The sequence below is a fragment of the Acomys russatus genome, chromosome 6 (assembly GCF_903995435.1).
Source record: "Acomys russatus chromosome 6, mAcoRus1.1, whole genome shotgun sequence".
Lineage (NCBI taxonomy): Eukaryota > Metazoa > Chordata > Mammalia > Rodentia > Muridae > Acomys > Acomys russatus.
Window position 1 is genome coordinate 66844930 of NC_067142.1, and position 58576 is coordinate 66903505.

The 58576-nt window shown below is 45.9% G+C and overlaps 3 protein-coding genes across 3 annotated transcripts; 2 read left to right on the top strand and 1 right to left on the bottom strand.

The window, feature by feature from the left end:
* The first annotated feature begins 9360 nt into the window (after positions 1-9360).
* Cfap126 (cilia and flagella associated protein 126) lies at positions 9361-12922 on the top strand. The gene is made up of 5 exons (XM_051148261.1): positions 9361-9421; positions 11247-11309; positions 11485-11565; positions 12138-12314; positions 12662-12922. The coding sequence occupies exons 1-5, from the start codon at positions 9395-9397 to the stop codon at positions 12896-12898; spliced, it is 585 nt and encodes a 194-aa protein (XP_051004218.1). The 5' UTR covers positions 9361-9394; the 3' UTR covers positions 12899-12922.
* A 2753-nt stretch (positions 12923-15675) lies between these two features.
* Positions 15676-34777, bottom strand: Sdhc (succinate dehydrogenase complex subunit C). Its single transcript, XM_051147836.1, has 6 exons — positions 34669-34777; positions 30512-30568; positions 29507-29608; positions 25891-25952; positions 22186-22349; positions 15676-15802 (listed from the first exon to the last, which is right to left on the bottom strand). The coding sequence occupies exons 1-6, from the start codon at positions 34746-34748 to the stop codon at positions 15698-15700; spliced, it is 570 nt and encodes a 189-aa protein (XP_051003793.1). The 5' UTR covers positions 34749-34777; the 3' UTR covers positions 15676-15697.
* Positions 34778-39555: 4778 nt separating this feature from the next.
* Positions 39556-45336, top strand: Mpz (myelin protein zero). Its single transcript, XM_051147834.1, has 6 exons — positions 39556-39705; positions 42481-42647; positions 42892-43105; positions 43668-43803; positions 43952-44012; positions 44124-45336. Exons 1-6 carry the CDS (start codon positions 39639-39641, stop codon positions 44223-44225), a joined length of 747 nt encoding a protein of 248 aa, XP_051003791.1. The 5' UTR covers positions 39556-39638; the 3' UTR covers positions 44226-45336.
* Positions 45337-58576: the final 13240 nt, after the last annotated feature.

A 58576-nucleotide genomic window follows, 5' to 3' on the forward strand; every position in this document is an offset into this window, starting at 1 on the left:
CACTCCAGCCTAATCCTTAATCCATTTGTGTGTGTTGGGGGGTGGAGTGGGTTTCTCTGTGCAGCCCTATAGACCATGCCTCCAACTCAGAGACATCCACCTGTCTCCAGAGTGCTGTGATTGCAGTGGTGCATACCGCGCCAACCCCCCATCCCACTCCCCACTCTTCAACCCCCAACTCCGTCCAGCCCCCCCATCCCACCCCCCACTCTCCAACCCCCCTATCCCTGGCCTGGCCCATCAGTTCCAACAGTTAACTTGGGAAGATTATCTTTTATTAAGTAACTTTGAGAATCTTTAATTCACTAATGAGAACTTTGAAATCACAATTGTTTGTTTTACATTTACTTTGTATCACACTAATGTAGAGTGCCATGAAACCCTTAGATTATCATCTTAGGAAATAACCAGCACCATCAACACGTTATACATCAAGAAAAGCATAGCCATGCTTGTGATTCCATTCTATTAAGTGATGGACCAAGTTCAATCCAAACCCTGGCTAGTTACACTGATGTCCACAAATTCCTTTTTACACTGGAGCATCACTTAAAGCAGTGGTTCCAACCTGTAGATTGAGACTCCTTTGGGGGTGCAATGATCCTTTCACGGGGGGGGGGCGGTGGCAGGGGTGGCATGTCAGATATTTATATTACAATTCATAACAGTAGCAAGATTACAATTATGAAGTAGCAACAAAAATAATTTTATGGTTGAGGATCACCATAACATAAGGAACTGTATTCAAGGGTCACAACATTAGGAAGATTAAGAACCATTGACTTGCTGGGCGTGGTGGCACATGCCTTTAATCCGAGCACTCGGGAGGCAGAGGCAGGCGGACCGCTATGAATTCGAGGCCAGCCTCATCTACAAAGTGAGTCCAGGACAGCCAAGGCTACACAGAGAAATCCTGTCTCGAAAAAACAAAAACAAAAAAAGTCTGTTTGAAATGTCCCTCAGGAGCTGGAGAGATGGTGAGTACTGGTACTTCCACATGGTGAGTGCTGGTATTGATTGTAGGTGTAGACATCACCTTGTTTAATACAGACTTAAGTATAGACACTGAAAGGTACAGAGGAGCTTAGGAAAAAGACAGGACACACCTTGCAAACCTGAGTGCGGTACAGACATCTCAGAAGAGAAAGACCGGACATTCAAATGGAGTCACTTCCCGTCTTTACCCTGAATTGTGGCTATTTCTGTGCGCTCAACTTGAGCAAATGTAGTCCTTACCTCCTTCATGGGAGAAACTGACTAAGGAGGAAATGACACCGATTTCATTAGACAACGTGATAGCATCTTCCTCTTGGTTCTCTTGGGATATACTTAGAATCCATCATCCTGGATATGAGAAGCAAAAATGCCCTGATGGTAAAATAACTGTGTATGCTCCTGCTTGAAACCTCAGATACGACGCAGCCAACACCCTGCTTTTCCATGTCACAGAGTCGGGGTGGGGCAGCCCATTCATAGACGGGGGCCTTTGAGACACCTTGAGACCAGCACGCTGGGGTCTGAAATAGAGGAAAGGGGCAACCCCACTTTAAGAGTGAGCTTCCCAGAGAGCTCAAACAGTACAAGACAACTTACCAAAGTGACAGACATGACAGCCAGCACCATTTCCAGGCACACAGAGGAGCAGTTCCAGAGGATTCCAGGCCCTGAGCCATCATCAGCCTCGGGCCTCCAAGCCTTCCCAGCTCAAGAGTCAGTGGTCTTGATTTGGGGTCAGAGACAAGCCGTCCCTGCTCTACTCTTTTCTTTTCTTAAACAGGATGTTGCCACAGAGCCCAAACCTGGAACCTGATGTGTTCCCACTTCTGCCTCCCACTTTCGGGGTTCCTTGAATGTTATGTATTTATTTGATTGTTTAGTGAAGGTTTTGATTTGTTTTGAGACAGAATCTCTGTATATAGCCCTGGCTGTCCTGGAACTCGCTATGAGAACCGGGCTGGCTTTGTATTTATTTTTTAAAGTTATATGGGTTCCTTGCTGTCATAAGTCCTGGAATAGCACAGGATACCACCAGACTTTTCTCATTACTGTGATGAAATACCAGACAAAAGCAACTTATGGAGTGAAGGGCTGATTCGGGCTCACAGTTCAAGAGTACAGTGGCAGCTCAGCTGGTCATGTTGGCTCTGCAGTCAGGAAGTGGGAGAGATGAACACCGGTGCTTAGTCATCTTCCTCCGTGTTTATTCAGTCTGGACCTGCAGCCCACTTGATCCATATTCAAGATGTGTCTTCTCACTTAAATCTGACAGTACTGTTACAGACACCCAGAAGTGTGTCTCTTGTGAACACACCCCACCACCACCACACACACACAATACTAAGGATTGAACCCTGGGCTTCTCACAAGCACTCCAACACTGTGCAACTTCCTCAACCCCTTTTTATGTTTTTATTTTGAGGCAGTATCTCACTAATGCTGTCCAGACTGTCCCTGAACTTATGCTGTAGTTCTAGAAGGCCTTGAATAAGACAAAGATGGCTCAGTGGGTAAACCTGCTTACAATCTATGCCTGAGCACCGGAGTTTGACTCCCAGGAGCCACACAGTAGACTGACAAAACCAGCTCTTGCAAGCTGCCCGGATTGACTTATTCCACTTAACACGGTGCCCTCAGGATTCCCTGTGTTGTAGTGTAGGTCAGAATTCCTAGCTAGGCATATAGGGTAAGAGCACAGTGTGACCAAGAAGGAGAAAGAACGTGGTGCACTTTGGAACTAGAGATGCTAGCTCTCCACTGGTGACTTCCACTCTGCTAGGTCTCATGAGACAACAGCCCCGGCCATAAGCACCCTCCAGCACACTGCAAGAGGACATTTTAATGTGGGCAAATCTCTGCCCCTCTAACAGAGGACATGCTGGTACCTAGTCCCAGGTTCAGTCAGAGAAGGCAATGTTCTTATAGCTCTCGCCTGAGTCAGTACCACTGTGGGACAGTCCTGGGACCGTCCTCCCCAGAACACCTTACTTGGCTCAGCCCTGGAATGACCTTGGCGGATGATTTGCTAATCCAAGAGCTGGGATTACAAGCATATACCTCTACTCCCAGTTTAAAGTATAGTTCCCTACCACCTCCTCCATGCCCCCTCCCTCTCCCTCCCTCCTCTCCCTCCCCCATACTCCTTATGTAGACCAGGCTGGCCTTGAATTTGAAGTGAACTTCCTGCTGCCCCCTTCCAAATGCTGGGGATACAGTCCTGAACATCACTCCTGCCTTTGATACTATGTTCTGACATGCTATTGTATTCTACATTTGTTTGTATACAGTTTTGGAATCAACTTTACAAAGTGAAATTCCTTTATGGTACACACACACACACACACACACACACGCACACACACACACACAGAGCTACAGTCTGCCATGGCTTCAAAATTAAGATATAGGAATCAATATACACATCCATGAAATGGATTGGGTTTGGCTTATTTGTCTTGCTTGAGAATAGTTTAAGAAGTTGAGGAGTCTGGTGTAGTGGCCCTATCTGTATTTGCAGTGTGTGGGAGGGGGCAGCAGGAAGATCAAGTGCACTGTCAGCTACGCCCTGAATGTGAGGCCTGCCTGGGCTTCCGGAGAGACAGCTCAGTGTTTGCGCTCATGCTGAGAAACCACAGGGACCTGGCTCAAATGCCTTGAGCCCATGTAACAAGCTGGGTCTCACATACACCTGTGACCCCAGAGCTGGGGTGGGCGGAGATAGCATAGCTGGGCTTAACGCCTGCCAGCCTGGCACAAAATGGTGAGGTCCTAGCTGTTCTTGAACTCAGAGAGATCTGCCTGCCTCTGCCTCCTTAGTGCTGGGATTAAAGGCGTGCACCACAAAGCCCAGCAATTTCTGTAATATTTTTTAAAAAGTGGTAGAAATAGCTTACGAAGATAGGGAAGAGAAAAGCGCTTCCAAGAAGGGAAGTGAGCTGGAGAGCTCAGCAGGCCCAAGCTCAAAATCCAGTGTCTATATTTCTTATACGTTTACTTACTTGTTTACAGCTGATGCACAGAACAGTTTTGCTAAGCTAATTTTCCATTAAAAAAAAAAAAAACTTAATATAGTTTTTTCTATTTTAAAACAGTTCTTCTTCTCAAACTGAAAGCCTAGCACATACCTGTAATCCAGTCCCATTGCTCAGGAGATGAGGAGAAGATTGGGATACGTCCAGGCTCTGCTACATGAGAAATTCAAGGCCAGTCTGGGCTACATGGTACCCCATCTCAAACATCTGCCCTCTTCATTAATTCTAATTTAGTTTGTGCCATCTCCTCTCCTTTTTCTTGAGTAGTTGGCTAGAAAATCTACCAGTTTTTTTGTTTTTAATCATTGTTTTCACACACATACACACACACCATAGGCTTGTACACACACACACAGAGAGAGAGAGAGAGAGAAGAGGAGAGAGAGAGAGAGAGAGAGGGAGGAGGAGAGAGAGAGAGAGAGAGAGAGAGGAGAGAGAGAGAGAGAGAGAGAGAGGAGAGAGAGAGGGAGAGAGAGAGAGAGAGAGGGAGAGAGAGAGAGAGAGAGAGGAGAGAGAGAGAGAGAGAGAGAGAGAGAGAGAGAGAGAGAGAGAGAGAGGAGGAGGAGAGAGAGAGAGAGAGAGAGAGAGAGAGAGAGAGAGAGAGAGAGAGAGAGAGCGCGCGCACGCGGGCGCGGGCGCGCATGCGCAAAAGGAGCGATAATAACAATCTCCACTAGGGGGTGCTGTAGTTTCAGAGAAGAAAATTAATACAGCTCTTAAACTCTTCTTGAGGAGTGTTGGAACTGAAGCTTTGTTTGCAGCCAGGCATCATCTCTGGCCTTATTGTGTGGCAAACTGCTTTTAGCTTTTATGGGGGAAATCCATGAAACCCAGGTCTCCACTCCAGCACATATTTATCACCTGGACCAGTGAGTTAACATGCAGAGCGCCCTGGAGTTCCTTGGGAGAAATCTTGGAGGACTGACATAACAAGAGCCAATGGTTCAGGTGAGAGGGGAAATAGACACTTAAGTCTTTCATAATAACTGCTTACTCAGAATTTTTAGCTTCACATTTTTGCCCCTGGGGGTGGGGGAGGGGATTCCATTAAAAGCTGAAGCTGCATGCTCCTGCTACAGCCTGAGTGCTCAGATCACAGTGTGAGCCACAGCATACCACTGAGAGCAATACAGAGAAGATCAGCAGGGCCCCTGTGCAGAGCTGCCATGTGAAACACAAGCATCCCATAGTTACAGAAGAAAAGTTCCTGTTTCAAGTGTGGTGTGCTGATGCACTTCAACACCTCCAGCACTCAGGAGGTGGAGGCAGGAGGATCACATGTTTAAGGTCATCTCCAGCCTACAGCTACACAGATGAGTGAGCTAGCTGTCCTGGATTCATTTTATGGACCAGATCACAGAGATCTGCCTGCCTCTGCCTCCCAAGTGCAACACCACGCTCAGCTTAATTGCTTTCTTTCTTTCTTTTTTATTGTTTGGTTTTTCTTGACAGGGTTTCTCTGTGTACCTTGACTGTCCTGGACTTGCTTTGTAGACCAGGCTGGCCTCGAACTCACTGCGATCCACCTGCCTCTGCCTCCCAAGCAAGTCTCCATTTTTATCATTGCTATATTTCTACTATTTTATTTTTAAACCTTTTATTTATTATTGTTGTCTGTGTGTATCATGTGTGGCTATGAGGTCAGAAGTCCACTTAAGGAGGTGGCTCTACACGTCTGTCTTTATCCTTAAAGATTTATTTATTTATTATTATGTATACAATGCTCTGTTTGCATGTACTCCTGCAAGCCAGAAGAGGGCGCCATATCACATTACAGATGGTTATGAGCCACAATGTGGTTGCTGGGAATTGAACTCAGGACCTTTAGAAGAGCAGGCGGCGCTCTTAACCACTGAGCTATCTCTCCAGCCCCCAATCTTTATCTTTATACCTAGGCCCATCCCAGCCCTTTCACTGGCTGGAGTCCTCTCTGTCCTTCCTTTCCCTCCCATCACATTGTCAGACTCCCGGAGTGCAACTCACATTACCTTTGGGGAGTGCTTCTCAGCTTAGGAGCAAACGACTTTGCTGAAGAGAAATAAGAATCAATTTCTGTGGTGAAGAGATGGAGATGTTGACAGAGAAAAGTAAATTTCCCCATGTGGTCATGCTCTACCCCCCTCCCCCGATCCCTGTCTTTGGAGGCCCAAGGTTTGGCTTCTTACCTTGGAGTAAATTAAGCACACCTGTCATTTTCTAGTGCCCCACCCTTTTCTGTTTAACATGACCAGAACAGCCCCCTCCCCTACCGTGTGTGTGTGTGTGTGTGTGTGTGTGTGTGTGTGTGTGTGTGTGTGTGTGTTTGCACTCCCACACTACAGAGCATACAGCAATTGGAGAAAAACTCTTCGGGGCAGGGGCTTGTCTCTCACATCCATCTATGTGGACACTACAACTATAGCTACAGCTGGCTTTTTCATGTGGGTCCTGGGGTCACACTCGGTCGTCAGGGTTGTTTGACCCTCTGAGACATGTCTCTTGTTGGTCTCTCTGGGTACTCATTTTGTTGTTCTTTGCTTTGGTACAGGGTCTCACTGGAGCCACGGCTGATCTGGAACTCACTATGTAGACCAGGTTGACCTCAGACTCTTGCCTCCCAAAATCTGGGATTAAAGGTGCGTGTGCTCCATCACATTCACCCCTCTGAGCACTCTTAGGCCAATAAGGATGCTGACATTATTGGGCCTCTTTGCATCAAGAGCCTACCAAGCTATGTTACAGGTAATCAATGCTCAGAACCAGATGTTTGTATTTTTCATGCAAGGTTGCTAAGGCCTGGGGAGATGAACTGTCCTAAGGCCTCCCTCATATGCCGAGCACAGACAGAACTCCACCCAAATGATTTGGCTCCAGGATGGACAATGATGATTGTCTTTAGGTAGGTCCAGGTTTCCACACTGCCAGCAGAGCCAAGGAAAACTGCTTTAACAGCTGGGAATGCTGACGGAAATTCACAGGGAAACCATGGGTGCAGAACTGTCACTTCGCCTCTTGGGGACAAAATGGATATTCTAGAGCAGAGACAGTCCTTGGTCCCAAAATAACTCCTGTCTCTTCCATCACTCTAGAGAGTTATTGAGGGTCACAGGCACAAAGCACGTGGGTCTCCTTTCTATGTCATGGCATGCAGCTGTTAACTGTCAGAGCCTATGATAAAAGCGTTCTTATGCTGGGCATGTTGGATGGCATAAAGATTTTAGGGGAAGAAAGAATGAACAATGATCTGTCTTCTGAATTTTGGAGGTAGAGTCTCAAGTAACCCAAGCTAGCTCCAAACTTGTAGCACTCCTCCTGCTTCAGCATCCCAAGGTCTGGGATCACAGGTATAAGCTACCACATGCAGGTTGCTTTCTTGAAAAAGAAAAACATCCAAGAAGAGACTTGATACCCTATGAGCACATACAGGGGGAGGAGGTCCCCCTCAGGAACAGTCACAGGGGAGGGGAATAAGGGGAAAATGGGAGAGAGGGAAGAATGGGAGGATACAAGGGATGGGATAACCATTGAGATGTAACAAGAATAAATTAATAAAAAATTAAATTTTTGTCTTTTTTATCCTATGTATGGCTTGGGCCAGGTGTTTCCGGAAAGGCTGTCTGATTCCACACAGCTGTAGTTACAGGTGGTTGTGAGCCATAGGTGCTGGGAGACTGAACCTGGGTCCACTAGAAGAGCAGCAAACACTCAGTCACTGAGCCATCTCTCCAGCTCCTCTTTCTCCCCTCCACACTTCCTTTAAACCAGCATCTATTAATTATGTAATAATGGGTTTCATTGTGACATTTTCATACATGCATCGTTCTGATCATATTTACCCTCTCATCTCTGATCCCAGTGAACCCACTCTGCTCCCCAACAAGCCCCTCCCACCTTGACCAGGACTTTTGTTCTCCTTTGGTTCTTGAATAAGGTCTCACTATGCGCCGGCTCTGGCTGGCCTGGGACTCACTATGTAGAGCTGGCTGGCCTCAACTTCCACCTGCCTTTGCCTCTTAAATGCTGGGATTAAAGGCGCCATCATGCCCCGGTTGTGAGTTTGTGTGTCCTGTTGAGCTCAGAGTTGCTCGAATGAGGGAGAGGCTATTTATAGGAACATAGACAACCTACCAGAGGCTGGCTACAACACTGAAGAGACAGGTCTTGCCCTTCCCCAGCAACCATTAACTGCCAATGGCTCCACATGAAGGGTGGGGCCTTGTGAGCCCCTCCCCCAGCAACTGTTAACTGCCCAGGAGGGAGGCCTCATGAGTCCCTCATTTTTTTTGAGACAGGGTCCTACTATGAAGCCCAGGCTGATCTTGAACTTGAGATCCTCCTGCCTCCTCTTCCTGAATACTGGGGTCACAGCCATTTTTGGCTTTGAAGTTTCTTTGAATGACTGGCTTTTTTTTTTTTTTTAACTTGAGACTATTTAACTGGCAAGCCTTCTTTAGTTCTAACACCCCAGTAGATGAGTAGATGGGCTAAACAGAAAAATATATGTGTTTCGGAGAGTTTCTTGGTTTTATAGCTAAAAGGGCCCTGGCACTGTCACTCCATCTTCCCAAACCTGGTGCTTTCATCTCGGACTTTCATTATCCTTGCTCAGCTTCCCACCCTACACCCTGATTTGCCATATCCTACCAACACTATGAACCTGTGCTCTTGGGTTCTGTGACTGCAGAGTGATGGAGGAGGCAGGAGTCACGTAAGGACCAAGCACAAGACACATATTTCCTTCTTTTGCTTCCTATGCACTGTGCCTTTGTTACTCAGTAACAGTGTTGTGCCAGTGTCCCGTTCCCACTGTGCCTTTGGTACTCAGTGAACAGTGTTGTGCCAGTGTCCTGTTCCCACTGTGCATTTTCATCATCTAGATAGTTCATTTACTTTTCCCTTCGCTGTACAAAGCAGGTCGTCTCTACAGTATGTGATGATAGGTGTGTAGTGAGGGGAAGCCAGTGGCTCAGGCCACACAGCACCACATTGAATAAGGACTCAGCCCTGTTTCTAGTTTCACAGTTAGCTCGTTTACCACAATGCCTCACAAACTCAGCTCTTGAGGTCCCAAAGTTTGTCTCAATAGTTGAAGATGTCATTCAAAGGCAACCGGAAAATTCTGAAGCAGGGTTAGCTTATGTCAGGAAAAGAGCTATTCACACGAAAGCTATCCCTAATTTGCTTTGGAAAAACTCAAGGCATCTTTGGCTGCCCTGCAGTGTGCTTGGTCCTTTACACTCTGAAAGGAAAATGAACCTAAGTCTCAGAGAGAAAGGAGGGGGGCAGTGTGAGCTACACAGAGTAGCCAACCCCTGCTGGTTGGGAAGTGCTCCCAGAAGACTGCCCTTCTGCAGTTGCCAGGCAACAAGAGTAAACAGTACAGGATCATGGCCACTAACTACAGTGCCAACCAGGTGAGTTCTCCCCTTTACCCTTCACATTTGGGTTCACCTTCTTGACTCTACCCTTTGCCTACCCGCTCCATCAGCTTCTGACCTTAAACAGATGCTGGGAGGGTTCAGATGATGTTTTACCTCACGGTTGGGTAGGCTCAGCAACAGTAAAAAGGATCTGAGTTAAATTTGTGGCGGGTAAGCCAGAAGGCAGTGGGGTTTTTTTTTTTGTTTGTTTTGTTTTGTTTTTGTTTTCCGAGACAGGGTCTGTGTAGCCTTGGCTGTCCTGGACTCACTTTGTAGACCAGGCTGGCCTTGAACTCACAGTGATCCACCAGCCTCTGCCTCCCAGGTGCTGGGATTAAAGGCGTGCACCACCACGCCTGGCGAAGGCAGTGGTTTTATTTTTACAGGCCACTGTAAATATTTTAGGCTTGTAAGTCAAGTAACAAAGTCACATCTATTTACATGAACACTGTCTCTTATTTTTGGAAATACTTGAAATACAGTAACGGAGGCAGGTGTAGCGGTGTTTTGCTGTGATCCCAGGAGTGGAGAGGCAGAGGGAGGAGGATCAAGTGTTCAAGGCATCTTTGGCTACATACTCAGTCCAAGGCTAACCTGAGCTACATAGGGAGTTCCAGGCCAGCCAGAGTCTCATAGTAGGACTCTGTCTGAGGAAAAAAAAATTTTTTGTCTGCACATTTTGGAATTCTTTTGGAGAAAACATTTTCCTCACATGGTATTCAGAGTTTAGGATTTTTGTTTTTTGTTTTTTGTTTTTTTTTTTTTCATTTTTCTTGTGTGTGTGTCTGTCTGTCTGTCTGTCTGTCTGTCTGTGTCTGTGTGTTGGGGGGGGGGGCAAGATCTTGCTACTATGTAGCTGACCAAGATTGTCCCACAAACTTAAAATCCTCCGACCTCACCCTGCTAAGTGGTAGGCTTACAAGTGTGTGCCACTGTGGCCAACGACCTTCTGTCAAAGCAACACAAATGTTTATTAGAAAACAAAACAAAAAACATTCTTGCCAGGGAGACAGGGGCAGAAGGGTGGAATCCAGCCTAAAATAATTAAATAAATAAGTGGCATTCTCTGCCCTTTGGCCATCCAAAAGCAGGTAGCAAAGTAAATTTGGTTACCTACCCTGGGTCTAGTCCAGCACTGTCAGATGGAGTGAGTCACAACATAATTTTAAAGGTTTTAGCATCTATGTGAAAAAATTAGGAATTAAATTTAGCAATGCTCAGTGGAACCCAATAAACCCCAAATAAAATTAATTAATTGTAAAATATAAAACAAAATATTCTATGCCCCCATACATACACCTCTCTTATACTAGCTCCCTAAAATACACTGCCAGAGCTCCCCACATGCGAGAGCAGCACTCTACCACAGAGCTGCACCCCCAGCACACAGCTTGAGCCAACCTGCCTGGCATGCACCAGACCTTAGGTTCAATTCGCAGCATGGCAAAACCAGAACCATTTCCTCTCTTTTCTGTCCTCTCCTTTTGTATCGGCTTTCTTCTTTCTGTATGGTTTTTAGGTTAGCACACAAACTACTGGGTTTTGTCAGGGCACCTTCATACACAAGTGTCAAATGCTGTTCTCAATCCCTTCCTCTTCGCCTCCCGCCGGTTCCCTTTCTCCCCGGATGTAGTGCCCACTTCTGCTTTCCTTTTGCACATTAACCCATGGCCTTAGTTCCCACCACCCTTCACCCTGCCTCCTCCCTATATAGCCCTTGTCCCAGTGAGAAGGAGTTCACCTAACTGTAGAGAACAGCGTCACCATCTCACAGAGACGTCTTTGAGCCTCACAGAAACTCTCCTCTTTCTCTCCACAGTATGAAAAGTCTTTCTTACCCACGTACCTGCAGAACTGGTCTCCTGCCAAGCCAACAAAAAAGGTATTCCAAGCTCAGTGCCGCTTCAAGGCCAGTTTATGGAGATCGGCATCGTGTTCTCCCGTCGCTTAGCTCCTTTAGCCTTCAAGTGGCCCACATTCTCCTCCCATGCCTTTACTCCAAGCCCCTCAGACCCTTTTTTTACTTTCACTTCAAGCACTTCTCTTTGCACCTCCAGAGTATTACCACCCATGAAGGTTACACTCAGATCATCGCAGATGATCGAGGTCATCTCTTACCTTCAGTGCCGCGTTCCAAGGTGAGATTCCCCACCTCCATTCATATCAAAAAGGTAAGAGCTAGCCAGGCATGGTGGTGCATGCCTTTAATCCCAGCACTCAAGAAGTAGAGGCAGGAGGATGTCTGCGAGTCTGAGGTCAGCCTGGTCTACAGAGCTAGTTCCATGATAGCCAGGACTATATAGAAAGGCACTGTTCTCAAAGCAAAACAAAAAGAGATGGATAAAAATAGAGCTACAAGTCACAGTCCAATCTATGATGCCCCAATTCTCTATCCAGCTCATCCACCAGGACAGCACTGTGCTTAGCACATGTCCTGAAAATGATGACTATATAAACAGTGTTTCCAGGCCATGATATTTATGCACAGGACTCCTTTATCACACTTAGCCTAAGGATGCAAATTTTACAGTGGTAGGAATGGGGCTAAAAACAGTAACATAACTGACCAAAGGAGGGTGGGGAGATGACGCTCTCAGGTGGCTCATTACTAAGCTGCCAAAGAACCATAATGGACGTGAAGCCAGCAAGCTCTGCCAAGCAGACACTTAGCAGCCTTGAAGACCTGGTAAGCAATCCATTCTTCCTTTAGGCAAGCCCTTGGGGTTCCTTCATGGGCACTTGGCAAATGCCCCTGAAGATACCACCTGCTCGGGTGACCTTGACCTCCCGTACAACTGCTGCTGCCACTTCCCTCACCAACTGGATCCACAAGAATCCTGATCTACTCAATGCCTGTAATGGGCTGTGTCCTGAAATCTTAGGCAAGGTATCCACCCTTTCCACGTAACTAACCCAAACCCCTACTGTCTCCATTTCTTTTCAACCTCAAAGCTCTTTTGCCAATCACCTTTCAAGCAAGGGGAGGGGCCCCCTAACCAATCTGTCTTGTGCTGTTCAATCTCTAAAGTCTGAAGGAACAAAACACAGCCACCTTGTTCCCCACTCTAACCCCAGTAGACAATAACCTCAAGGGGGGTGTGTGTTAAAGTTAGCCATCCTTAAACAACTCTGACCACCTTCTGCCAGTGGTAGAGGAAGAAAGGGAGTTGGATTCTGAGGCAGACTGGGAAAAACCTGGGCCTAACCAGGAATATGATCACCTTCTCCCAACAGCCCCATGACCCCGACTGTCAGAAGAAACAGAAGAAATCAGTCACAAAGACTGTACAACAGGCACCAAGTCCAACCGTAATCCCCAGCTCCCCAGTTATCCACAGCGACTCAGATGACATTCAAAGTCCACACCCCTCTGCAGGTCACACTCCAGGTCCCCAAACTCCAATCACCTCTCCCAAGAACCCACCTGCGAGCCCTGAAGTCAGCAAGCCCAGCCCAGTAAACACTTGTTAAGAGTACCAAGCGGGCCCTAGTCTAGCTGAGCTCCAGATATGCAGAGCTATCACTCTGCAGGGCAAGAGGCCATGCAGGGATGACATCCTAGGGACTGACTGTAATAAGATCCTGTATTCAGAAATGAGGAATAGAGAAATGATGGGCCAGGAGTAAACACAAATTTGGGCAAATAAACACTGTTAAATTTTTTATTAACTTGGGTTTTCTCTGCATTCTGTGATGGACTTTTGTAACCCATAATTAGAGAGAAGGCTGGGGAAGAGAACAGGGAAGAGGACAGCAACTCTTAACAAAAAATGTGGGTGGCACTCCCACAATGACCAACAGGAAGCTGGCTTGTACTTCCCAAGGGCAAACCCTCAAGAGAACTGAACTTCATACAACTAATGTCTTCAAAATCTCAAGTACAGTTGTCTAGTAGAACTTGTAAAACTTTTTGTTATTACACTCACTCATTTACTTAATGTACATACGTAGGTGTGCCTCAAGCATGTGGAGGTCAGAGAACAGTGTGTGGGAGCTGGTTCCCTCCTTGTGCCATGTGGATCCTGGGGAATCGAACACCGGTCCTCAGGCTTGGTGGCTAGAGCACGTACTCACTGAGCTATCTTGACAGACCAGCTCATGAATAGAAAAAGAAAGAAGCCAGGGTGCTCTACACTTACCCTTCAGTCACTGGATGGTGACTGAAGTCAAAAAATCCACATTCGTTTCCCAGCCTCCAAATGTTTGCCATTGCCTCCTGCTGCGCATCCGTCCTCACTAAGTCTAAAGCCAAAGTGCTTCCTCATGAACACTCACCCTACTCAAAGAACTACCTAGAAGCTGGTTTGAGCTGGAGGAACTCTACACGACCTCCAGGCACAGTCAGATGTGGTGGTACAGTTCTGTAAGCCTAGCAACTTGGAGGCTGAAGAGCTAGACCATCAGTTCGAGGCCTGTCTGAGGCAACTTAAGTGCTTGGCGAAGCCTGGATCAGTGCTTCCTAGGCTCAATGCCTAGCACAAGACTTCCCAGGGCTTGTCTAGAGAGAAGGCGGAAGCGGTCATTGCTTGAGGCCAAAGACTACCTGGATTAAGAAATAGAAATGGGGGGTGGGGTGGGCTGGAGGTGGTAGTAACATGTACTTGGGAGGTATGGGGGTGGCAGAAGCAAGATCACCCCAACTGGAAGGCAACCTGGGTTAGAGCTCCAGGCTAGTCAGGGGTACATGGTAAAGCCCTTTCTCTAAAGATTTCAAGAGACCACTGAAGCAGTCTCCAACCCCACCCCACCCACCCCATCCCCACAGACATGGACTTGAGTTCATGTTGTCTTCCTAGTCAAGTGCCATCAGCTAATCACTGTTCTCCAATCCACTGTATTTTTTGTTTTAGTTTTTCGAGACATGGTTTCTCTGTGTGTAGCCCTGGCTGTCTTGGAATCACTCTGTAGACTAGTCTGACCTCCCACTCACAGAGATCCGCCTGCCTCTGCCTCCCGAGAGCTGGGATTAAAGGTGTGTGGTGCCACCACCACCCGGCCCAACCCCCTGTTTTGACCAATCTCTTCAAGCAGTGTTTTTCTTGGTGCTGGGGACTGAACCATAAGCCTTGTGCATACTGCCATGGAGCCAAATCTCCAGACCCAAGATAGATCTCTTGTCCCAGAGTTGGCATTCCTGCAAAAGTAGACATCTAGAGACTTGGATTTTTTCTCCATAAACTTTTTTCTTCTTAAGAAAATACTATCCAGGGTATGGTAGCACACACACCTGTGTTTCTAGCATTCTGGGAGGCAGAGGCAGGTGGCTCTCTGTGAGTTCGAGGCCAGCCTGGTCTATAAAGTGAACCCCTGCCCCAAATCTGTCTCTTAGGTCACTAACCCTGAGCTATCCCCTCCATGGGTGCTAGGTGTCCCTAAACAAATAATCTGCTGAGCTGTACCATGAAGTATACAGTGAGTCATCCACAGGATGGGGTGTGACCCAGTAAGACCTCAAAAGCTCTCAGTGTGCTCAGCTGCCTTCTCCTTGGGCTTTTCTTTACCAAATCTCATTGACTACTTGGGCATGATGACCTCAATTTTCTTTCAATAGCCAGTTGTAGTGCAAACTATTTCCCTCCTGGGAGGGTGTAAATGTCCAAGATCCAAAGGAAGAGGCAGACATTTGATCCTTTCTACTAACCATCTCTAGATTTCAAAGACTCAAACATAAAATGAGAAGTACTTTAATTGTTTCCAAAGAAAGATGGCACATGAACTTAGATTAGAAAACACGACATTAAAGATGTGTTTTACTAGAAATGAAAAACAGAACAGAAACTTTAATACAATTTTTTGATCTTTCTCATCCATCCAAAGCTGCTTTTCCCAAAGCACAAGCTTCACAGATCCAAGTTGCTCTTTATCTCCTTCTAGCTGGGCAGGACAATCCCCTCCACCTCCACCTCTCTTCTCAGTCACACTGTGTGGGTGCTAAAGGCCCTGCGCTGACCAATGGACAGAAGGGTCCTTTAAGCCGGCAGCCCACAAGCAGCGGCCCCCAGGGCAGCACAAAACTGGTATTGTTTCCACTGCCTCAGCAAGAAGGAGCCAAAAGCTGACTCTCAGCACAAATCGAAGTCAAACACGGAAAGGAGGAAGGGCCCTAGGCTAGGGAGATGCCTTTTCCTACTGCTACAGTGGCGTAAGCTTCTCTACCACACTGCAAAGGGTCTGACGCACATGACATCTAACCAACTTTGGTGGATGGAGATAAGAGTGATAAACAGGAATATATATCAGTGTGATAACCATGCTGGGAATTTCAGCTCTTCACAGGGCTGCCAGCCCTATAGAGGACAACACAGCAAGAACCAAGACAGCCACTCCCGACTGCTGGACCTGGGATATCGCCAGGCCTTTTCCTAGGTCCCACATCTGTAGAAACAAAAGAGGGGAAAGTTTTTTGGTTTTGTTTTTTAATTATATGAGGTTTATTAAATGAGCATGGGGAAAGAAGCAAAGGGGGGAGGGGTACCCCGGGGGGGGACATAGACAGAGGAAAAGAGTGAGGTGCAGTGGGGGGGGGGGGTTGAGAAAGAGGGTAGAGAGAGTGAGGGGAAAGTTTTATTTTTATTTTCAGCAATCAGAACCACTGGCACTCACTCTCACAATTCATTGCTCAGAGATTTTCTACTTACTGAATGGGTACCTCTCTTCTATGAGACTCCAGAGAAAAGCACCCCATGCCTACACCCCCATTTCACTTTTCTAAAATCTGCAATGCAGTACCTGCTGCGCACTGCCCCATGACTGAAAACCAAGTCCTCTCATGTTGTCGTGACAGGGTGAATGTTCTCCAGAACACCAAAGGCCCTACACACAAAAGCTCCAGACTGCAAAGGCACAATCCCCCCTCCCACGTGACAGCACATCTGGAGTGGTGTTTCCGGAAAGGTACTCCTTCTGTCAGAACAGTTTCATTTCTGACATCAACTCCTGCTATATGGGGTCGAGGATTTAGCTCAGTGGTGGAGCACTTGCCTAGCAAGCCCAAGGCCCTGAGCTCTGTCTACAGCTCTGAATCTTGTTACATGACCCAGACTAGCCCAGAATTCATCATGTAGCCAGTGTGGACGCAACTCAAGATCCTCCTGCCTAAACGCTCTAAGTGCCGGGGTCCAGGCGCTCACCATGTCTGGACAAACACATCTCTGCACAGTGCAGGGCATTGTGAGGAGGTGTCGCAGTTCTGTGGCTAGAGGAATTTGGTAAACACATAACTGCAAGATTCTCAAGCTACTTACTGATGCAGCCTGGGGATCTCCACATGGGACTATGGATGCACAGTAGTCAATCACAGAACTCTTCTTCAGAGAGATCATGCTTGAGGTCTGATCACTTAAAGAATACGTTCTGGGACGCAAAAGTAAGTCCTTCCCTTCCTCTCTTTGGAGACAGGAGCTCATAGATCCTAGGCTGGGTTTGAACTCATTATGTAGTCAAAGAAAACCTTGAACTTTTGATTCTCCTGCCTCCGCCTTCTAAGTGCTAGGATTACAGTGTCCAGCTTATGTGGTGCCTAGGATCAACCCCAGTGTTGACGGAGTAGATGGCAGGCAAGCACTCTACCAACTGAGTTATATCTCCCTAAGAATCCTATTCTTGCTTGTTGGGTTTTGCTTTAGTTTTGGTTTTCTGAGACAGGGTTTTCTCTATGTTAGTAGCCCTAGCTATCCTGGGACTTGCTTTGCAGACCAGATTGGCTTTGAACTGCCTCTCAAGTGCTGGAATTAAAGGTATGCACCACCACGCCCAGCTTTTTTTTTTTTTTTTTTTTAAATAATTGCTTGTATGCATGTAGGAGGGTGTCGGATCCACTGGAACTAGAATTATAGACTGTTGTAAGCTGCCATGTGGGTGCTGGGACTTGAACCTGGGTCCTTTAGAAAAGCAGTTAGCGCTCTTAACTGCTGAGCCATCTCTCCAACCTTGTTTGTTTTTCTGTTTTTAAATATTTATTTATTATGTATACAGTGCTTTTGCCTGCATGCATACCGCATGCCATGCCAAAAGAGGACATTAGATCACATGATAGATGGTTGTGAGCCACCATGTGGTTGCTGGGAATTGAACTTAGGACTTCTGGAAGAGTAGTCAGTGCTCTTAACCTCTGAGCCATCTCTCCAGCCCTCTTGTTTGTTTTTTGAGACAGTTTCCCTCTGTTGCTGTGGCTGTCCTGGAACTAGCTCTATAGACCAGGCTGGCCTCACACTCACAGAGATCCACCTGCCTCTGCCTCCTGAGTGCTGGGACTAAAGGTGTGTGTCACTGCCACAAACAGAATCTTAACTTTCAACTTCTTTCTCTATCTTTGCTCTTCCACTCTCTCTCATCCAGGACGTCACTATATTGACCTAGGTAGGATATGCTCCAATTCTTAGACTCAGGGATCCTCTCAGGATCCCAAACAGCTGGGACTACAGGCATTTTCAACCATGCCTAACTTCAGAAACTTTTTTTTTTACTATGATCCCACTAAAAGCATGCCTTAAATTGGTGCTGAGTAGAAATATATATTTATGAAAAAATTTATGAAACATTAAAAAATATTTACCATCACTAATACATGCTATGCTACGTATTTTCTATTCTACTAAATTCCTTCTTCCTTTCAGTCTTCATCTATTTTTGTTGGTATCAATCCAGTAAGTGGATTGTCTATCCCTGGGTCAAATGTCACATTCTTTAAAACACTAAGAACTGGGGGCTGTGGCTTAGTAGTAAGACACTTGTCTTGTATGTACAGTGAAAACTCAGGCACTGCAAACAAAACAACAAATCCTAAGGCTATGAACACTCTTGGGCAGCAGCTCTCAACCTGTGTGTTGTGACCCCTTTGGGGTAACAGATTAGATATTCTGCATATCGGATATTGCATTATGATTCATAACAGTGGCAAAATCACAGTTATGAAGTAGCAGCAAAAACAATTGCATGGTTGGGGTCCCCACATATGAGGAAGTGTATTAAAGGGCTGCAGCACTGGCAAGGCTGAGAATCACTGCTCTAAGGCCAAAGCAGAGTTCAGGTTTCAGACTGACCACACAAAGCAGCCCCAGTAGATATTAACACATGACCCTCCAGTCTAACTATAACACTGACTGAACTAGGAAGCACTGCACAGAGATTTAGGGGAGCCCAGAATTAGTCCAGGCGAGAAGACACCCTCATCTCAATGCCTGATGAGTTTCTACCTGGATGGCGTGATCTGTTAAGAAGACCCCCACAAAGAGCTACTTTGCTCACACAGGCACAGTGCTTAATGAGACACTGAGTCCTGCTGGGTAGCAGTGGTAGGAGAAGCCTCCAGAAGGCAGATCAAAGGGCCTACATCTCCCAGTACTCAGGAGGCAGAGGCAGGTGAATCTGTGAGTTCAAGGCCAGCCTGGTCTATAGAATTCCAAGACAGTCAAGGCTACACAGAGAAACCTTGTCTTGGGGAGTGGGCAGGGTGTGTGTTTGGGAAGGGGGGGGGGCTACATCTTCTCCTTTACTTATAACCACACGATTTCCCTTTTCCCTATTAGACTTTGCAGCCAGGCAACTGCTAAGGTAGACAATTACATGGCAAACAGTAAAAACCTGACCCTGCACCCAGAGCTAGGACTTCTTAGAAGAAGAACAAGAGCAGATTTAGGACTTAATAAAGCCTTTAGGTGCTGATTTATCTCAGTAGATATTATCACAAAAGGCAAGAGCCAGGTCTGCCCAGTGACCCACAAATCCAACTCTGTATCAAGACAAAACCAAACAGAACAAAGCGCCTGCCTGAGCCAGGATGTGAAGTCTTCAGCTGATTTTCTTACGGAGCTTTGTTCTGTGGAGTCAAAAGCCATTAATGAAACAGCCTTTTCTCTCCACTGTCTCCCTCAGGAATCGGAGTTACTTCAAATCAAACTGAATACTGCTCTGGGGAACACTTGATAAATACACTTAATTTAATAGGTCATTTAGTCTCTCAATTTTTTTTCATTCAACTATCTATTGGACCAGACTGGAATCCAGAGAATGTTTGTCTCTATGGTGGCTCTGATGTGGAGGTCATAAAAGGTCGAACTAAGGCAAAAGTATCCAACTGACATTTTGCTTGGGTTCAGAAATAATGGAAAACTGGGGGGGGGGGGGGACACATTTTAATTACTTCTTGGAGAAGGATGCATGACTAGTGGGTCATAAAATATGAACTCTTAAAATGCTCTGACCCCAAGGCAGGTCTGACCAAGCCTTAATCCCTTTAGAGCTGGGCTGGGGAGACAGCTCAGTGGTTAGGAACACTGGCTGGCGCCTGGCACCACGTGGTGGCTTACTACCATCAGTAACCCAATTCCAGGGGTTCATGCCCCTCTTCTAGCCCCTGTTATCACCAGGCACATACACAATATACTTACACACTTACAGTCAAAACAGGCAATATACATAAAATAAAAATAAATATTTAAAGAGAAGAGCAGGATGGGTTGGCATAAGGTGTTAACTCCAAAACTGAGAGGCAGAAGCAGGGGGGATCAGTAGTTCAAGGTCATCATACCACTTGGCCAGTTTGAGGTCAAACCTACATGATATATTGTCTTAAAAAAAAAAAAAAAAAAGCAAACAAAGAAACAAAATTTAAGACATGAGATTCTGTTTTGTTTTGAGACTGATTTTCATGTAGCCATGGCTGGCCTTGAACTTACTATGAGGCCAAAGACAACCTTGAACTCTTGACCCCTTTCTGAAAGTGCCTCCCTTTTATTTGCTGTTGCTGCTGCTGTTGGATATGTGTGCTTAAGACAGAGTTTCTGGCCTGGAATTTACTATGTAGACCAGTCCAGCTTTGAACTCAGAGATCTGCCCGCCTCTGCCAGTGTGGCACCATGCCCAGCCTCCCCTCCCCCTTTAATAATGTGATGCTGGGACAGAACCAAGGCTTCCATGCTACTAACAGCTTTGCACTAGTTCTGAACTAACCCCGTGTAGTGTTAGGCTCATGTAGGAGGCAGCATCAACAGTTTTAGCTGAGTGACATATTCTTGACTTCAGGATCGGAATCTGGACTCCTATCCAAGATTAGAGGCTCAAGAATGTACTGGTAGCTACTTAAGGGGCAAGGCAGGAAGATAGTGAATTCAAGGCCCACCTGGTTATAGAGTGAGGACCTGGAGCAATTTAGTAAAGCACTGTTTATAGCAGGAATATGGGTGTGTTCAAAGCCAGCCTTGGGTACATAGCAAATTTAAGGCCAACCTAGGTTTCAAGAGACCCTGTCTCAAAAGCCAAAAATGGTAGCACTCCCAATCCTAGGAGTTGGCAACTGAGAATTGGAAGCAGGAGAATAAGAATTTCAGTGGTGATGCACGCCTTTAATCCCAGCATTTGGGAGGCAGAGGCAGGCAGATCACTGTGAGTTCAAGGCCAGCCTGGTCTACAAAGCGAGTCCAGAACAGCCAAGGCTACACAGAGAAACCCTGTCTCAAAATAATAGTAATAATGACGATGATGATGATGAAGAATCTCAAAGTCATTGTTGTCTAAGTAGTAAATTTGAAGCCAATTTGACCACGTGAGACCATCTCAAAAAAAAGTAGGGCCTAGAGAGACAGCTCAGGGTTAAGAGCACTGCCTGCTCCTCTAAAGGATCCAAGCTTGGTTCTATGCACCCACAAGGTGGTTCATGACCATATCCTCTTCTGGCTTCCACAGTTACCAAGCATGCACATGGTACATAGATGTACATGCAGGCAATATATTCTACAAGGAAAATAAAAATAATCTTAAATGGTAAAAAATCTTAAAAGGACTGGAGATATGGCTATGTGGTATATGTACTACAGTGCCTGTCACATGTCCAAGGCCCTGGGTTCAAGTCCCCAGTATGACACTAACAAGCCATAGCAACCACCACCACCACCACCAGAAGCCTACAATCTCTGGCACCTGGTCTGTCTGCTCTCACTCCCTCCAGTTACTCAATACAACTAAAGTGAAGAACACAACAGCTAACATACCTGAGTCTAACCTGAGCTGTCACTTGGGGTAGACTGGAATGCTGCACTGAAGGCAACAGCTGCTTATCTGGCTCATAATGAAGTGCCCAGTGTCCAGAACAGTGCTTGATGGTTCATATCATCTAACGGATCTGTCGTCTTTGCCAGCTCTGGCTTCAAGGTTTTTTGTTTGTTTGTTTTTTACCAATGTCATGCCTCTTAAAAGTGGGAGAGCTCACACTGATCCCTTTCAGTCCTGGGCTAGCCACACTCAAAAAGGAATGCAGGACAGGCCTGGTTTAGCTTCCCCAAAAGGACCTGAGAAAAGATCCAGCACAATTAGATGGTGCTGAAGGGTGGCAGGATGGCTCAGGAAAAGGCAAGCATCAGGCCTGACAACCTGATTCAATCCACGGGACAACACACACACACACACACACACACACACACTATGAATAAAAAATAAATCCATATAATAGACAGACAGGGTTGGGCCATGTGTGGCGGCTCCTCTTCAATGCCAGCCCCTGGCACACGCTCAAGGCCATCCTGCTCTGTACAGCATGTTGGAGACAGCCAGGCTACACTGTGAGAGACCCTGTCTCAACAAGCAAACAAGGAATAGCTCAAAGGTACAGGATGTGTAAGGCCTTGGTTCAGGGACCCTAGCACCAAGAGAAAGGATGGGGGGTTAGGACAAGGAAAAGATCGATACACTTAGAAACAAGGAGAGGCCCTCCAGCTGCCCGCTCCCTTTCCCTGGGGGAATGTACAAACCAACAGTTCACTCACCAAGTGTCGGACGCCATTCAGCGAGTGGTACATGAGAGGGAGGACAAGTACAAACTTAGCTGTGTGGATCAGTGCTGGCCCCAAACACAGGGACTTCACAAACATCAAATACGACTCAAAGTTCCCAGGAAGCATCAGTGCCGACAGGCCAAAAAGAGAGATCCCTGAGAGAAAAGCAAATACCCCGTCAGCTATGAAGAACGCAGTGTGTTGAACTGGTTCTCTGACAGCTCTTGACACCTGATACAATACTAAACCACTTTGAAACAAGAGAAAATTTAGGTCAGGATGTAGTTCAGTTGCCAAATGCTCGACTAACATATATGAGCCCTGGGTTTGAAATCTAGCACCACATAAAACTATACATGGGGGACTGGAAAGATGGCTCTGCAGTTACGAGTGCAAACTGATGTTGCAGAGACCCTGAGTCTGGGTCCCCCAAACCACACTAAATACCTCACAGCACCTGTAACTCCTGCTCTAGGGAACCAAACACCTATGAAGGCACCTGTACTCATGTGTATATACCCCCTACAAATATATACACATGATTAAAAATAATAAAAATAAAAATAAATTTTATAAAGCACGTAGGCTGGAGAGATGGCTTAACGGTTAAGAGCACTGCACGTCCAGAGGACCCAGGTTCATTTTCCAGCACCCATGTGGTTGTTCGCAGCATCTGTAGCTCCAGTCCTAGGGGAGCTGACACCTTCTTCTGGCCAAACAGGTATGTACATTGTGCACAGACATACACAGGCAAAATATTTATAAACATAAATGTGAAAATAATTAACAGAACAAAACATATATGGTGGTACATGCCTATAATCCCAGCACTTGTAGGATAGAGGGAGGAGGATTAGAAGTTCAGTTCTGCCAGGTGTGGTGATATAGGCCTTAGATCCCAGCACTCAGGAGGTAGCAGCAGTTGGATTTCTGTGAGTTCAAAGCCAGTCTGGTCTACATAGTGTATTTCATGACTACACAGTACATTTCAAGGGACCCTGCCTCCACAGACACCTAGTCTTAAAAAGAAATAGAAAAATTTAAACTCAAGCCGGGTGGTGTGGCGCACGCCTTTAATTCCAGCACTTGGGAGGCAGAGGCAAGTGGATGGCTGTGAGTTCCAGGCCAGTCTGGTCTACAAAAGCGAGTCCAGGACAGTCAAGGCTACACAGAGAAACCCTATCTTGAAAAACAAACAAACAAACAAAAACCACAAACAAACAAAAAAGTTAAACTCATGTTCAGATTATGCATCTCATGTTAGAGTAGGGCCTAACAATTTGGCTCTGCAGTAAGTGCTTGCATGGGTGTGGCTCTGGGGTGAATCTCCAATCTCTAGCACCAGGAAAAAAAAGTTTATAGTGGAGGGCAGGCTACTAGGGCTCTGATGGTAATATGAAATTTCAGTATAGGGCAATATTCTCCTTTTAATATTCCTCACAATTAAAATAAAAAGACAAACCTCACATGACAGTTTAGAAGTGACCTTACAGGCTGGAGAGATGGCTAAGCTGTCAAAGGCTGGGCTCACAGCCAAAAATAAAAATGACCTTACTAGTGCTCGGGGAGGCAGAGGCAGGTGGAGCTCCATGCCAGCCTGCTCTGCAAAGTGCGTCCAGGGCAGCCAAGGCTATACAGAGAAATCCTATCTCATAAATAAATAAATAAATAAATAAATAAATAAATAAATATTAATTTAAAAATTAAAGAATCACCCCAGTGCTGTATCAGAATTAGGAAGACTACTGAGTCTGAGGTCAGCCTGGTCTATGTGAGTCCCAAGACAGCCATGTGAAAAATATCTGAGAAATTTAATCTGAGATTTCCTAAGTCTTCCTCTGGTATCCAATAGATACCCTGGACCCTCTTAGAACCTGGGTGCCAAAGTAGAGACTTTTCAAACGGCACAACACTACAAAGTTGCCGAGGCTGCCCCTCTGAATCACAGAAAATGTTGGTGGTGCCTTTGCTTGGCTGCCAGGACCAGTCCTGCAGGCTCCACATCTGTAAAGTGTTATGTAGGGCTGTGTGACAGTCAGTAAGTGTTCTGCCACTTCTAGAAGCTGCCAAAAACTCTTTCAGACACTTCTTCTTAGAAAGCCCTATGCAACAAAAAAGAAAACACCTAAAAGACCCCTGGGAAAGCTAAGTGACCATCAAAATCAGGTTGGTAGCACCCTATTTTTTTAATTTTTAAAAAAGGTTTAATTATTTATCATGTACACAGTGTTCTGTCTACATGTGTGCCTGCACACCAGAAGAGGGCACAAGATCTCAATTTTGATGGCTGTGAGCCACCATGTGGTGCTGGGAATTGAACTCAGGACTTCTGGAAGAGCAGCCAGTACTCTTAACTTCTGAGCCATCTCTCCAGCCCCCACTCTATTTTCTTAACTACAGCACTATTGCACTAGTCACTATGACATGATCTGGCCATCAGCTTCCTGGAGTCTTCCTCAGACTCAGGCGGATGCATGCACTAATGTATAGTCCAGTTCTTTTCTGCTTTCCTCTTCTGGGGACTGGTTCCCCATGCACTTCCATCTTGGGAATACAGACACCAAGATAAAATACTCACAGTGTACAAAGGGCTGAGAACAAGATTTAAACTATAAATGATCAGATACTTTCTGAGATGTCAAAGGCTAACTATGCCAATTATTACATGTACCTAATTCATTAAGTCTCAGTCATGAGGAGGAATCACAAGTGATAAAATGATGATCTTGGGAATCTCAAAGGAAACAGAAACTCTTTGTTTGAGACAGAATCTCTTTGTAGACCAGGATGGCTTTCACCTCACAGAGCCTGGCCTGCCTCTGCCTCCTGTGTGCTGGGATGAAAAGCATGCACCACCATGACCAGTGGGAATTCTTCATGTATTTTCTACAGGAAAAAGCCTATGAGGTCTGTTTTGTTGTTGTTGTTTTCTTTCTTTCTTTTTTTTTATTACTTTTAAGAGATTTATTTTTATTTTACGTGTATGGGGGTTTGAGTGCATATGTGTATATGTACTGACTGTGTGTCTGGTGTCCACAGAAGCCAGAAGAGGGCACTGGATACCCTGGAACTAGAATTACAGATGGTTGGGAGCCACCATGTGGGTGTTGGGAGCCAAACCAAACCCGGGTCCTCCACAAGAGTAACAAGTGCTACTGAGTATAGTGGGAACACAGGAATTCAATTCTTTGTTAAAGGAACAAATTAATGAAAAGCTTAAAGGGAGCCAGGCGGTAGTGGTGGATAACTTTAATCCCTGAATGTGAGAGGCAGAGGTGATCTCTTTGAGTTCAGAGCTTGAGTAGGTTCCAGAATATCCAGGGCAACACAGAAATCCTGTCTTGAAAATTTAAAACCAAAAAACAAAACAAAAAGCTTTAAGGACTCACACTGGGGCTGGAGATAAGGCTTCAGAGGTTAAGGGCACTGGATGCTCTTCCAAAGGTCCTGAGTTCAATTCCCAGCAACCACATGGTGGCTCACAACCATCTATAATGAGATCTGGTGCCCTCTTCTGGCAGGCAGGTACACATGCCAGCAGAACATTGTATACATAATAAATAAATAAATCTTTTTTTTAAAAAAAGGACTCACACTGATTCTAAGTCAAATTGCTAAGTGCAAAGGAGGCAGGGATGAGTCAAAGATGTGTGTGTGCATGTCTGTGTGCATGTGTGTATGAATATACATACATACCTCCACTTAAGGCCATACCAGTGCCACGGTGGCAAATGGACATTGCCATGGGAAGAGACCATCTACAAAGAAATACACAAAGACAGTTTTAAAAAGAAAAGGATGACATAATTTAAAAACACAATAAAGTAAAAGCAAACAAACAAAACAAAAGCCAGCTGGGGCTGGAGAAATGGCTCAATGGTTAAGAGCAGTGCAGATGACCTGAGTTAGGTTTCCAGCACCTGTATGGTGGCTCACAACCATCTATAACTCCAGCTCTGGGGATGTGACACTCAGTCTAACCTCTGAGAGACCAGGCACACATTTTCCATATACAAATACATGCAGGCAAAACACTCATACACGGCCAGGCATGGTGGCATACACCTTTAATTCCAGCACTTGCGAGGCAGAGGCGGATTGATGTGAGTTCGGGGACAGCCTGGTCTACAAAAGCAGAGTCCAGGATAGCCAGGGCTGCATACAGAAACTCTGTCTCAAAAAACTAAAAAACCACAAACATACAAACAAACAAACAAAAAACCCCACTCATACACATAAAATAAATCCTTAAAAACAAGAATAAAGAAAACTTCACTAGCCTTCAGATTCCCATTTCCACTTTCTAATTTGGCTGGACACAGGGCTCAGAGGTAGAATGCTTATATATCGCACACGAGGCCCTGCGTTCAGTCCACTGCAAAAAAGAATTTTAAAAAGTATTTATTTAAAAATTATCTTGCTGGGGGTGGTGGCGCACATCTTTAGTCCCAGCATTCAGAAAAACCAAAACCAAAACAAAACAAAAGTTATCTCAAAGCCAGGTGGTGGCAGGCACACGACTTCAACCTAGCACTTGGGAGGCAGGGACAGAAGGATCTAAGCTTGAGGCCAGCCTGACCTACAGAGTGAGTTTCCAGACAGCCAGAACTACACAGAGAAACCCTGTCTTAAAAAAACAAAACAAAATAAACACAAATAAACAGAAAAAAACCAAATAAATAAATAATAAAGTCTCTCCTGAGGCTGCAGAAATGGCTCAGCAGTTAAGAACACTTGCTTCTCCTGCAAAGGTCAGAGATCAGTTCCCAGCACCCACGCCAGGACTCGCAGCAGTTTGTAACCTAGCTCCAGCAGATCTGATGGCCTCTTCCCGCCTGGGTGGGTGGATGGCATGCAGGTGTTATGTATATATACATGCAGACAAGATGCTCATACATATGAGATAAAAATAAATCTTTTCTATACATTACCCCTTGGTTTTACCAAACCAAATCTCTGCTACTAATGAGAAGAGAGAATACACAACTCAAGCTGCTCTCACCAGGTCCCCATATTGGTATCAAGTAGAGCGTGTACAACTAGAAAGCAATCATGCTGGCTGTGGTGACTGATGTAACCCCAGGGCTACACACATAGTGAGATCCTGTCTCAAACCAACCAAGCAAGCAACCAACCAACAAACACACCTAAAGTGTTCAAGGCTGGTCTGGACTACGTAGGATTCTGTTTCAAAAACCATGAAACAGAAAAAGTGTGATGTTAGCCACTTGGGACATCTTTCCTTGATATATTATTTGAGAAATAGCCCCATGTTTCCTGCTATTTCTTTTCTTCATGCAAAGTTCCATAAATGGACCTAATGTTTTTCCAAATTACTTGTGAAGAGAGGCCGAGCTTATTTGGGATTTTCTCCTTCTCCATCTCTCTGTCTCTTTTTTTTTCCTCTCTGTCTTTTTTTCTCTCTCCGTCTGTCTCTATCTCATTTTCTGAGGCAGGGTCTTAACATTTATCTTTAAAAAGATTTTACTATAGAATACTAAAACCGCATATTAACCTCCTTCTGTTAGGGTACAATGTTCAATTTCTGCAATTAAAATTATTTCTGGAATCTGAGCTGGGAAAAAATCCTAAAGGGATGTGGTATTTGTGGAGGTGGCTACAAAAATGGCCAGTATCCCCGGGCAGGAACCCAAGTAAGGAGGGGAGTAAGGCTAGAGATGCTTTGCTGACTTAGTGTGTTTATTTGTTTATTTTTAAAAAGAAGATATACAGGGGTTTTCTTAGAAGACATAAACAAAATCAGCTATCATTTCTACTTCTGAAAGCAAGAGATGAAAAACATGTATGAATAAACAAACACTGCCATACATATACAAGTATGTGGGGACGTGGTTGCAAACACAGCATATATCTCAGCTCTACCCAACAAGGGACCTGCCATCAGTGGTGTGCTGGCAGCAATGAGCACACCTAGCACCCATACTGGTGTCATGCTGAAGAACTCCTAGCAGCCACAGCTACAACAATTGAGCATCAGGATAAACAATGACCGTAAAAGAGTGTAGCTTTTGTGCAAAATAGGAATCCTCAAAAGAAAGCAAGGCTTGCCCTACAGAAAGAAAGAAAAAAAAAAATCTAAAGAGCATGTGCATTAAGAAACATACAGTGGTACCCAACCTGTGATCTCCGGATTTGAAAGGCAGAAGTAGGAAGATGAGAAACTCAAGGCCAGCCTCAGTTTCATACTGAGTCCAAGGCAGTCTGAGCTACATAAGGCCCTGTCTAAAACAGCAATATACATAAGTTAGTACATTAGTAAGCTGGTAAGTCACAAAGCCAAACAATCTAAGTGGCCTCCAGAAGCTAGAAGCTACAAAAACAAACATTTCCCCCTAGGGCCAAAGGAAAAGAACACAGCCTCTGTTAACATGCTTATTTATCTTAAATATTTCATTTATTAACTGTGTGCCACGGTACATAAAGTGCAGGCCAGAGGACAACTTGTGGGAGTCAGTTCTCTCCTGGCAGCAGCACGCGGGACCAGAGGTCAAACTCGGGTTACCATGCTTAGTAAAGAAGCTCCCGAAGCATCTTCCCGGCCTGGGGACCTGGTCTCAGCACAACGGACTCTCTAATGCAGGTGCGAAAGCACCCATGCCTGTATGTCTGCTTCGTAGCTCAGGCTGGCCTGTAATTTGCTATTTAACTGAGGGTGGGGTTAAACTCTTGATCCTCCTGCCTCAACATCCCAAGTGCTAGGATTAAAGGCACACGCCACCACACTCCGCCTTCAAACAGCAATTGTTAAGATCAAACATTCCAGCACAATACACTCCAATGCTGTAAGACTCTGAGACTTATGTGCCGAGGAGTCACAGTAGGAAAGCACTAATAAAAGTCCCTGTTTTCCATGACTACGCATTAGGCTTCTGCAAGAGCAGAAAACTCTGTATATATAATAATAACTCTACAATTCAAAACAAAACACAGCACTCTCAAGCCTGAGCAGAAATGTCACAGACAGCATTTAAGGTTGTGTGGTGTGATGGCAAGTGTGCGCACTGCTACTCAGAACCAAGGCTGCAGTGAAGTCACACACTGTAGCATAGGCAAGCAATCCGGGAAACACCTCAGACTCACGACCCGTTTGCTTTTGAATTATCTTTTTGGCAGCTGTGTATTGAGAAATCTTTCACTTGTTGCTAACTTTTTCAAGACTCTCGCACTGACACTCGATAGATTAAGAAGCTGGGCTGCCCAGCCCACTGCTCCCATGCCCTGAAATCGGGAAAAAATATTGAGAAGGAAGAAACACGGGCAGCTCCACACCACCTGGCTCCAGGGCCCTTACCTGTAGATGGAGATATGGGGAGAAACAGGGCGGTTTGAACTCGTGTTCTTACTCCAGAACCGCTCCATCTCTTCCTTGGCTGTGGTTCCCAAAGGAACAGCACTGAAATAAAACAAGAGCTTCAACAAGGAGTAAAGAACATATTTTACACAGCAAGGAGTATATTTTTAAAGGTTTTATTTTACTTTTAGTTGTGTGTGTGTGTGGTAGTGCAGATGCCTGAGGCCTTAAGAGGGTCCCGTAGAGCTGGAGTTACAGGCAGTTGCTAGCTACCCAACAAGGGTGCTAGGAGCTGATCTGGGTCCTCTGCAAGAACAGTACATGCTCTTCTGTTATGCCATCTCGCTATGGTTGGTTCAGACCTGAATTCGATCTCCCTGGACACAAACAGCAGGAGAAAACTGGCCCCCACAAGATGTCTTCTGACCTCCATCTATACCCACAAGCCTCACTCACCACACACGAATAAATTAAATATAATTTTAAAAAATAATAAGGGCTGGAGAAATGGCTCAGAAGTTAAAAGCAGAGGCTGTCCTTCCAGAGGACCTGAGTTTGATTTCCAGCACCCACATGGTAGCTCACAGCTGTAACTCCAGGTGCCAGGAATCTAACTGGTCTTCTGGGCACTGAATGACTGTGGTACACAGACAAACACTCAGGCAGAATACCCATACACATAACATTAAAACTTAAAAAACAACAAAAAAAAGGTAAGATGGCCTATACCAGCAGAGGCAAGAAGAGAAGAGTTCTTGAAACTACTTGAAATGAAGAGCTTTTTTGTTTGGCTTTTTTGGTTTTTTGTTTGTTTTGACACAGGGTTTCTGTGTAGCCCTGGCTGTCCTGGAACTCACTCTGGCTTCAAACTCCCAGAGATCTGCCTGCCTCTGTCTCTGCCTCTGCCTCTGCCCCTGACTGCATGTGTCACTACAACCAGCCTTCTACTGCCGTCTCAGGAGGAAAAAAAAACTTAATCAACTATTCACAGATTTTGGAACTTACTTTCTTATACAAAGCTGAGAATTAAGGTGGGCTCGGACGCAATGACGGCCAACGTGTCTGCAGGAGAGTCAAGAATGCAAATTTAGAGACAAACACCAGCATATCAACATATCAACGTCTCCCCCTTTGTGCTATATTATTATTATTATTACTTTTTTTTTTTTTAATCCTGTGAGATATGGTTTCTCTGTGTGGCTCTGGCTGGCCTAGAACTCACTCTGCAGACCAGGCTGGCCTTGAACTCTGAGATCCACGTGGTCCTGTGTCCCGAGTGCTAGGACTAAAGGCGTGAGCTACCATGCCTGGCACCTTTGCATTATATTAAATGTGGAAAGACTAACTGAAAATGAAATGAGGGTTGAGGGTATAGCTCAGTGTAGAAAGTACGTTTAACACACATGGCTTTAATCCCCAGCATTGTGCAAACAAGAGGAAAAGCAAGAATAAGTAATTGACAATGGCTTATATAGTTTATATAAAGCAGAAACCTGTTCCAAATGGATCAATTAAAACTTGAAGAACAAGGGATTTAAAGATGGATGGTCCTAATATTAAGCTAGGTCATTTAAAAAACTACCATCTGGAACTGGGGAGGTGGCTCAGTGGATATAAGCCCTTTACATAAACCTGGCACCCTGAGGTCAGTCATGAAAAATACACCTAAAGGTAGAAGAGAACCAATTGTACAAAGGTCTCCTCTGGCCAACCTATGCACACACAAACACATGAAGTAATAATAATTAATAATCAATTTATTAAAGCCTACCATCAACTTCTAGATAACAGAGATAAACTTCAAGTCACAATGCCTCTCATACAATAGTACAAAAAACATGAGAAAGCAAAGATTCTTCTTTTGTTTTTTGTTTTTTGGAGACAAGGTTTCTGTGTAGCTCTGGCTGTCCTGAACTCACTTTGTAGACCAGACTGCCTTCGAACTCACGGGGATCTGCCCCCCTCTGCCACCCAAGAGCGGGGATTACAGGTGTGCACCACTGCGCCTGGTGAAGCAAAGATTCTTTATCATTCCCACACAAAAGTCTACAAAAGATCATTATGTTTTCTACCTAATAGTTGCTACTTAAAAATAAAAATGACAGGGCTGGAGCAATGGCCCAGCAGTTAGGAGCACTGCTTACAACCACCCATAGCTTCAGTTCCAGGGAATCTAATGTCCTCTTCTGGACTCTGAAGGTGCCAGGCACACACCTAGTGCATGGACATACAAGCAGGTAAAACACCCATGCACATAAAAATAATAAAATAATTTAAACATGTTGACATTACATTTTATTTGTGTGTGATGGCGTATGCCATGTGGATCCTGGGGATCGAACCTGTAGCCCCAACACACAGGAAGACAGCTGTAAATTCAAGGCTAGTTTGGTCTAAACAAGCAATTTCCAGGCCAGCCAGGGCTGTATCAAGACCTTGTCCAAAACGCCAGAAAGGAAAAGGATGAAAGAAAAGCATTCAACAGCACACTCTTTCATCTCCTAATTCCAGCCAACACCTCCAAAGCATTAAGGAAGGTGACCACAGTGAAGTTCTGGAAGCAAAAACATTTACCTCTGTTAGCTCCAGGAACTATTCACTATGGGCAAGGCATTATGGAGATATAAAAGCTCATAAAGGTGTGAGCTGAGCTGCACACCCTTAATCCCAGACCTCGGGAGGTAGAGGCAGGGGGATCTCTGGGTTCGAGGCCAGCCAGCCAGGGCTAAACAGAGAAACCCTGTCCCTAACAAACAAACAAAAGATGCAGCAATCTTGCTCATGACGTCCATTACATCACTGATGCTATAGGCACACTCCTCTCGAGAGCCCCGCACGCTACGGCAGAGCATCAGAACGCCCATTATTTGAAGGGAAAAATCCAACCGGCCCTTCTTCAGTTCTCTCCCTTCCCCTTTGGAGACAAGGGGTGAATGCGGGCATTGTGTGCCCGAGGCTCTCAGAAAGCAGTGGGAACAAACCTCTTTAAATCAACTGAATTGTCTGTGAAGTCGCAGGACACACATTCCTCGCAGCAAGCGAGGCCCAGCCACTCAGCCACACAGCAAGAGTTTGCAGATGTGGGTTGGAATCTCTGGCTTGTTCTGTCTCGTGCTATTGTTTCCCCAAATACCAATGTAAGCTTTACACAAGGCCCTACACAAGCAAGCCTCACAAACGTGACAACCTTATTTGAAATATGAAAACAGGTATCCACCTCAGTGTTTCATGTGAAACCAGAAACTCTGAAAAGACTTCCTCCACCAGGAACGAAGCCTAAACTCTAACGGCTAGAAGTCAGTGAGATGGCTCAGAGAGTGAAGGCACCAGCCACCAAGCCTGGCAACCTGAGCTGGACCCTTGGGATTCACAATGGTACCCTAACCTCTACACACAAGCCAGAGCAGCAAATGTGCACCCACCTACACCCACAATAAAGGAAAGTTATAAGAGATTATGTTTAGAAGCAAGTGTTTTGTTGTGAGGCAGGATCTCACTCTGTGGCCCAGGCTGGCCAGGAATTCACTACAGAGCTCAGGCTGGCTTCAATCTTACAGCAACCTTCCTATCTCAGTCTCCTAAGTGCCAAGCCTACTGGTGTCAGCCTCCACAGCAGCTGAATAAGTCACATTTAACTTCTGTAAAACGCTGTGGCATTTATATATGTTGTATGAATATTCTCTGATACTTACAATAATTTCTGTATTATTTACAATGTCCAACATAATTTAAGTGTTCCATATATGTGTCATACCATATGGTTTAAGGAAATAGGGGGGAGGGTAACAACCAAATGGGGAAAAGTTACTTATAGATACAACCAATGGGCAGTCCAGATACAATCAATCATATGTCTACATGGGAACAAAGGGTGAAGCAAACCATTCTCAGTAAGTTCTGGAGTGAGAGAGAATATCTGAGTAACAGAAGGCACAGCAGGGCATTACCTACAGCTTGCCCACAGGGACTCAACGCGTCGGCAAGTGACAAACTGCTTTTTGTAATTTGTTTCTCAAATATTTTCAATCTGAGATTGGCCCAAAAACGAAGACTCTAAACACTAATCCTGAAACTCCTAAAAAAATAAATATTAGGAACCAATGTGATCATTTCAAGCTAAGTGTCTATCACTGACCAGCATGTGTTACATCAAAGAAATTAAAGCATTCAACTATGGTCTCATAATTAGGAATGAAGGATGTGGCTCTGGAGAACCTGGTCCTGTCCTATCCCGGAGCAAAGATGCACAGCAAGATGAAGGGTAGAGACAACTGTGCCAAACTCCAAAAGACTCACTTTTCAAAGAAAAACTAAACAGAATCTCTCTATTTTTACACTGCATGACTGGAGTGGAAAAGAAAGAGAAATGAAAACACATGTGGGAGAATAAGGGGCTGGAATCGCCACAGCAGCGAAGCTAACTTTCCATAACAAGTAATTTCCAAAAATAGACACAAAACTGCGTTGGGATTTGGACCATAAGTCTCACTAGCCGTTACAGTTATAAAGGCTCTGAAAATGATGCCTAAAAGAGTAAAGAATTCAGAACAAAAGAATATCTAGGCTGTTTCTCCGGGCAGAAAGTTTACTTTTAGAGAGAGGCGGGAATACCCACCCCATCGCCCCGAGGGGAAAGCGGATCTCCTGGGCGCCAGCAGAGACACACTCAGGCTACTCCTGATACCCTTGGCATGGCAGGGATGCACCAAGAAGCCCGACAGTTCCCACGCGTTGCCAGCAGCAGGACTGCCGGGACTCAGAAGCCCTGGCTACGTGCTCCAAGGAGCCCTCCCCCGACAATCCCCAAATTCCTCCAAAATTGTAGGTCTAGGGGCCAGCTGATCTCGAAGCTGGAGCAGTTTTTAGAGGCTCGGACCTGGGTGGGGCGACAAGAACAATTTGGGAAGAAGCTTTCGACGTGGGCGAAGGAGAAAGAGTGACAGCTGCGCCACTTGTCCATACAAAGTGACCTCTAAGCCCTTCCGAACCTCTCTCGGCGTGGGGGAGGGGGAGCGTGTCCTAACATTCCAGGGGCGCGGCCTGCACACCCACCGGTCCTTTCCCTGTCCCCGCACCGCAGACGCCACTGTCACCCCATGAGGGACCAATTCGGGTTCTGCAAGGGTCGCGGGCACGGACTCCCAGCCCCAGGATAAAGTCACCTCAGCAAGAGTGCAGCCATCTTGAGTTCCGGCCTGGACGGAAGTGACGTACACACATCCCGCCCCCCGACCCGGTGCATCCCTCCCTCTGGAGGCGGAGTGGGCAGAGGCTGTCATGTGACACCTCAGAATTTTTAGGCTGGAACCTCCTCTGGGTTCTGCAATTCTACACCTTGTGGATGATGGGGGGGGGGGGGGGGGGCGCGGTTTGGTTTGTTGTTGTTGTTGTTGTTGTTGTTTGGTTTTTGGTTCTTTCTTTGGTGTTTTTCTCTCACGCTAGCTTCCAGCGTCGTTTGTCAAGGTTTTGGCAAAATCGGAGAGTGGCTAAAATTAATGCATTTGTCTGAGTGTTTTATTTTGTACCGGCCGCTCTACTAGACAGCGGCTTCGCCTGCTTTATTTACTGAGACGGTTCTCTTCAACCCCCTCCTTCCAAGATGTCCTGAAATATCTCCGAGTTAGATGTCTGAGACACCCAAGAAAATGCTACTTCGTGCTTCGTCTGATTCCTAAGTGCCTCCTCATGCTTCTTCAGCCCTAGAGACGTTCGGCAAGAAGCACTTTACCTTTAAGCCATGGCCCCGGCGCGATAAGCGCATAGAAATCCAATCGGACAGAAGGGATGTGGGGCGGGGCTGTCATGGGGCCTTGTTTCACCATCGTTTTCAAGGTCGGGATTCTCTCTGGCAATTACAGGGCCTGAGCTGCGGCTTGAACCAAACACCCACCGACTGGCCAAAGACAACGCTCCCTTGTTTCTTTTTCAGCTCTTCGTGGGTGACACCCACAGCCACAAGAACCTAGGGGTGTGGAGGAGAACCCACTTTGATTTATGTATGCTGCATATAAATGGTTTTGAGGAATCTAAGTAGAGAAATCAGTTGCAGGGTGCTCTCAACTGAAGAAAAAAAGTGAGCAAGTGAGAAAAGAATGAAATAGAATGCCAAAGTTCCTGACCCTGGCCTGGGGGTGGAGGGGTGGGGGGGCAGAGGGAAAGTGGGGGGGGGCGAGGCAGAGGGAGAAAGAATAGAGGGCAGCCTAGAGCAACTTATTCTGCAGCAAATCTCTTTCGGTTGTATTAATATTCAGATCCCATTTATATTTAGCACTCTAGCACTCTCCTGCCTTTTTCCTTTCAGGATTTAAATAGCACAAGTTCGTTTTTCCCCCTGCACCAAATGAATAATATTATTTTGCACTTGTGCAACATTAGACAAAGAAAGGACTTTTCGTAGACTTTAGGGACTAAAAAGGACCGCAGACATTCTCTCGTCCAACCCTCTATACAATATAACAATCTCCTTCGCAGTGTTTCTTTTTTCTTTTCTTTTCTTTCTTTTTTTTTTTTTTTTTTTTTTTTCTTGGTTTTTTTGGTTTTTTGAAACAGGGTTTCTCTGTGTAGCCTTGGCTGTCCTGGACTCACTCTGTAGACCAGGCTGGTCTCGAACTCACAGCCATCCACCTGCCTCTGCCTCCGGAGTGCTGGGATTAAAGGCGTGGACTACCACGCCTGGCTTTTTAAACGTTTAGTAAACAGGTTAATTAATAGAAAATTGTTCTAGTAAATACAGTTTTCTGCTATAGAACTCCTAGTCATTGCTCTAACCTTCTGTCACCCAGGCTTGGTAACACACCTGCAATCCTAGTACTCAGGAAGTAGAGGGAGGAGAGTGAGGTGTTCAAAGTCATCTCAGCAACAATCTGAGTTCCAGGTAACCTGGGCTATGTAGATGGTATCTCAAAAACAAAACCAACAATAAAATGTGATGAATACATCTTTAACTTAGCTTTTTTTTTTTTAATGTATATGGTGTTCTACATGCTACTGTATCTGTGCACCACATGTGTGCTTCGTGCTCCAGCAGGCCAGAAGAGGGCGCCAGATCCCCTGAACTGGAGTTACAGACCTGTGAGCTGCCCTGTGGCTGCAGGGATCAATTCCCAACTTCTAGAAGAGCAGTGAGTGTTTTTAAACTGCACAGCCATCTCTCCAGCCCCATCACTTACGCCTTTAATAATTTTTGTTTAACCGGGCGGTGGTGGCGCATGCCTTTAATCCTAGCACTCGGGAGGCAGAGGCAGGTGGATCACTGTGAGTTCGAGGCCAGCCTGGTCTACAGAGTGAGTCCAGGACAGCCAAGGCTACACAGAGAAACCTTGTCTCGAAAAACCAAAAAAAAAAAAAAAAAAAAAAAAAAAAAACAGTAGTAAACCTGGGCATGTAGCTCGGTTGGTAGAGTGCTTGCAATGCTTGCTTAGCATACATGAAGCACTAGGTTCTACCCGCAACACTACATAAAACCAGCCACTGCAGTGCACACCTGTAATCCCAGACCTCGGGACCTAGAAATAGGAGGATCAGGGGTTGAGGGTCATCCCTGCCAAACAGCAAGTTGGAGGCTAGCCGGGGACTGACAGAGGGGAGTGGGAGAAGGAGGGAGAGAGAATATGCAGGCCTACAAGAAAAAGGGTAGATAAGAGTAGTGAATGCATAAGGAGAACGGGGAAGAAGATAAAGGGGAAATATAGATTACAGCATCCTATAAATATTTGCCGGGGATGATTCTGTCCATGGAGTTTGTATTCAAGCCGCTATTTAGTATTCCATTACCAAAGCCAAGTGTTAAGCACGAATCTCACCAAAACTGAGATGCATGGAAGAGATTGAGAGACTGTTGGCTTCATACAGTGAATGCATGTGCCTGTGTGCCTGTAATGTCTCCCAAGCGAGACTAAGGGACACGGAGGTGGATGCCATGCAATTCCAGCACTCAGGAGGCAGAAGAAGATCACCACAAGCTCTGGGCCTGTCTGATTTATGAGCCTGCCTTAAGCAAACAATATTCGCCACACTCAACTTCCATAACCTACATTACAGCTGATGGGAATAAATCACACTGAAATTCAGACCATGGTGCTAGAGAGATGGCTCAGTGGTTAAGAGCACTTGCTGTTCATGCAGAGGACCTAGGTTCGGTTCCCAGTATCAATATGGTGGCTCACAATTATACATATGGTAACTCCAGTTCCAGGGTACCGAATACAAATACATCCACGGAGGCAGGCAAAACAGTAGAACACATAAAGCAAAATAAATAAATCTAAAGAGAAGAAAAAAGAAATTCAGACTTCAAACATTAAGCCAAACTTGTGTTGTTGGTGTTGGTGGTGTTTGAGACAGGGTCTCTCTATATAGCCCTGGCTGTCCTGGAACTCACAGGGATATGCCTGCCTCTGCCTCTGCCTCCTGAATGGTGGGAGGACACCACCACACCCAGCAAGCCAAACTCTTTTTATCAAAACAGTTTATTTAAATAAGCAATATAAAGCAAGGTCTATGATCCAAAGTAAGAGAAAGGAGGGAGAAGAGATGAGATGGTGGCATTTTCAATGAAAAACACAGTCATTTCAGATAACCTGAAGGAGTTAAGAAAAAGAGGCAGCAAATTGGAGCTCTCCAAAACACTTTGTTTGCCAGATTTGTCTTAAAAATCAGCCTGACTGCAAAATTTGTGGTAGTGGGAAAGAAAAATACAAAAAAACAAAAAACTCAGCTCTGGGCCAGGGAGACACTGCTCAGAGGTTAAGATCACTTGGTGCTCCTCTGGAGGACCTGGATTCAGTGCCTAACATTCAATAGTGCTTCACAAACAACCAGTCCCAGGGGGTTTGATCCCCTCTTCTGGCTTCTACAGTCCACGGGCACACACACACGGGACACACACATACATGCAGGCAAGCATTTACACACATAAAAACACACAGATTGTAAATAAAACAAAAGAAACCCTCAACTCTGGGCGTGTAGACATTCCAAACAGCTCCTTGTTCGTTTGTTGAGATGCTCTGTGATAGCCCAGGCTGGCTTTGAACTCCTGATCCTCCTGCTTCCACCTCCAAAGCTCTAGGAAGACAGACAGGCATAAACCACAGCCGACTTTCCACCTCCAATTCTACCCTTCAATTCTCCAGTAGAGGCTTACAGTGTAACTAGATTAAATTCACCCTTTTTAGTCTGACATTTGAGAACCTTCAACCTTTCCTACTGTGCCGTTTTCACGATCCCGGACATCAAATTAAACACGGATGGCACCTTACCTGCTCTAAATATACCCAGAGCTTCACAAACCACAAATGTCACACACACACACACACACACACACACACACACACACACACACACCCTGTACGCACGCCTGCACACCTGCACTTACTTTCACCTCTGCTCTTACCTTTGCTGTTCCATCTAGCCATCGTCCTCCCATTCCCTTTTTTAAAATGGCACTTCTCCTTCAAGGCCCCCATGTAATAACACCGCTCCCTACATCTGACTACTCTGTCCTCTGAGCTTCCTGTATTGAGTGATACTCCCAGCATTCTGCTCGTTGGCTTCCATCTGGGTAGACTCTCCCAGGTTGCAGAGAGATGGAAAAAGGTTTTCCCAGAGGGCTTTGTTGTCTCAAGCAGCCTCCAGTGTTGCCATAGCAATCATAATAACAGGGGACACCCTAATTTGGGAGTTCTCAGAAAGAAACTTGTCGCTAGGTCCTAGGGCTCTAGGGCAAGGAGGCTAAGAAGGAATCCTTTGGATGGCTTTAGGATTTAGGTTTCTCAGCTTCTCAGAGAAGGGTGGCTATGTCTCTTTTTCTGTCCCTTTCCCTCATCCTCCCCCCCCAACATTCCAGCCTAGGGTAGGGGGAGGTCAGTATACACAAAGCCCTCTGTGTAATGGGTGGTATGTGTCCTCCACCCAGAGTATACAATGCCCCTTCTGCTCCATGCCCCCTGTCACCCTCCCTACCACCTCTCAATTGCACATGCCAGGCTGCAATTGGTCACTGGCTCAGGACAGCCCCCTCATGCTGGGGATCCAGGGGATTTTAAGGAAGTTCCAGAAAACACCGCTCAGTTCCTTGTCCCCCACTCTCTCCACCCCACAGGCACTCTGGGCCCTAGCCCCTACCCCAGCTATGGCTCCCGGGGCTCCCTCATCCAGCCCCAGGCCTATCCTGGCTGCCCTGCTCTTCTCTTCTTTGGGTAAGTGGAGCCACTGAGTCCCAGAACCCTGAGATTTGGGGAGAAGGGTATCTCTTAGCAACTTTCCCTATCCTTATACCCTCCACTGCTAAGAGCCAGCAAGGCAGAACAGGAAGGTAAGCATGAGAAGGGAGCGTATAGCCCAATTAAGGGAAGCAGGGAAGGTGTTTCCGGAAAAGACATGGTAAAAGAGATCACAGAGAGCTTCCCTGAGCATCCAAGTTGGAAACCAGTCAGATGCCGCCCCAGATAGATAGATGCATGCTGACAGCCTGTCTGGCAGCAAAAAGAGTGTGGGAAAGAGCAAGGCTGAACACTGGGTTCTAGTCTTCCTGCAGTCCCTAGTGGTACAAGAGTTACCCAGCCTTAATTTCCCAGAAGAGAAAAGTCAGGGAAGATGAAGCAATGAATGAGCCCACCCTCTGTTCTCTCAGCTTCTTAGATGGAATTTCTGTCTGTGGCCTCTTATCTACAGTGTGAGTGAGTCCTAGGATCTTATCTTGGTAAAACAATCTCCCTTACACTGGCTGGGCCTTTTTCTTTACCTCTGGCAGATGTTGAGTGAGCAAGAGAGCATCAAAGCAAGGTTGAGTCAATCCTTCCAAACTGCCTTGTATCCTGTGCAAGCAGTAGGCAAGCTGGGGCGGGGGGGTGGGGGTGGGGAGCAATAGGAGAGGGGAACAGTTAGAAAAATCCAAGGTTCCTTTCTTGGTCAAGTTCAACTCCTTGAGTTGTAAACTCAAAACTTAGGCTTTTCTGGTTTATATTAGTCTATTCTGTGATACCACAAGACGATTTTGAAGATACAGAGTTGGAGAGAGCCTTGGTAAAGGAAACGAGGAGCTGGGGAGTGAAAGGGGGTGAAACAGCTCTGTCCCAACCATAGAGCCACTGAGCAGGGTTGAGACGAGTAAAGATTGATGTTATAATGGAGGAATGGAGTCAGAACCAATAAATAACCTTCTTTGTTATATTGGGGGTTCCCAAGAAGGCTCTACGACAGAATTCCCAGGAGGTAAGTAAAAGACACTGCATTGCTGAGGTGGGAGATTCAGGACAATGGGAGTGAGAGTGGGTGTGGTATGAGCCCCCAGCAGGGGTTAGACAAGGAGACTTTGTTTTGTTGCCTCCTCCTGAAGAACAGAAAAGTCTACAGTTGTCTCCATCCAGGGCCAGCCCACACACATAGTCTGCCTGGAATGACTCTCCCTGTGTGGGTGGGTTATAGGGGTGGCACTGGGCCAAGGCGACCAAAAAGAGGATGGTTGGACCCCAGAAATCCACATGCAGAGTCACTTTAGTGCTGGACTCAGGGTCTTCGTCTCTATCCAGGTTCTCCTGGCAGTCCTTTCTCCCCTGGATCCTCAGTCAAGAAAAAATTAAATGGCAACTAGGGATGCAGCAGGCAGGCAGGACAATTGTGCCCAGCAAGGGGATGTGCACTCTCCAATCACCTCTAATCTTCTTCTTCCACCTCTTCTTCTTCTCACAAGAATTTGAATTTGCTATACTGTGAAATACTATACAGCTGCTAAAAGTAGGATTTATATCTATGAGTCAGCATGGAAAGCTATTCCAGATACCTATATTCTTAATTCAAAACAAAACAAAAAATAAAATATAATGCAATATATTGTATTCTTTTTTTTTTTTGGGGGGGTTTTTTTTTTTTTTGGTTTTTCGAGACAAGGTTTCTCTGTGTAGCCTTGCCTGTCCTGGACTCGCTTTCTAGTCCAGGCTGGCCTCTAACTCACAGCAATCTGCCTGCCTCTGTCTCCTGAGTGCTGGGATTAAAGGTGTGTGCTACCACGCCCGGCCGTATACACATATTTTAAAGAGCTCCTCAAAACAAATTTAGCCATTTGTTATTAGTACTTCTATATCTTGAGTTTATCACATTTGAATTGAATTTGATCTATAAAGAAAACATTTACTAACTGGTAAGAATAGTTCTCTCTGGGTGGAAGGAGACTTTAGGAAAGGAATTGGTCGTTAGAGTGAGTGTCAGGGTTAGCGTTATCTGTATTACTTGAATTTTCATAGGAATGTGTGCATGGCGGTGCATGTGTTTAATCCCAGCACTCCGGAGTCAGGGCAGGTGGATCTCTTCAAGTCTTAGGCCAGCCTGGTCTAAATACTGAGTTCCAGGACACTGAGAGCTACATAGTAAGATCCTGTCTTAAAACAAATGCAGTCTATCTTACCTGGGTACTTTAATTAAAATATTCAAAACCCCACATCTCCTAGATAGATGGCTTAAGAGTTAGATATCAACTGTTGGTATGTGCCTGAAATTACAACATTCAGACGGCTGAGGCAGGAGGGTAATAAGTTCTAGGAGATCGTGGACTGCATATGAAGGCTGTCTCAAGAAAAAGAACAAAAGAAAGAAAGAAAGAAAGAAAGAACAGTAAAAGTTAGACACAAACCACCTTCTTAGATTCCTAAAGAAAAGCACTAATTTCCTCTGCATTTAAGGTCCCCCATCCAAGTTCTAAGCATACCCAACCCTGCTTAGCTTTAGAGATCAGACAAGGCTGGATACATCCAGGGTGGCATGGCTAAAGATTTGAACATATTCCTTATGCTGAGACCTTGAGCAGATGCAGCATTTATACTCACCAACTGAGTTAGCCCAGATAGAGGTAGGCCTCAAAGTGTTTGTTTCTTTGCTAAGGCCTCACCTGTGTCTTAGCCCTTGCCTGATGATTGGCCTCCTACCTGCTTTATGATTGACTGGACCCACGTGTGTATCTCACTTACCTCTGCTTGCAGTGCTGTCCCCGGCCCTGGCCATTGTGGTTTACACGGACAGGGAAGTCTATGGTGCTGTGGGCTCCCAGGTGACCCTGCACTGCTCCTTCTGGTCCAGTGAGTGGGTCTCAGATGACATCTCTTTTACCTGGCGTTACCAGCCTGAAGGGGGCCGAGATGCCATTTCGGTGAGTGCACGGGAGGGGCGGGGAGTACTGGAGTTAGACAACAAACAGGTGCTTTAGACAACAACAGAAAAAGGAACCTGGGCTGCACAGGGGAAACTATTTTATAAGCCATAAGCGTGACTTTAGCAAGATAAGTAAAACTCATGCGCACCATCCTCCCTCTCACAGGCCAGGATCAGTTACCCTGAGTCTGGAGCCAAGGTTTGGTATCTTTTCCCATGATTTCCCTCATTCCTCCTCATAGATCTTCCACTATGCCAAGGGACAACCTTACATCGATGAAGTGGGGACCTTCAAAGAGCGCATCCAGTGGGTAGGGGACCCTAGCTGGAAGGATGGCTCCATTGTCATTCACAACCTGGACTACAGTGACAACGGCACCTTCACTTGTGATGTCAAGAACCCACCAGACATAGTGGGCAAGACTTCTCAGGTCACGCTCTATGTCTTTGAAAAAGGTGTGAGAAGGGACGAGGCACGGGGTTCTGGGAGGCAGTTTAAGGGAGGTATCGGGGAGGATGGGTAGACTGTGCAAAAGGCAGACAGCCTCAACTAACAGGTGGTGCAAGCCTTTAATCCCAGCGCTGGTAAGCGAAGGAAGTATTGCTTGTGTCACCTAGTAAATTCAAGACCAGCCTAGGATATATAGCAAAACTGAGGAATTGGGGCGGAGGAAGGGGGGGTGCCATGATGGTTCTGACTGTAATCTTAATATTCCAGAGGTGGGAGCAGATTGATCAGAAGTTCAAGACCATGCTTGGCTACATAGCAAGTAGCCGACGACTACTTAAAGGCCACTTGGGCTGCGTGAAACCCTGTCCCATCCCTACCCCTAACCCCCACCCCCCAACCCCGTAAGATAATAGTAAAAAACCAAAGACGCTGAGACGGGAGGCAGAAGGCAGCCTGGGTAGAATTCTCATATTTTCAATGCCTGGAAATAAGCGTAGTGCGAAGCAGCATAGACACAGGCTTCTGCTCCCCCTCCACCCGGCGTCTTTCTTTTTTCTTCCCTCCTAGTGCCCACTAGGTACGGGGTGGTGTTGGGAGCCGTGATCGGGGGCATCCTTGGGGTGGTGCTGTTGCTGCTGCTTCTCTTCTACCTGATTCGGTACTGCTGGCTGCGCAGACAGGCTACCCTGCAGAGGAGGCTCAGGTAAGGGGCAGAGCCTGACTCCTCACCTTTACCCCAGGATCCCTCCCCCAGACTGCTTCGGTGGCGGGAGGGCCAAAGGAAAGAGAAGTTGCGCGTACTGGGATGGGGTTCCAGTGAGGCCAATCCTCATGCACCTCTCTTCCCACAGTGCCATGGAGAAGGGGAAATTTCACAAGTCTTCGAAGGACTCCTCAAAGCGCGGGCGGCAGGTTAGCGGGACAGGAGGCTGGGGAGGGAGAACGTTGGCAACTCCGGGACAGCAGTGAGGGGTCGGTGGGTGTGGTCAAGCCCGTGGCTGAGGTGTGCAACCCTTCCCGCAGACTCCCGTGCTGTATGCCATGCTGGACCATAGCCGAAGCGCCAAAGCTGCCAGTGAGAAGAAGTCTAAAGGGCTGGGGGAGTCTCGCAAGGATAAGAAATAGCGGTTAGCGGGCCGGGCGGGGGGTCGGGGGTCGGCGACGGAGTCCTCCAAAGGCTCTCAGGTGGTGGTCATCGAGATGGAGCTTCGCAAAGATGAGCAGAGCTCGGAACTCCGGCCTGCAGTCAAGTCCCCCAGTAGAACCAGCCTCAAGAACGCCCTCAAGAACATGATGGGCCTGGACTCAGACAAGTGACCGTCACATCCAGGCCCTGTCAGAGCAGGGGGGCGGGACCTAGGCTCCTCTTTTCCCAGGTCTAGGTGCTTTCCTCTTGCTCCTCAGCCCTGCCCTGCCCTTACCTCCCAATGAGATGTAAAGTTTCATTCCAGCCTTCCTTTCCAAGTTCTTGTATTTTTTTCCCCCTCACCTTTACCCCTTGGCTTTCCGGGAGCCTAGGGACTAACCCTACTCCTCATCTGCCCTAAGGGCTGTGTGTTTGGTGCCTGTCTCTCAGGCACCGAGAAGAAAGGGACTTTGATAGCCTCTGCCCAACTCCAGGCCATTTGGTCTTCCCACCTACCCCAGCTCATCCCCTGGCTCCATCCTTCCTGCTCTCTCCTTTCCTTCCCCCTGGTGGCCCAGCTCCACACTCTATCCTCGGGCTCAAATCCACACCATCCAGATCTTCTCCATCAGGGTTTATTTAGGTTGAGTATTTTTTTATTAGTTCATCCGATCTCTCGTTTGTTTACCTGAGACCACGCCCCCATGACTGAGGACCAATGACGTCATGTGGCTTTTGCAGTTCCCCACCTTCCTACTAGTAGGCCTTTACTGGAGAGCCAGCCAGCCCAAGCCGAGGAGCCCCTGATGCTCAGACCTCAGCTACACGACCGATGCCCTCCGACCATTCCGCAGCACAGTTCTGGCACTCGAGATTTGGGGAAGGAGAGAGAGAACATGGATCCTCACTGGTCAGGGGTGGAGTAGGAGGCCTTTAAAAAAAATGCCTTTAAAGTAAATAATCAGACAGAAAACAGGAGAAACCAATGAGACTAGGAAGGAAAGGAAACGGTTGCACTCCCAGGCACAGGGGATGTTAGGACTTTTCTACATTCTGTACATTTCTTCTACTGCCTCCAAACGCCCTTAAATGTTTAATAAACACTGACATTTCCAGAAGCTGCTGCCTCGGTCTTGCATTTTCTAGTCCTCATAAGAATCTCCTCCCTTGTTTCATTCCGAGGTCATGTCCTTTCCTCATTAGCTGGTTTTAGTTGTCAGATTTGATTTTATGGTGTTGGCCCATGTAGCATACTGGGGGGAAACTGCAATAGGCTCACCGGTACATTTGTGGATTAAAAGCTTTCCAGTGAGCTTGTACTATGCCCTAATCTGTGTCAAGCTCTGCTTTTACATGGGCAGAAACACAATAGCTTTCTTTACCAAGACCAGATGTCTAAAACATGCCAGCCACTCACTGGTTATGTGCCCCAAAGTGGTTACTTACATGCGGTAAGCTTCTTTGGCACGTCATAAACACATGGAGCCCTTCTGCCTGCCCTGTACAATCCCAGACCTTCCCACAACTCCCAGATCAGGTAAGAGACAGTCCAGGGAAGCTTTTATGAGCTATAAGCATAGTTGTGCATATTATAACATATAACTAACTTATTATGGGTCAGGTCCTTAAAAATGTTTCTTGTCTTGCCTAAGAGAGTACACGTTTGGTGATGGGGAGGTGGGACAGAGCACCCACATGGAGGATCACAGCCATCTGTAACTTCAGTTCCAGAGGATCTGACACTCTCTTCTGGGCTCTGTGGGCAACAGGCAGGCATATGATACACAGACATCCATGTAGGAGAAACACTCGTACAAATAAAATTTAAAAAATAAATAAAGGGGTGCACTTTATAAGCTAGCACAACTCCTACTCATGTTTAAAAATATGTGCACCTGGAACTTTATGCCAAGTGTGGCAGTGCATATCTATAATCCCAGCACTTGGAAGGTACAGTCAAGACCAGTTCTGAGTAAGCAACAAATGAAAGTTCAAAGTCAGCCTGGGCAACAAGAGACCCTGTTTCAAAATCAACAGCAACTACATTTTATTTCTTTTCTATTTCACCTGACTAGCCAGTTTGTTGACAGTGTCAATTTAGATATATCATCAATATACTGGAATCTTTTTTTTTTTTTTTTTTAATTTTGAGACAGGGTTTCTCTGTGTAGCCTTAGCTGTCCTGGACTTGCTTTGTAGACCAGGCTGGCCTCGAACTCATAGCGAGCCACCTGCCTCTGCTTCCCAATTGCTGGGATTAAAAGCATGCACCACCACCACACCCCCCTTTTTTTGAGATTTGTTTATTTATTTTATGAGAAGTCTATCTGCATGTGCACCTGCATACCAGAAGAGCACATCAGATAACGTTACAGATGGTTGTGAGCCACCATGTAGTTGCTGGGAATTGCTCAGGACCTCGGGAAGAGTAGACAATGCTCATAACTGCTAAACTGTCTCTCCAGCCCTATGCCGGAATCTTTAGATGATTGTGGGAAAATGTTTGTAACAGTTTCTCCCGGTGTGTGTGTGTGTGTGTGTGTGTGTGTGTGTGTGTGTGTGTGTAGGGGTGTCTCTGGTTGCAAAAGAGAAAAAAGCAACTATAAGTTATTTCCCTGTTAAATCAAAAGCATGGTTGATACCAGCTTTGCTAAACCCAAGAGTGTCACTTGAAGATATCCTTCACATATTTAAATTTTTATTATTAGTTTTTAAATTATGTGTGTGTGTTCACATACATGTGAATGCTAGTGCTTAAGGGGTCCAGAAGAGAGCATTAGATTTCCAGGAGCTGGAATTACAAGTCATTGTAAACTGCCTGACGTGGGTGTTGGGACCTGAACCTGGGTTCTCTGCAAGAGCAGCACACAGACAAACTGCTGAGCCATCTCTCCCGATGCCCAAATTTGGTTTTTTGAGACAGGGTTTCTCTGTGCAGCCTTGACTCTACTGGACTTGTAGACCAGGTTAGCCTCGAACTCACAGAGATCTGCTTGCCTCTGCCCCCAAAATGCTGGGATTAAAGGCGTGAGCCTCCACCACCCAGCCCCAAAAGAATTCTTTTTGGTTTGTTTTTTTTCTTTTTTTCTTTAATTTTTATTTAATTTTAATTTATGTGCATTGGTGTGAGGGTGTCAGATCTTGGAGTTACAGACAGTTGTGAGCTGCCATATAGGTGCTGGGAATTGAACCCTGGACATTTGGAAGAGCAGACAGTGTTCTTAACCACTGAGCCAACTCTCCAGCCCATTGGTTTATTTTTTCAAGAAAGGGTTTCTCTGTGTAGCCCTGGCTATCCTGGACTCACTTTGTAGACGAGGCTGGCCTCAAACTCACAGTGGGCTGCCTGCCTCTGCCTCCTGAGTACTGGGATTAAAGGTGTGCGCCACCACACCCGGCATATGAATTCTTAATAAAAGACAATGGCACAATATTTTATTCCACACTATATAAAAAATAAAATGTAAATGTAAAAAGTGTGTTGGTACATTACCAGAAGTCTAGCATTCAGAAGGCTGGGAGGTACAGGGATTGCTGGAAGTTCAAGGCTAGCTAGGGTAGTGTGATTTATTTTGTGTGCCTGGCCCTTTGAAGGATCCCCAGTTGACCCTATGCCCTTCAGTGTTGGTTGGCTCTTGGATTTCTGGGACTAGGAGAGCCACAGAGGCTGAGAGAGACTGAGTAGGACTGGAACAAGGCCAGAGATAAGTAGTCAGAGTTCATAGTCAGGTTAGAGAAGACAGTTGGTGCAGAAAAAGATTGTCTAGGACAGAGAGAAGAAAGAAGAGTGAGTAAGGCGAGAGGAGAGAAGACAAGAGACTGAGCAGAGTGAAAACAGGGGACAGTCGAAAGTGAGTTGTGCTAGCAGAGTGAGAAGACAGTTGGTGACAGCTGAGCCAGGAGAAGCTGAGCTGAACCAGAAAAGATAGTGTTCAGAGACAGTTAGAAAAAGAACTCATGAAGAGGTGGTGGTGGCGCACGCCTTTAGTCCCAGCACTTGGGAGGCAGAGGCAGGTGGATCTCTGTGAGTTCAAGGCTAGCCTGGTCTACAAAGTGAGTCCCAGCCACAGGTACACAGAGAAACCCTGACTCAAAAACAAAAACAAAAAATAAAATAAAATAAAGCCTGCCAAGTTGGCAGATGCCTGCAATTTTATCACTCTGAGGAGAATGAGGCAGGAGGATTACCTTGAATTCAAAGCCAGTCTAGGAGCCAGGAGAGAAGGGGAAGGGAATAATCCGCTTAAACTCCACAAAGGGAAGGCCTCTCAGCAACACAGGAAATCAAAAATTCACACAAGAAATACTTTAAACTTGAACCTCTTTATTGGTAGAATGTACTATATGTATACAAATATTGTAAGCAAAATGCAAAAGTTAATTGGTAATGATAGAGAAAATATGCCTTTTAATAGCTTTTATAATTCCACCTCTATCTACAGCCTTGTTTATCTGCTTCCCTGTCTGATAAAGCCATTTGAACATGTCTAGTCTGGGATGTTATCTGCAGTATGTGCCACTCTCTCCTCTCAGCCTATTCTAACCATGTCTCCACCATCACTCCACTAAAATTGTGTTCCTCAAAGGGCATTAGTGATACCCATGCTAAATATGCTTCTAGACTAGCATAGTGTGTGTGTGTGTGTGTGTGTGTGTGTGTGTGTGTGTGTGGTGTCTACTATGTTTGTGGGTGTTGTATGTTGTCAGTGATTGATCCTAGGGCCTTGTGCACTTGAGCCAAGTGCTCTACCACTGAGCTACATGAGTAGGCCCTGTTATCAGAATCAATGCTCACTTGAGTCTTTGTCATCTCTCAGTGGTGTTCAGCATTTCCTACCATTTCCTCCTTTGGGTAATGGCTTACCTCTTGGCTCCCTCCAGACACATTCTTCTGCTTTTTTGTTGCTTTTATCTATTTGAAAAATGCATGAATAAACTTTATGGCAGAGATTGCAATGTTCTCTTTTGTGTATCACACACATTATGTGTCTATTCACATTAATGCTAAAGTTTCCACAAGGCTACAGCTAGTTAGAGATGAATATTCTTCCCGCAGCTAGTTAGAGATGAATATTCTTCCCGCCCCACCTTGTTATTTTTGAAGTTTTGCATTCGGATTTATTTGTTTGATGTGTATGAGTCTTTTGCCTGTTTGTATATATATGTACATACAAGTGCCTGTTGCCTAAGGAGTTCAAAAGGGGGCATCAGATCCCCTGACACTGGGGTTAGGAATCAACCAGTGTTCTTAACCACTGAAGCGTCTTTCCAGCCCCTCTTTCGCCACTTTAGATGGATCTTTGTTTATTTTTTCGTTATTTTGTTTGTTTGTTTGAGACAGTGTCTCATACTGTGTCTCAGGCTGGTCTTGAACTTGCTATATAACCTAGGCTGACTTCCAACTCTTCAAGACATCAAAGTCAAGTCATTGGTCTCTGAGGTGAGTGCTATCAACTGCTGAGCTATCTCAGTGGCCCCAGTGAGACCTATAAAGGGTGTAGGAGAATTCTTTTGCATTATTCAGGTCATTGTACTATTGTCTGGCATCTTTACTTTTTTTCTGGACTCTTAACAACCAGGATCTTCTACTCTGTATAATCACACAACCAAGGACAATACGTGCAGTGAGCATCAAACCCCGACTCAGATCTAGCCAATGGACAGGACATTCTCCACAGTTAAGTGGAGAGTGGGGACTGACTTTCACACGAACTCTGGTGCCTCATATTTGACCATGTCCCCTTGATGGGGAGGCCTGGTGGCACTTAGAGGAAGGATAGCAGGCTACCAAGAAGAGACTTGATACCCTCAGTCACAGTCATAGGGGAGGGGAGTAGGGGGAAAGCGGGAGGGAAGAATGGGAGGATACAAGGGATGGGATAACAATTGAGATGTGATACGAATGAATTAATTAAAAAATTGTAATACAAAAAAAATTACTGAAACAAAACATAGATTCTTGAAACCATCTCTAGAGGGCAGTACATCTTCCTGTTGAGAACTCTTTAGAAGTGTAAATAAGGCCTCCAGCCCTCCTACAGGTTAGACACAGAACCTAGCCGGTGTTGCCCTCTCTCTAGGCACAGCGGCTCTTCTGAGCCCCACTTACCTGTCTTGTTCACTTCCAAACTACTTTTAGCATCAGAGAGCACACCAGTACATTCCCTGCAGCAACAGGGGAGGCATCTGGAGGAAATTAAAACATTGTTAGAAATGGGAGTCAGGTAAAGCCAGGATGGGGTCCTCACAAGAAGGCAGATGAGAGGGTCAAGATCCCATGTGTCTGGCTTGCAGGACCAAATAGATATGCTGGTGCTCAGTTAACGGGTGGCCTGCCCCGCCTTTCTGCCTTCTAAACCCGGCTGTACAGCATCCGTGACAATCAATCTTTCGTTATCCATGTGGTATAAAAGGCACAAATTCGGGTGCCACACCTCCTGAGTTCTACCCTTACTTCAACTACTGATTTGCTTCGGGAGTTATTTAGTACCTTGGTGGCTCACTTTCTTCACTGTAAAATGGAGATACCAGCAGCATTGTGAGAATTAAGTGAGCCACAGGGGTGGGGGGTGGGGGGGATTGGGCTGTTGATGCAGAGCTTTAATCCCAGCACTCTGGAGGCAGAGGCAAGTAAATCTCTGTGATTTCAAGACCAGCCTGGTCTGCTGAGAGAGTTCCAGGACAGCCAGGGCTACATAGTGAGAGCTCCCCTGTCACCTCCCAAAAACAAAAAAAAAAGAATTAGGTGAGCCATGCATAGTGGCCTATGCCTTTAATCTCAGCACTCAGGAGGCAGAGACAGGTGAATCTCAGTGAGTCTCAAGCCAGCCTGGTCTAGAGTGAGTTCCAGGACAGCCAGTGCTATTACACAGAGAAACTCAGTCTTGAAGGGAAAAAAAGAATTAAATGAGTTAATATATGTGAAAGTGCCTGGAAAGGGGACTGACCCACACAGGCACTTTATAAGTCTTCCTTACCACTATCCATGTCCTATCTAGAGTATGAGACTGGGGAGTGAGGGGCCCAGAGGACCCCAACTAGGAAGCCTCCTAAGTCAACAGAGTTTAGCCTAACAAACACTACTGGCAGGAAACCTCGTCTTCCCATTTTCCCACTGCATCCTTAGACACTGACACAGCATCTCCCCATCACAAATGAGGTAACTGAACCACAGAGACGTCAGTGAACTTTGCCCAGGCACGTGAGTTATTGAACGAAGACTCGAACTCAGGACCAGACCTAGAATTGAAAGGACATTGAGGGGCGGGATTTATGCACCTGCCTCTCGGGCTGGTTTCTAGCTGTGTGGGATTTTGGTCACCTTCACCGTTTCACTGCAAGCATCTGGAAATACCAGACGATTAGCTCACATCATGCTCAGAGACTCAAACTAACTATGCACCTAAAGGCCAGATTCCCATTTTGTGGACATTTTTCCCATACACACCCTTTATCTTCTGCTAGTCACATAGTCCCAGTTATTTCCCGGCACTCTCTAGAATCTTCCTAGAGAGGAATTTCTACTGTTTGCCGTAAGTCAGTACACTTGCTTACATAGCCCTCATTTCCCTTGTGTCTTTGGGGACATGCATTCAATGCTGTCCGGATCTAGCTCCTTGACTGTATTTCTAAGACCCCAAATAAAGTCCCTTTACTTTTACAGTCTCAGTGATTGAATTGATGAACAGTCACGATGATAAATGAACTCTAAGGGAAGCTAGAGTCCGCGGGGGAGGCGGGGGGGGGGGGGGGGGGGGGGAAGAAGGGCTGCCCATACTCTCCTAAACCACAGCTTCCAAAGGGAAATATGAAGGGAGAAAACAAGGAAGCCTTTCTTGTCTTGTGATGGTGATGGGTGACATTCTGCCTATCCCTGGACTGTGACTCCTTGCCTTTCTATGTTTAGAGGCAGACCTGCCACTTAGCCAGAAAGAAGAGCCCCTGTGGTACCTAATGTAGAAAGCAAAACTCCTCACCCTCAAACTCTCAATTTCCAGAAGCACAGACAACCAACAGGGACTGCATTTAAAGTGGTTATGAAAGGCAGGAGGACAACAGCTAATTAGAGTGAGTCCAGTGAGGACTGATTCCCTAACACTGAACATGTGGCAGGGGCGAGGAAGCTACCAGGAGCCACGATCTCTAGAAACAAAATCAGAAATAAGGAAAACTCAGCAAGGACAGGCTAAGATCTGGGAATGGTAGGCAGCTCCTAGAAAGATACTAGGCAGGGGTTCCTGAAAGAAGAAGGCATGGAGGTGACAGGAGCAAGCTCAACACTGAGGCAAGATCAGTGCCATCCTCTCCTGCAGCTTCGTCAAGTCTCTGAGAGCAGGCTCGGGAGCCTGACCAGAGAGAGAATCCTCTTTAGCTGCCTGAACCCCACAGCCTCCGTACTCCCCATCCCCACCCACCCCCACCCTCAACAGGGCTTTTATCTCTCCATGCCTGGGCTTTGGGGATGTAATAAAAGTATAGCCCTGCCTTATAAGATCTCTAGACCCCTTCCACCTTTGTCAGGACTGCAATCCCAGCTCTGTTACCCTGCACAGTTGAGAAAGCGCCAGGAGCCTGTGGTATGGATGTGAAAATGTGATACAGTAAGAAACGGAGAGTCAAAAAGGCCGAAGAGAAAAAGCAATATCCACTTTCTAGCTGACAGAGCCTAACCCCCTGGAGTCTGACCCGGTGACTGGCAATTCCTTAGACAATTAGAAGTCAACTTCTGGAGCCTCACCTCGAGTGGCACGTATCAAAGAAGACAACTGTTGTTCTAAGATTTACTACCTCAGGGTTGTGAGCTGCCCTCCCAATTCTACTCAAATATGACCCTGTCCAGATGGCCCAGGAGGCTGAGTAATGTCTAACTGCTATCAAAGGGTCCCATTACCTCCCGGGAGGCAGGCACGCTCTCTCTCGCTCTCTCTCTCTCTCTCTCTGTGTGTGTGTGTGTGTGTGTGTGTGTGTGTATGCATGCGCGCGCGCACACACACATGCACCATGAAGGAATAGCCATGAGAACACGGATGAAGCAGGAGCAGCAGGGTGAGACTAAGATAGCATGTAACAGGGCATGTGGCTGGGAAGCAGGCCAGACCAGCATAGTCGGGTTAGGATAGTTGAGTGTCCACCCAGCTTTTAATAGTGCCTGAAGTTTTTAATAAATATAATATGTCTCCATGTCATTATTCGGGAGCCTGAGTGAGCATAGAAAAGCCTTGATTTTTACAAATTCCTGCTAGAAACATCCATTGGTCTTCATCCTCAGGTCTTGGCACGGGAATGTTAGAAACCCCTGACATTTACTAAGTGATAAGAGTCAGAGGAGTATCCTTCTGTATCCTAAGCCCTTTATCTCTGCTTGAGACAAGGTACCCAATGTGGCCCAGGGTGACCTCAGATTCATTGGATAGCCCTGGACTAGTCTCCAACTCAAAGCAGTCCACCTGCCTCAGCCCTCCTGAGTGCTGGGATAACAAGCATGTACCACCTCAGCTGGCTCAAAAGCCCAATTCAACCATACGAGAGTTGATGTAAGTGGTGGCATTGAGATGACTCCTAGAAGATGGCGACGCTGACTGCCTGAGATGCCAACTTTATGGTCTGAGGATTAGAGCTTTCAGCCCAACTCTGATAGCTGGAAGGGAGGGCACAGATATTGATTTAATCACCAACTGCCAGTGACTTAACCACGCTTATCGTAACGACGACTCTATAAAATCTCTATAACTGGGGTTCAAGGTTCAGAGAGCTTTCTGACTGGTGAACATCTGTGCCCCAGGAACATGCCCGAAGGTGGCACACAAGATTCCCCTCACCTCATGCCTTGCTCTGTTTCTTTCTTCCATGTTTGCAGCTGTTCCTTAGGAGCCAGGTGTTACAGGATTGTTGGTCCCATTGTGACCCCTGAGATTGTGAATTGTAAAAACTTGTCTTCGATCCCATTGTGATCCCTGAGATTGAAAGGTAAATCCCTATTTCTTGTGGTTGAGCCCTAACACACCTTTAATCCAAGAGCTTTCTGTACAAAAGATTTAATAAAGTTAACCCTAGGTCAAGAGGCAGAGCAAGAAACAAGCAATTAAAGAGTAGGAGGGACTTTGAGGTGAGGGGTATTTAAGACAGTGGGTAGAAGGAGAAGGGTGCTTTAGTCTTTGCCTCATTGGCACTTTTTTTCCCTTTTTTAAAGATTTATTTATTTATTATATATACAGTGTTCTGCCTGCATGTGTGCCTTCACACCAGAAGAGGGCACCAGATCACATTATAGATGGTTATGAGCCACCATGTGGTTGCTGGGGATTGAACTCAGGACCTCTGGAAGAGTAGACAGTGATCTTAACCTCTGAGCCATCTCTCCAGCCCCATTAGCACTTTTTTGTTTTGTTTGTTTTTTGAGACAGGGTTTCTCTGTGTAGTCTTGGCTGTCATGGACTCCTTTTGTAGACCAGGCCGGCCTCGAACTCAAAGCGATCCATCTGCTTCTGCCACACGCGGGCTGGGATTAAAGGCATGTGCTACCACACCCAGCCGATTGGCACTTCTTTAGCTTGGGATTTTAGCTTGTCTTTTAGCTCTCTAGCTCTTGAGCTCCTTGGCTCCTTTGCCTTTGGCTTTTCTGCCTTTGAGCTAGCAAGACTTTGGCCTTGGGTTGTTTTTGTTGGTGGTGGTTTTGTTTTATTTTGGGCCTTTTCCTCCTGGGCTGTCAGCTGAGCTAGTGTGCCCTTTTGGGCCTTCTCCATTGGGATGTGAGCTGAGCAGGAAGTTCAGCTGGTGTTTTCTCTGTCTCTTTGAGCTAGCAGGGTTTTCACCACAGCATCTGGCTCCTGAGTCTTTATTGGTAAAATAGATTGATCAGGGATTTTCAATTAAAACAACACATTGGGAGGGGAGTCTTCCCTGTCTCTCACCTCTCACTATGTCACTATCTAGCTCAGGATGCCCCTGAACTCCTAATATTCCTGCCTCAGATCCCCAAGTTCTGAGATTACAAGAGTCTACCACCATGGTGCGTTCTGAGCTGTACCCTTTAGAATACAGTGGGAATATATGTAAGGGCTCTGACTGGCAGCTGGTTAGCTAGACAAGCACATCACAAGTGGTGTTAATTCTGGATACCTTGTGTCATAGTTCTAGGATAGGAGTCTCGAGAGCTGGAGAATTGCTTGATGTGAGAGGAACGCACACATTTGTTGTCATAAGTGATGTGCATAAGAGTTTTTTTTTTTTTTCCTTTTAAATCTTTTGGGGTGTTGAGGTTGGTCAGGGTCTTAGTAGCCCAGGCTGGCATCAAGCTAGGTGTGTTGTCAAGAAAGACCTTGAGCTCCTGATCTTCCGGCCTCCACCTCCCAAGTGCTGAGACTAGAAGCAGACTCAACCATGATCCCTGACTCTTTATTTTCTTCTGCTTATCTTTTCTGCTAATCCGTTTGTAACAGCCTCTCGGCAGCGCACAGAGATTTTCGGGTTTTGTTCCACAAGATGAAACACCCGAGAAACCACTCTGGTTAGTATTCAAGGATCATTTCTTTATCAGCGTTTTAGGGCCCCAAGGAGCTTCAGGGCCTCAAGAATGTGTTCCAGGCAGGCAGAAAGACGCAACCCAGCTTGAAGCATGAGGAATGGCAAACCAGCCCTTAGAGCTGAGCCTTTATAGAGAATTACAGAATTATCATTCCCATATCAATGCTATCATGCCTTTTATTAAGAATGTATATGAAGGGTTGGGGCTTCAGCAACAGGCTCCAGATCAATGTGGCAAAAACGATGCAGCATATAGCCTCCATCAGCAGGTCTATAGGAAACAGGCTGTTGACAGAGAAACCACCATTGCCTTGAAGCAGCCAGCTCCCATACAGCCAAGGCCAGGAAACTCCTCCCTGGCCTCAGTGACATAGGGGCAGCCTAAGGTAGAGTGCCAGTCAATTCTCATCTCATCCATGGACCAAAGGGACAGGAATTACTCTCTAAATTGATTTTAAGTGATGTGTTGTTATTATTTGTTGTGTGTGTGTGTGTGTGTGTGTGTGTGTGTGTGTGTGTGTGTGTTTCTGTGTGTACATGTGTAGTTGAGTGGCCACAGAGGCTAGAACAGAGTATTGGATCCCTTGGAGCTGGAGTTACACCTGAACTGGATGCTACGACCTGAACCCTGGTTCTCTGGAAGAGCAGCAAACACTTTTACAATGGAGCCATTTTTCTAGTCCTGGGAGTACTCTTTATTTTATCAGGGCATACTGAACACATCCTAGGTACAGCAACGAGGTTGTTTATTTTTAATTTGTCTGTGAGGCTAAGATGAAAGGCTACCATCACTACTATTATTGCACTCCCATCAGATTCCAAACATAACAATGAAACTTCCTTCTTTTCTCTGGCATCAGGAAGAAGCACTTCCTTTAGCAGAGGGCCCACCTATGAATTACTATTCAGTTCTATTAATACCCCATAGCCACGGACTTGCTAGGCATGAATATACTCTGAATATCGCCTACCTTCCAGAGATACGGTCCTTTACTCCTTACTCATGGCTGTGGAATGGTTTTGATCTCTATGTTCTTGGACCAAAAAGGAAAGGGAGTTAGATATGGTGGCACACGCCTATAATCTCAGCACAAACAGGAGGGTCTTTCTTTCCTTCTCTCTCTTTTTTTTTTAAAGATTTATTTACTATACACACACACACACACACACACACACACACACACACACACACAGTGTTCTGCCTGCATGTATACCTGCAGGCCAGAAGAGAGCACCAGATCTCATTATAGATGACAGATAACCTTAGTTCAGTTCCCAGCACCCACACAGCAGCCTTAACCACCTGTAACTCCAGTCCCAGGGGACCCAACGCTGTCTCCTGGCCTCTGTGGATACCAGGCCTGCACATGGTGTACATGCATACATGCAGGAAAACACTTTCACATATAAATTAAAAATATATAACACAGGAGAGATGGCTTAGCGGTTAAGAGCACTGGCTGTTCTTTCAGAGAACCTGCATTTGTTTCCCAGCACCGACATGGTGACTGACAACCACCTAAGTGTCCAGTTCTAGGGGATCTTATGGCCTCTACTGACCTCAATGGGCAACAGGTATACACACTGTACACAGACAAATATGAAAGCAAAACACTGATACATATAAAATAAGTATCTTAAAACCCCCCAATTCAAAGATATATAAGATATAAATGAAAAAAAAATAAAAATAAAAAATGAATAACAAAAAATGGTAAAAATTGTAAAATTTATGCTTTACAAAGCTTACCAAAATAAAACCCATTAGGTGAGCATAGTGGTACAAGGCTAAATCCCAGCACTTGGGAGGCTAATGTCATAGGATTTTAAGCTCAAAGACAGCCAAGGCTATAGCAAGTTCTAGGTTAACCCGGACTACATAGTAAAATATCTTTGTTTTGTTTTGGTTAACTGTTTTTCTCAAAACAAGGTTTCTCTGTATAGCCCTAGCTGTCCTGGAACTCACTCTGTAAACCAGGCAGACCTCTGCCTCCTGAGTACTGGTATTAAAGACGTATACTACCATGCCTGGTTAGCACACTACAACTGTTTTTAACACCACTCCCCAAATAATAATAATAATAATAATAATAATAATAATAATAATAATAATAATAATAATAATAATAATGTGGAGTATGGCAAGTAAAAATGATATTTTGCTCCATCTTCAGTCATTTTAATATGTAGAGACCATTTCTCAGCAATGTTAGCTCACTTGGAAACCATTGTTTTTTATTTAATTTCTGGTTAAAGCTTTCAGTCTCCACGGTCACTGTCCCCATCTCTTAATTTTATACACACCAGGAGGGGGAGAATCTGGGAGGAAGATCGACAGGAGGGAGATCTAGAATGGGTCATTTGGGGATAAGAATCGAGGAAGAATAGGTTTGTTTTCAAAGATGTCTACCAAGCGTGCTCATAGCTGGCAGAAGAGAAGACATCATCCATGCAGGTGCACCCTGGGGGTGGTGACAGCAGCAGAGCAACACAGTGTGGGTGGCGCATCAAGGTGAAGGCAAGGGCAGGAGAAAGAAGGCAGGATTAGCTTCAGCCGGAACTTACTCAGGCTGTATTGGCTTCCTGGGCCACCATGTAACCCATGCAGTTGCTCTAGCACCCTCCCCAGACCAGTTAAGGTTACATACATGTCCATCCCAAGAGGGGGGAAAAAAAACACTAGTAGAGGTTCAGGGGCCCCATCTGAGGGCTTTTTTTATTATTATTATTGTTGTTGTTGTTGTTGTTACAATTATTAAACATGCTAAGGTCACACAGAGTGGCTGTTTTTGCCCTGACTCCACAGTGGGGTGCTGAGAACTATAGG

Bases quoted from the DNA above. Each gene is read 5' to 3' on its own strand.
- Cfap126 (XM_051148261.1), top strand. From the start codon at position 9,395: ATGGCCACTAACTACAGTGCCAACCAG. The intron at 9,422-11,246 runs GTGAGTTCTCCC...TTCTCTCCACAG, and splicing joins CTAACTACAGTGCCAACCAG to TATGAAAAGTCTTTCTTACC. The intron at 11,566-12,137 runs GTGAGATTCCCC...TTCTTCCTTTAG, and splicing joins CTTCAGTGCCGCGTTCCAAG to GCAAGCCCTTGGGGTTCCTT.
- Mpz (XM_051147834.1), top strand. From the start codon at position 39,639: ATGGCTCCCGGGGCTCCCTCATCCAGCCCCAGGCCTATCCTGGCTGCC. The intron at 42,648-42,891 runs GTGAGTGCACGG...TCCTCCTCATAG, and splicing joins GGGGCCGAGATGCCATTTCG to ATCTTCCACTATGCCAAGGG. The intron at 44,013-44,123 runs GTTAGCGGGACA...CCCTTCCCGCAG, and splicing joins CCTCAAAGCGCGGGCGGCAG to ACTCCCGTGCTGTATGCCAT.
- Sdhc (XM_051147836.1), bottom strand. From the start codon at position 34,748: ATGCACCGGGTCGGGGGGCGGGATGTGTGTACGTCACTTCCGTCCAGG. The intron at 29,609-30,511 runs GTAAGTTCCAAA...GTTTTATTTCAG, and splicing joins TCTCAGCTTTGTATAAGAAA to TGCTGTTCCTTTGGGAACCA. The intron at 22,350-25,890 runs GTATGTATGTAT...CTTTTCTCTCAG, and splicing joins TGGTATGGCCTTAAGTGGAG to GGATCTCTCTTTTTGGCCTG.